The 72089-nt window shown below is 29.9% G+C and overlaps 5 protein-coding genes and 1 long non-coding RNA gene across 13 annotated transcripts; 1 reads left to right on the forward strand and 5 right to left on the reverse strand.

Moving 5' to 3' along the window:
- Positions 1 to 7607: 7607 nt before the first annotated feature.
- Positions 7608 to 14828, forward strand: LOC124931340 (WD-40 repeat-containing protein MSI4-like). Its single transcript, XM_047471784.1, has 15 exons — positions 7608 to 7829; positions 8553 to 8616; positions 8868 to 8954; positions 9050 to 9112; positions 9821 to 9886; positions 10016 to 10090; positions 10459 to 10534; positions 11120 to 11336; positions 11927 to 12008; positions 12828 to 12901; positions 13083 to 13194; positions 13299 to 13373; positions 13738 to 13817; positions 14007 to 14106; positions 14524 to 14828. The coding sequence occupies exons 1-15, from the start codon at positions 7702 to 7704 to the stop codon at positions 14617 to 14619; spliced, it is 1395 nt and encodes a 464-aa protein (XP_047327740.1). The 5' UTR covers positions 7608 to 7701; the 3' UTR covers positions 14620 to 14828.
- Positions 14829 to 15793: 965 nt separating this feature from the next.
- On the reverse strand, positions 15794 to 17752 carry LOC124932398 (jasmonate-induced oxygenase 1). The gene is made up of 3 exons (XM_047473017.1): positions 17177 to 17752; positions 16247 to 16619; positions 15794 to 16164 (listed from the first exon to the last, which is right to left on the reverse strand). The coding sequence occupies exons 1-3, from the start codon at positions 17701 to 17703 to the stop codon at positions 15925 to 15927; spliced, it is 1140 nt and encodes a 379-aa protein (XP_047328973.1). The 5' UTR covers positions 17704 to 17752; the 3' UTR covers positions 15794 to 15924.
- Positions 17753 to 21973: 4221 nt separating this feature from the next.
- LOC124929385 (MMS19 nucleotide excision repair protein homolog) lies at positions 21974 to 33630 on the reverse strand. Its single transcript, XM_047469736.1, has 20 exons — positions 33504 to 33630; positions 32943 to 33005; positions 32805 to 32859; positions 31921 to 32018; positions 31282 to 31440; positions 31135 to 31194; positions 30241 to 30429; positions 28987 to 29034; positions 28551 to 28637; positions 27796 to 28468; positions 26657 to 27036; positions 26403 to 26476; positions 25340 to 25445; positions 24373 to 25202; positions 23183 to 23258; positions 22982 to 23093; positions 22737 to 22813; positions 22524 to 22604; positions 22372 to 22451; positions 21974 to 22270 (listed from the first exon to the last, which is right to left on the reverse strand). The coding sequence occupies exons 1-20, from the start codon at positions 33579 to 33581 to the stop codon at positions 22249 to 22251; spliced, it is 3348 nt and encodes a 1115-aa protein (XP_047325692.1). The 5' UTR covers positions 33582 to 33630; the 3' UTR covers positions 21974 to 22248.
- A 3426-nt stretch (positions 33631 to 37056) lies between these two features.
- LOC124931440 (nuclear poly(A) polymerase 4-like) lies at positions 37057 to 42437 on the reverse strand. Of its 8 annotated transcripts, none has more exons than XM_047471905.1 (12): positions 41928 to 42437; positions 41779 to 41856; positions 41000 to 41107; positions 40050 to 40112; positions 39806 to 39967; positions 39557 to 39670; positions 39404 to 39466; positions 38978 to 39307; positions 38427 to 38591; positions 37876 to 38335; positions 37674 to 37735; positions 37057 to 37581 (listed from the first exon to the last, which is right to left on the reverse strand). In XM_047471905.1, the coding sequence occupies exons 1-11, from the start codon at positions 42024 to 42026 to the stop codon at positions 37689 to 37691; spliced, it is 1689 nt and encodes a 562-aa protein (XP_047327861.1). In that variant the 5' UTR covers positions 42027 to 42437; the 3' UTR covers positions 37057 to 37581; positions 37674 to 37688. The 8 variants fall into 8 exon arrangements, 7 of the variants coding, with proteins under 7 accessions (XP_047327861.1, XP_047327860.1, XP_047327858.1 ...); XM_047471904.1 differs by having other exon boundaries at positions 37666 to 37735; XM_047471902.1 differs by having other exon boundaries at positions 37852 to 38335.
- A 23744-nt stretch (positions 42438 to 66181) lies between these two features.
- On the reverse strand, positions 66182 to 66958 carry LOC124931679 (profilin-4). The gene is made up of 3 exons (XM_047472203.1): positions 66797 to 66958; positions 66552 to 66689; positions 66182 to 66453 (listed from the first exon to the last, which is right to left on the reverse strand). The coding sequence occupies exons 1-3, from the start codon at positions 66917 to 66919 to the stop codon at positions 66319 to 66321; spliced, it is 396 nt and encodes a 131-aa protein (XP_047328159.1). The 5' UTR covers positions 66920 to 66958; the 3' UTR covers positions 66182 to 66318.
- Positions 66959 to 71443: 4485 nt separating this feature from the next.
- Positions 71444 to 71970, reverse strand: LOC124933021. The gene is made up of 2 exons (XR_007098804.1): positions 71828 to 71970; positions 71444 to 71722 (listed from the first exon to the last, which is right to left on the reverse strand). It is a non-coding gene; the product is annotated as an uncharacterized LOC124933021 (long non-coding RNA).
- Positions 71971 to 72089: the final 119 nt, after the last annotated feature.

The following is a 72089-nucleotide window of genomic DNA, read 5'->3' on the forward strand; positions in this document are numbered from 1 at the left end:
TTCATATTTTTTAATAATTAGCATTGTGACGTCACACTTTGGTCAATTAAATATTTGATACATATTTCTTTAACCACTTTCAAATGATACCGGTCTATTATCCCTCGACAAACCACATCTCAATCACATTTGGTTAAATGTTGTATTTGTTATGTTAGGTTGCAAATTCGAAACCTACAAATAACATTTTTAAATTTATTTTTAACCGTTTTAAGTTTATGGGCGGGTCAATCCACAATCCGACCCAAATATCTATTTACTCTCACATAAATATCCAAATTAACCACAACTCTCGACCCGGCAATCTAGACACTTTAAAAATTAAGCATCATTATATATATATATATAGATAGATAGATTAGTTAGTTAAAAATTTGAACTTTTATTGTTAAAATGTCTCGCGTTCATCAAATTTAGTGTTGAATCTTAAATATAAGGTGTTGCTAGTTTAGTTGGTTAAAGAGTTGTACTTATTTTGTTAGGTTGCAAGTTCGAAACCTACAAATAACATTTTTAAATTTATTTTTAACCGTTTTAAATTTATGGGCGGGTGAACCCACAATCCGACTCAAGTATCCATTTACTCTCACATAAATATCCAAATTAACCACAACTCTCGACCCGACAATCCGGACACTTTAAAAATTAAGCATCATTATATATATATATATATATATTAGTTAGTTAAAAATTTGAATTTTTAATGTTAAAATGTCTCGCGTTCATCAAATTTGGTGTTGAATCTTAAATATAAAGTGTTGTTAGCCTAGTTGGTTAAAGAGTTGTACTTATTTTGTTAGGTTGCAAGTTCAAAATCTACAAATAACATTTTTAAATTTATTTTTAACCGTTTTAAGTTTATGGGCGGGTGAACCCACAATCCGACCCAAGTATCAATTTACTCTCACATAAATATCAAAATTAACCACAACTCTCGACCCGGCAATCCGAACACTTTAAAAATTAAGCATCATTATATATACATATAGATTAGTTAGTTAAAAATTTGAACTTTTATTGTTAAAATGTCTCGCGTTCATCAAATTTGATATTGAATCTTAAATATAAAGTGTTGTTAGTCTAGTTGGTTAAAAGGTTATACTTATTTTGTTAGGTTGCAAGTTCGAAACTTATAAATAACATTTTTAAATTTATTTTTAACCCTTTTAAATTTATGGGCGGGTGAACCCACAATCCGACCCAAGTATCCATTTACTCTCACATAAATATCCAAATTAACCACAACTTCCGACCCGGCAATCCGGACACTTTAAAAATTAAGCATCATTATATATATATATATATTAGTTAGTTAAAAATTTGAACTTTTATTGTTAAAATGTCTCGCGTTCATCAAATTTGGTGTTGAATCTTAAATATAAAGTGTTGTTAGTCTAGTTGGTTAAAGGGTTGTACTTGTTTTGTTAGGTTGCAAGTTTGAAACTACAAATAACATTTTTAAATTTATTTTTAACCGTTTTAAGTTTATGGGCGGGTCAACCCACAATCCAAACTCAAGTATTCATTTACTCTCACATAAATATCCAAATTAACCACAGCTCTCGACCCGGCAATCCGGACACTTTAAAAATTAAGCATCATTATATATATATATATATTAGTTAGTTAAAAATTTGAACTTTTATTGTTAAAATGTCTCGCGTCATCAAATTTGGTATTGAATCTTAAATATAAATTGTTGTTAGCCTAGTTGGTTAAAGAGTTGTACTTATTTTGTTAGGTTGCAAGTTCGAAACCTACAAATAAAGTTTTTAAATTTATTTTTAACCGTTTTAAGTTTATGGGCTGGTGAACCCACAATCCGACCCAAGTATCAATTTACTCTCACATAAATATCCAAATTAACCACAACTCTCGACCCGGCAATCTGGACACTTTAAAAATTAAGCATCATTATATATATATATATATATATATATATATATATATTAGTTAGTTAAAAATTCGAACTTTTATTGTTAAAATGTCTCGTGTTCATCAAATTTTGTATTGAGTCATAAATATGAAGTGTTGTTAGTCTAGTTGGTTAAAGGGTTGTACTTGTTTTGTTAGGTTGCAAGTTCGAAACCTACAAATAACATTTTTAAATTTTTTTTAACCGTTTTAAGTTTATGGGCGGGTCAACCCACAATCCAAACTCAAGTATTTATTTACTCTCACATAAATATTCAAATTAACCACAGCTCTCGACCCGGCAATTCGGACACTTTAAAAATTAAGCATCAGTATATATATATATATAGATTACATATTGTAGCTCTACACAAAACTATAGAGAATGTGAAAAAAATTAAAATTTTGTTAAGCTTTTAGGCTTTGTTCGTTTCAGGTTATTTAAATAACCTGGAGGGATAAAATAATGATTAGGGGGGATGATTTTGAGAAAATGATGATGTTTTTTTGGTAAAAAATGTAAAAAGTATTCATATATATAAATAAAATAAATAATAATAATTTAAAATAGATGGTATTTTAGTATTTTGGTTAATGAATTGATTGATTTGATGAATGAGAAAGAGAGTGATGTGATAATTGATTTTGTTGGGTTATTTAAAAATCCTGAATAAAAACAAGGCCGAGAAGGGTGAGAATAAAGAGAAAATATTTTGTTATTAAAGAATTGAAAATTAAAGTTATTAGGAATGAAAAATTAAAATGATTATGGAGTTGAACGTGGGTATGGATAAATTTGTAGTGATTGTAATGATGTGGAATTTGAAAAGTATATATAGATTAATATTATATTAATATTTTGGGAATCTAGTTTGGGTTTGCACACTCTCCGATCTCGAATCCAATCGGGTAATTCTTTTCATTTTTCATTCTTGATCCCGAACCCGATTTAAACTACTTGAGCCGAGAATCAGATACTCATGAGAATCAGATATAAAGGTATTCATTGATGGTCATTCATTCGATTATTCATCCTTGACTAATTCTTTAAATATATGATTCTGCACATTTTTAGCTCCATATTATTACTCTTTCGTTTAATACAAGTTAACCCTTGAAAATGTTAATTTTATTTTCTAAACTATCTAAGTAACCCTAATACAATTAATTATTACTAATCTTTACCTCATTCCTTTTACAAGGTTGTGCTACCCAATATAACACATTGATCCATTATTGCATTCACTTGTTACTTTGTTTCTTGAGCTGGAAAATGGTTATTGATTATTCATAATAACATAAATAAGTAATTATTAGTGTTTACTGGTCACTAATAACGGAGAGAAAAGAGAAAATAATATTTTGTCACTTTCTTACAAATCTTTTGCATTACTTTACTCTTTATATATATATTAATTTGAATCTTATTATTATTATTATTTTTAAATGTATATATTTCATAAAAAATAAATAAAAAATGAAGAGAGATAATAATAAGAAAGTGAGAGAGAAAAATAAATAATAAATAAAGAGAGAAATTAATACATGATATACATGTAATGTCACTTCTAACTCATTTTTTAAATCTACAATTATATAAGATAACTATTTTGGAAATATGTAACCTGTACAAATTTTTAGCTACTTATCTTTACTCTTTTATTTAATACAAATTCACTTTTGAAAACAATAATTTTATTGTCTAAAATACATAACTAACCTAATACAAGTTATAGAATATAGAAAAAAAAATTTAGTCACCAATAACAAATTAAGATCCTTAGATATTTGTGAAAAGAATAGGAAAAATAATTAGTATACAAAAATTAAGAGAAATAAATTATACTTTTATATATTACTCTCTATATATATTTATTAATTAGATTTTCTTATTATTACATTTTTAAAATATATTTCATAATAAATAAACAAAAAGGGAAAAATAATAATTAATAAGAGAGGAAAAAGAAAAATAAATAATGAGAGATAAATTAATACATTATGTACACAAATGTAGGAGAGAAAAATAAATACTAAATAAAAGAGAAAAATTAATACACAATATACAAGTGGCCAGTGGAAAAACTTAATAGACCAAAATGTCTTCCAACCTTTAAAAATATATATATATTGCTAACACATTCTTTAAATCTCTTAAAAAAATAATCTCATTGCATTTCATAATAAATAAAAAGTGAGAAATAAAGTGATAGAAATTAATACACTATAACTATATACAATGTATAGTCAAATCTATAACTAACAAATTTTTCACAAAGTTGCTGCACAATATGGCACAATATACATCCTCATCAATTATTTGCACGAGTGCCCTAGTTCCAATTTTGAATAGTTGCAATTCATTATTCATTCATTTGATTATTCACCAGGTAATATAAATATTTATTAGTGTTTCTATTAGGTAATGATGAAAATTATGGAGTATAACAAAATTTTTATTTTAGTCACAAATAATTAAGATATTTATTACTTTTGAAGAGAATATAGAGAAATAATTAGTGAAGAGAAATAGATAAATAGACATACTACACTTTTTTACAACTCTTTGTATATCTTTATCCTTACTCTTATATATATTACTTAATTTTTCTTCTTCTTATTATTTTTTTAAATATATATTTCATAATTATTAAAAAAACAATAAAATAATTGATAAGAGATGAGAGAAAAATAAAATAAATTAATTAATATAGAATACATGTAGAATGTCATTAGTGACATATTCTTCAAATATTCGGGTGTAAAAGGCATAGCTGATCATTCTCGTTCGGTAAATATGAAAAAAAAAAAAAAAAAAACGCTATTTATCATTATTTTTTTATTTAATACAAACTAACCCTTAAAAATATTAACTGTATTGCCTAAAAGACATAACTAAACCTAATACAATTAATTACTATTAATCTTTATCACATTCTTTCTACAAGGTTGTGCTGCTCAATATAACACCCTAATCTATTATTTCATTCCCGGTGCCCTAGTTCTCATCTTTTATTGTTGTTTTTTTTTCTTAAATAGTCCATTATTCATTGGATAATGGTAATTCATTTGATTATTTATAATAACATAAATAAGTAATTATCAGTGTTTTCCACTAGAAAAAAGAAAACTAAATAATAAATATAGAGAGAAATTAATACATGATGTATTGTCATCTAACTCATTCTTCAAATCTTTAGCATGTAATATGTATTTAGGCTATCTATAATTACTTTTTAATTTAATACAAGTTAACCCTTAATTTTATTGCATAACTAATCTTTGCCCATTCTTTCTGCAAGGTTGCAATTTTATTGCATAACTAATCTTTGCCCATTCCTTCTGCAAGGTTGCAATTAGAGATTTTAACGGGATAGCTCTGTCCAACAGGTAGTTAAGTATTTATCTTTCAACCCAATTTTCATTTCACTACTCGATTCTGACCCCGAACTCGACTGATATCTCTATTTCTATCTACATTCCCGATTTGTCAGGTACCAGGTACCCGATCACCGACGAGTACCCGATCCCCGATTAAAGATTATAAATATTAAAAAAAAAAACTTTAATAAATCATTTTAAGATTAGTAGTATAAAAATATTACTTACCTACATATTTATTTTTGTAGATCTTAAATAAAATAAACTAGAATGAAGAAAAATGAGAATGAAAATTAAAAAAAAAATAGAGATTGAACATGAAGAATATGAGAGAAGTAATATTTTATTATTAAAATAAAAGTTGAAGTTGAAGATTAATATAAAGAAATATTTTTTTTGGGGAATATAATAAATTTAAAGTTAGAGGGTAGTATATTTATGACGAATAAGATCAAATTAAATGATATAACTGTAATGATAAAGCAGTTAAAAAGTCAAACATTAAATTTTAATAAAAAAGTAATTTTAATATTAATATAATCGGGTATTGGATATCGGGTTTGTGCTTCGCAACACCCCATTCCCGACTTCGTACCTGACCGGGCATCTTCTCCCCATCTCCATGTCGACCCGACCCCAAACTCAATTTAAAATATCCGAACTCAACTATCGGATACTTACATGTATTGAGGATACGAGCCACCATTGCCATCTCAGTTACAATGTCCAATATAACAACCTCATCTATTATTCCATTCTCTGTGCCCTAGTTCATATATTGTATATTGTTGCTTTGTTTAACATAGATAATAGTCATTCATTTGATTATTCATAATAACATAAATAAATAATTATTATTTAGTAGTGTTTCGATTAAGTAATACTGAAAGTTAAAAAAAAAAAAATAAAAATATTATTTACCTATGTATTTATGTTTTAGAATGTTGATGTTGGAGAAGATAATTGTTATTAGAGTTAAAGAAAAATTATAATGAAACTCGAAAAAATTATGTTGAAGAGTAAATATTGAAGATGAAAAGTAAGGAAAATAAAAATATTTTTTTATTGGGAATATAATAAAATAAAGTTTAAGTAGAGTGTTGATAAAACAAAATAAATGATATAGTAATGATGTAGTTTATCATAACTATTATTTGAAATGTCACATTAATCTTTAATAAAATTTAATTTTAATATTTTTGTCGTTGCTTCGTAAAGTAGATATGAGTTATAAAATTGGTTAGTTCTTAGATAAATATGGAATAGTAATAATTTGATGAGATATGTATAAAATCCTAAAATTATGATTATTTATAAAATCTTAAATATTATAGTAAACTTAAAATCATAAGAGTTTAAAATTATACTTACATTAAACTAGTTATTTTTCTAAAAAATGGAAAAAAGTGTAAGATTCTAAGAGTTTTTGATGATTACTTGTCTTTTTGCCCAAGATATTTATTATATAAACGTTGACTAATTTGACTAATATTGAATTTGGTAAAATAAAATATTGAAAAAAATTAAATCTGATTAATAAATGTGTGTCACGATTAAAACTTCACTACTCTATTTTTCATAGTACCAAAATAATACAGGCAAAACAACATTGAGATGAAAAATACATACAAATTAACCCAAATTATTGATTGCATAACCCAAACTATAATTCAAAGTTTATTTAATAGAAGCTAACCATGAAAAAACTAATCAAACTTTAAAAGATATAACTAAACCCTAATACAATCAATTACAACTAATCTTAAAACCTCATTTTCTGTACAAGGTCAAGTCGACCTATTATAACACTCTTAGTGCCCTAATTCTCATTCTGAGTCGCTTTATCTCACAAATTTGTTAATATTAATTGTCGATTTCATTATTCATATTAATTTAATTTAATGAAAATATGTATAATCAAATAATTTATTGCATAAGAACTCAAAGTTTTTTATAATTAACATAACCCTAAAATTACTAAAATTATTTAAAAGACAAAAACCTAAATCTAATTTCATGTCGATTCATTATTCAAGTTGCTCGGCCCAATATAGCTCATCCAACCAGTTATATTCTCGGTACCCTAATTCTCCATCTTTTGTGCGCAGCTTCATCTGAACCGTTTATTCATAATAATAACATGATCGTATTTCATTTGATTTGATGGCACACTCTAATAGGCGGTTATAAAAAATAATAAAATATAAGTTTATAAAAAACCTCCATATTTCAATCATATTTTCAAAAAAGACCCTAAACAACCGATCAAACAAGGTCTTAAGGCTGTCATTTTTATAATCCATCTTCTTCTTTCTTAGTGAACTGTCACTCTTATTTGTCTTGTTTCTCGGTCTAGGTGCACAACATTGAGCGGGAAAACGAACAGGGTCCGGCAGCCGAGAGAGGATGAAAGATAAAGGTGGCAAAGGGGAGCCGACGGTAGACGAGAGGTATACACAGTGGAAGTCACTCGTCCCGGTTCTTTACGACTGGCTAGCTAATCACAATCTCGTCTGGCCTTCTCTATCATGCAGGTTCGATCATATATCCACCATTTCTCTTCTTATAGCTTTATTAACTGCATGCTTGAACTTCTATGTATAATGGCTATTTTAAAACCCATTTCATTAGGTTATTTGATTTTGTCCATTTCTTCGATACATAGAATCGTTACTGTTCTTACTTCATTTGAAACCCTTGTTTTCATATTGAGAAATTTGATCCACATTGACAGCTCATCTGGTCTTGTCATTCTCTTGGAATTAAATTAACTTTTTTTCCTTATTGGAACAAGGAAAAACCTTTTTTTTTGTTCAAAGCATTCTTACATAATCATGGATGTAAAGAACTACATTGATCCTCTATCCAGTATGTGATGATTTACATGCAATGACCCTTTTAGTGGTTTGATAGATCACGAAGTTACGAAAAGTTTTGTCAAGGCTCCTGGTGATGATATAGTAGAAATTTTACTTTCTCTAAAGCTGAAAACCATATGATGTTTCACCAAAAAAATTCTGACTAAATCACAAAGAACTATTTTTGTAGGAAGGAATTACCAGGTGAGGTTTATATGAGTACGGAATTTCTTAGAAACCTTGAAATTTTTGTGACCTGCAGTAAGTTTTTTGTGTGGTTTTGAGCCAAAGAAAGTGGAACATTTCTTCTTATTGTCTATGCGTCTTGCTCTCTTTAAGTGTGCAAAAACATAATATTAACATCTTTCACTCATATATCTATTTGGTGCATTATAATAGATGGGGTCCTCAGTTAGAACAAGCTACTTACAAGAACCGCCAACGTCTTTACCTCTCGGAACAGGCAAGCTCATCTCCTTCTCTTCTCTTCTAATTTCTTCCATTGGTTAGATTTAATAGTTATGAAGGTTCTGTAACATCTGGTCATCTTTTTGTGATAAGCGACAAAGATACATAATGCGTAAAAAGTTGTCAATCTTTCATCTCCTTCTATTCCACAAAGATCTGTTGCTACTTATCAAACTGTTGATGTCTTTTTTTGAAGACTAATCCCTATTTCTATTTTATCGTGTGTTTCTGGTTTTCCTCATCTAGACTGATGGTAGTGTTCCAAATACACTTGTCATAGCAAACTGTGAAGTTGTTAAACCTAGGGTTGCTGCTGCGGAGCATATCTCACAGGTAGTTTATCTTTCCTGATATGTAAATTGTTCATTCCATCTTAAATGTTCTTCTAATGGTATTATGTTTAATGATTTGGCTGTGTCATCTTTCAGTTCAATGAAGAGGCCCGCTCTCCCTTTGTGAAAAAGTTCAAGACAATTATTCACCCTGGAGAGGTATTGCATGTTTTTTGTGGGTTTTCTATCTTTTCTGCTTTGCTTCTCATTAGAAGGCAATGGACTCATTTTCTAGTTGAGTTCTAAATTGGACCTGATTTTATATTTTTGTTTTAACAATTATGTTATTTAGCTAGTCTACCTTTGATGCTAATTAATGTTACCTCTGTGTTTCCTACTGCAAATATCTATAACACCCTGTTTAAGCTGATTCTAATATATTGTCAATTTTTTTGTGGTTTTCCTTTATAGTTATATTCAATAGTCCGATGTAGACATAGTATATTTTTTGCTCGGTGGGTATACCTATGGGTGTTCTAGAGTTCTTGTTAGCTTATCTGCAGCATGTGTAAATTGTTTGGAACTTAAAATTGAAGTTTTGTATTTCTGGACAAGCTTTCAGTTTTATAATTTGTTCTCGAAACTATGAGTAGTGTATGGTTGGGTTGGCGATGGGAAATGTAATTCTTAGTTTCTGTTCTGTATTTGTAAGGTTTCGATTGTCTTAATCTATTATTGTGATTTTAGCAACATGAATATTTAGTTTCAAGATTTCTTGTCAGCTTCCTAAAGTAAGAGGCATTTTTTTGTCTTTTTTTTTCTGGTAGAATTTCTGAGTTTGGTGCTGTGATCCTTAATATTCTATATCATTTGACCTTCATTCTTTAGTGAGGAACACAAATTTTGATTGTATGGGATTCATTGCAGGTGAATCGAATCAGGGAGCTTCCTCAGAATAGCAAGATTGTGGCAACACACACTGACAGTCCAGATGTATGCATCTTCTTGTTTCTTATTTGTATCTAAGTTATCTATAGAATTATTTGTCTTGAACCCTGGTTTGGTACACCTGATCTGTGGAATTCCCTTCATCTCAATCTGACACTCTCAGATTCTTTTCAGGTTCTAATTTGGGATGTTGAGAGTCAGCCTAATCGGCATGCTGTTCTTGGAGCCCAAGACTCACGTCCAGATCTGGTATATGATGCTGTTTAATTCCGAATCTTCAATTACTTTTCTTTTCCTTCTGCAGGCTGTTTGTGGAATCCATTAGCCATTCTTTTGCTTAGATGCTGTCACGATACAATCTTTATTTTCTTTGCAGTGCAAATGTTTGTACTCATACTTAGGTAAAAGAAAGATAAAGTATGCATATGTTCTTCTAGACTCTATTATATAGAATTATTAACTAAATAGTTCATACTCATTATACCTTTTAGTTTAGGAGTTTGACTTAGTTTCAATGCACGCATTTCAACAAAGAATTTTTGGATGCCTAGTAGAAATTTTCCTTTGTGCTAATGCCTTCCATTTTTATTTACCACACTTAATAAATGGTCTTACAGGTACTTTCTGGCCACAAAGAAAACGCAGAATTTGCTCTTGCAATGTGCCCGAGTGATCCTTTTGTTCTTTCTGGAGGTTGGAGATTTATTTGTGCTTTTATACTGCCTGTTATGACATCATCACCACTTTTGCTTAAGTATACTCTATTGAGTCTTTTTAATCTTTGGTGCTATATTATCTGAAATTAATTGTCATCATGGAAATCGCACATGACCCAAAGACATAGATAATTAGTTTCATTTAACCTTCTCAATGCTGTTTCTAACTGTCCTGGATTAAAATAAAATCTGCTTGATTTTCTTTCTCTTCAGTATTTTTCAATATATTTTTTTGAGATATTATTATTTATATTTTCAATATGTTGTGTGTGACTCTATTTGGTCTGTTACATCTATATACTTTTGGTCTGATTTCCATTGTGTTGCATTCTTGGATTGCAAAATCCAGATTGGCTTGGATGGTTTTATGTGTATAGACACAATAACTGCTACTGTTTTTCTTCTAGTCAATAAATCTGGCATATTATTTTGTAGGTTGATTTGATTGGTAGCTTTGGATTACTTGACTATCTTATCTGTTTCTGCTAACTGATAGGAAACTTAATTTTCTCCAAGCTTTCTTCTTAAAACGTTTACAATTTACAGTACTTTTTGGCATCAGGAAAGGACAAATTGGTGGTTTTATGGAGTATCCAAGACCATATATCTACATTGGCATCAGAGGCATCATCTTCTAAGTCTCTAGGATCTGCTGGTGCTAGCTCCAAAAGCAACTCAAAGGCTGCTGAGAGATCTGTCGATGGCCCTAATCTTGGTCCTCGGGGTACATACCAAGGGCATGATGATACTGTGGAAGATGTGCAGTTTTGCCCATCAAGGTAGGAAGAGTAGTATCTACTATCAAGACCCTTGATCTAGTGTTTTTTGTTGTTCTTGAACATACAAGGACTATACATGTTTATTTTTTCTGATTTTTTATATTTCTCTCTAAATATTCTTGCTCGTTTTATAGAGACCAGTAACTTTACATGTGAACTTGTGTTACAATATATATGAACATTAAGTCCACTACTTTAAAAAATATCAGCAGAAAAAGGATGTGAACTAGAGAATTGTCAAAATCTTGTTTTATAGTTCCTACACTTGTTATCAAAATCATTACTCTCACAAAAGTATAGATCATGTTTGCTGCAATAGGAACTGCCTTCCCAAACTCCAGTTCATAATGAAAGTCTAGCCTAGTGAAATCTGGAAATTTAGCAAATATGGAGCACTATTTTTATGCACTTTTTTTTTTTTGTTTCTAGTCAGCAAATTGTTATATTGATCATCTGTATTATTATATATTTGCCAGGATATTCCCGTGTAGAACTGAGTAAATTTTATCATCTTGGTTGCTTGCCTTTTTCTTTTGTCGTATATATATATCTATTAATACTGTTTTATCTGACTCTCTTTTGTACTAAAGTGGGCAGGAATTCTGTAGCGTTGGTGATGATTCCTGTCTGATATTATGGGATGCAAGGTCTGGTTCTAGTCCTGCTATAAAGGTACTATTCGTTGTAATTCACTTCATGAGCTTAATAATTTTAAGTTTTTCTTAGAAGTGATTATGATTATTACTACATGATCGGGACAATAAAATCTACTAGGTACTGCCTCAATAAAGTATACTATGCTTTGGAACCAGACTTAGTACTTCTGAAACTGAGGCAACTATTTTTTAGGATCTTCTTTTGTGAATTAAATCTAATTGTAGATTTCAACTGAAAACGAAGACCATAAGCATTTATTATAAAATGTGTATATACTCATATAAAAAGAACCAAATATAAATGATATTTATTCTTATCAACTTGCAAGGTGCAAACACAAACATTACCCAACCTTTTGCAAAGTTATCCATCAATACATGATATATACAATATTTATTTTGATGATTATAACTACTGATAATATCTAACAAATAAGTGTAATAACATGTTAGATTATAAATAATATATAAGAGTTCATGTTTGTATTAAATGAATTGTCATGGAGGCTGCTAGTTCAATTATACAAACCACGAGGAAAAAAGAATGACCCCCTATAAAGCTATTCAAGTTAAAAATAACCATCCGAATTCCTGTTTTCTACTTAATGTGACCGCCTGCCATTTTTGGTAGAAAAAATCGCCACTTTGCTCAAAGAGGATGACTTATTTGGAACCCTACTTTATAGTCTACAGTAATTTCATTCTGTTTCTTGCCTTGCTAAAAAGGAAGGATGCGGGTTTAAGATCCCTAAATCCTTACATGCAACATTATTACCAGTTCACCTTTTGCCTACAGTCCTGATCTATCAATGGCATTCACTTGTCTCTTCTGCAGGTTGAGAAAGCTCACGATGCTGACCTTCATTGTGTTGATTGGAATCCACACAATGTTAATTTTATTCTGACAGGGTATGTAATTTCCTTGCCATTATGTGATTTTTCAGTGAATCTGTTAGAAGTTAAGTTAACGCGAGTTCATATAAACATTTCTACTTTCTGTACTTGAGGGTGTAACTTCATTGATGGGTTGCTGAGTATTTTCTATAGTTTTTGATTCCGAGTTTCATTTAATTTGCATGGTATTCAACAGATCGGCTGATAATACCATACGCATGTTTGACCGTCGAAATCTCAAGTCTGGAGGGGTTGGATCACCTGTTCATGTATTTGAGGGTCATGATGCTGCTGTTCTCTGTGTACAGGTTTGCAATATATGATGAGTTATTCTTTTTTTTGTTGATTTATCTGTTGAACAATAGCTTCTGACAACTGTTTCAATGATTTATTATTATTGTTTTTTTTGCAGTGGTCTCCTGACAAGTCATCTGTTTTTGGCAGTTCAGCAGAAGACGGTATTCTGAACTTGTGGGATATTGAAAAGGTCTAAAGCCTAATCTACTAAATTGTGCTCCATTGCTCTGATTCTTTTTAGTTAATTATTTCTTATGCTAGGCAGTTGCAGACATGTTTTTTAATGGCACATCTGGTTGCCAAAGTGAATAAATCAAATTTCCTAGTGAATCTGAGTCTTATTTTAAATATATATATTTTTTTTGTGGGAGTTTGAGTTATCCGCCTTCCTTTCTCTTTTTCTTGTGCACATTTTGAATTTTCCCTTTCTTATGCTATTATGATCTGATTCTTTATAGGAAGTTGATGTTACATTTCATTTCTAGATTTTCTGCTAATTCATAGTCTGATTCACAATTCTAGTTATCTGCACTGATAAATTCATTATGTTCCAGATTGGTAAGAAGCAGGAAACCAGTGGATCAAGATCTTCAAGTTATCCACAAGGCTTGTTCTTCAAACATGCAGGGCACAGGTAAAACCGTTTTTCTTTTTCTTTGTTTGTCTTACAGTTGTTGAACCTTGTAATAGCTAAGTGGGTTTTACCTATTAGAATGTTTATTTTTGGATTGTGGCTCTACTTGTTTAATAATGTTAGTTCCCCATTTATGTTGTTTGATTCTGATTTGAGGAACAAGTATTTATTTTATCTTTTTTTTTTCAGAGACAAAGTTGTTGATTTTCATTGGAACTCCTGCGACCCTTGGACAATCGTCAGTGTGTCAGATGATGGAGAAAGTACAGGTGGTGGTGGTACTCTCCAGGTAATAGTTTCATTTTCTTTATTTTGGTATCACATTCTTTTCTTTTTTTATTCTTTTGCCCCCAAGCACCATGAGTGAACAGAAGCTAGTAAAAGTGAGATTAAACATGTATTGGAACAAATGAGTAGATCATAAATTACTTAAGGGGCTTAGTATCACTATTTCTATAAACACCATTTTCTAGAAAACTGATGGAGTCCCAAGTTAGGTGAAAGGGATCCTATTTTCCTCCCTTTTAAAGACATAGGGGAGATGTCCTTGTATATTTCATTTCTTTCTCCCACACAAAAAAAAACCTTCTTTCTATGCCTCAAAACCTGCATTCTGTCCACAAAATGGCTAAAAAACAGCCAAAGAAAGGAGAGCTGTAAGTGTTACAAACTGTTTTTGCTAAGATTATATAAAATGTGTATGCAGATATGGAGGATGATCGACTTGATCTACAGACCAGAAGAGGAGGTCCTGTCGGAGTTGGAGAAGTTCAAGTCTCATATCCTATCCTGCAACTCTTAATTGTCAAGTTGAAGTAGTTAAAATGAAGTTGTAGTGTTTTTCTTGTGAACCCCAGACTGCTATTTAATATTTTCTTCTATCAGATTTGTGCCAAACTCCTTGCTGAGTTGGAACTTGGATATGTTGAAGTTACATGCATTCACCTTTTTATTGTATAACTATTTAAAGATGGAATTGCAGATTCTAGTGAATGCCTATCTATTATTCTATTTGATTTGTCCAAGTTTATTTGTTCTTGCTTTAGCTGCTGCACTTTAGGTAAGCTATTCTCTTGGTATTTGTATGATGGATGTTGTCTTAGTTTTATATCCTGTATTGGTTAAGGGTAAACAAACGGGTAAACCCAATTCGTATTACTCAATTCATATTTAACCTAAATTTAATTTACTCAATTCATATTTAACCTAAGTTTTTAACTTGTTTAAGATATTTTTAGTTTATTTTAATAAATATTTGATTTGTTTTTCTTTGTTTAATATGTTTTTGACTTTATATCACTTTTTAAATTCAATTAATCAATATTTGTCTCTTTTTGACCTTTTTAATAATTATTTAATTTGTTTTGATTCGTTTAATACGTTTTTGGCCTGTTTAACACACTTTTGACACATTACCACGTTTTAGTTTGTTTAACACGTTTATAAATGTTTAATATGTTTTTTTTATCTATTTAATATTTTAATTAATAAATTAATCAATGAAATAATAGATGAAATTGTGAAATGAATAAACAAGACATTGATTATAATAAACTTTATTTATTTTTAAAACTAAACTAGATATTAAAAAGATGTGTTATTTATTGTTTATATAATAATTGTGATATATTTTTTTTATTACTGAGTAAATTCTAGACTAATTAAATAAAAAAATAATAAAAATTTATTTAATTTAAATAATTTAGATAACCCTTATCCAATTCAAATTAAATTCAATAAGACCAAATTAGTTTGATTCTAAATTAATATTTTAAGTTTGAGTTAGGGTTCGAGTTTCGATTAATCCAATGCTCACCCTATTAATGATATTTAAAGTGGAAAAACTTGAATTTGATTATTAATTGCAGTGGATGGTGTTAGTTTCTTTTTCTAATTATCTGATATTTAAAGTGGAAAATCTTGAATTTGATTATTAATTGCAGAGGATGGTGTTAGTTTCTTTTTCTGATTATCTGATCAATAGCAACTATATCAAAATCATGATTCAATACAATTACATATATAACTTCCTCTCATATATGTATTCATATAAAGCAAGCAATCAAGATAAATATAACAAAGTAAATTGATTTACAAGTAGAGGGATCTATGAGAGTTTGTTGGCGATGTAAGCCAAGAAATGACAAAGAAGAGTGAAGATAATGGCAAACGCGGCTTGTTGGCTGAGCGACAGTATTGCTTTCATGTCAGTATTGAATACAATGTTTGATGGTTTACGAGAATAAAGGATGAAAGACATTGATATATGGCAACTTTGTTCTTGATCTTGTGTTTTGTTGTATATTGCCCTTCCCATCACATGTTTGTATTGTCCCCCACTCCATGTCTATCATCAAAAAAACATATTTAAGGAATAAACTTAAGAAACATGTTAATGATTTTATCGTTGCGCTTGAACTTGAACGTACCTGAAGAAGATCACCAACGGTAATAATGAGTGCGTCTCGTTTAGGAAAGAATGAGAACCAACCTTTCTTGGAGTAGACATGGAATTCTGAAGATCCATCACAAATGTGTATGCCCAATGCATGACCACTGTCTGATCCTCTTATTAGCATTCTGATCACATCATATTTCAGACAATCCATTACTACTAATTCACCATCATCTGGATTATGATGCTTTGAAACATGACACAATGTCATTGGTCCACCTTCATATTCATCATGTTCATCATCTTCAAATATCTTCTTCCCATTCCTTTCTAATTTCCCAGCCAACATTTGTAAGATCTTTGCACCTACTTTCTCTACTGCTGAAGATAGCTTCTCCATTTGCTCGCTGTTGATCATCACCATCATGTTAACTTTCTAACAACGCGAATTTATCCCTTATGCTAGCACAATAATCTTCTGTTATGATCTACCACTTTCATTGAATCCATTTAAAAATAATTTATGAGTTTGAAAAAGTTAATAAATTTGTATATATTAATGACAAAATGTTAATAATTTTTTGGTGTATTACTTTTTCTATAATATATCATTTGTATCTCATTTGATTGTAGATCTAAATGAGATTTCTATTAGAATTTAGAAACATGATTTATTTATATTCACAAATTTATTAACATTTTATTTTAATTTGTAACAAGATTCAGTTTCAGACCCATAAATTGAATATCTTGTTGTGACATGAATACAAATAGTTTTTTTTTTAATGAGCTTATTATTTTGTTACATTTAAAATGGGATAAAAATAATTTTCACATTTAAATGAGGGAAAATATCTATAAAAAAATATGCTTTCTTAATTCTTACTTTGGTATAGATAATTAAATGGCTTCAATTTTTGTGAATTAATAACACATCAAAATAGACTTTATTTCTCATTTTTACCTGAAATTTGAATATCCAACAGGCCAAATTCCCACCATCTCCATCTTCAAGATTTCATCTTTACACCATACGAACTCTTCAGTACTCGTTTCTCTCTCTACTTCTCCATGGAACTCTTCGAACCCATAAGCCTTTTCCGGCGACTTCAACATTGTCTCCTTTCCCTCCGACGGAATGTCAAAGATCCCTTCCGCCGCCACAGAAACCGACCGTCTAAGCTCCGGCGAGATTCCATGATTTACTATCTGAAAACATCCTATCTGGATAAGAGTGTCAGATAAATCTAACAAGGAAATGTCATCAAATGATTCAAAGTCGATCACCGGAGGATCTCCTGTAGATTTTTGTCGGGGAAAGACCCGATCGGGTAAAGTGAGATCAGGAACACGAAGGGAATTTTCGAGGTATTGGGTCAGTGTCTCTTCGTTTGTAACTGATGAACGGCGGCCAGAAGCAATCGGAGAAGGTGGAGGAGCACGGAAGTCGCCGGTGTTCGGCTCCGACGAGAATTCCGGCAAGATTGTCATCGGAGAGACTAAAGAAAGAGAGTAACAATGGTCGCAAAAGGAGGGATCTTTCTTCTTTGTATAGCTGTTCTCTGCTTTCTTGTACTAAAACAGAGCTCCCCTTTTTCTCAGCAGTGATTAAAATAAACATCAATCATCTTACTGTGTGTGTTCTTTATATTGGCTCTTATCATTATAAGCTTGTTTGGTGTAGATTTTTAAAAAAATTACACTATTTTGAGTTATTTAGATGATATTATTAAAATATTATAAGAACTAGTTTAATGAATAATTTACAAAATAATAAAATAGATATTCTTGAAAATACATACAAAAGTGTAGAATATTAAATTTATTTAGATAGTTGTTGAAAAGTTTGGATTGATATGGTTTATATGCCCTATTTATATTTGGTTACCATCTTAATTGTTTTTGGTTGACTACCTAATTTGAAAAAAATCGTTGAACTTTTAATAATGGTAGTCTTTTATGCGTATTATTCATCATGCTATTATTATGATACTTTGAAATTCGTCAAAAAAGTCGGTATAGTTCGCAGAGGAGTTAAGCCTTTGTTCTCAATAATTTATAAACTCGATAACCTATTATCTTACTTTTTTTTTATATATATTTTTTTTTCTTATAATATCATTTTTTTGATTTTCATGATTTTTTTTTCTTCAAAAGGGTAGAATATTAAATTTACTAATATATATTATTAAGATACATTTAAGTGAGATATTTAAAAAAATTAAAGTTCTTAAATAACTTTTTTTTTTTAATTCAAACCAAAATCTAGTTCATGATGTAAATTTTTTAAATAAGGCCAATAAGATAAAGTCTAACTCTTAATTATTTCAATTTATATTATTATAAATGAAAATATTATATTGAATTGATATATATATATATATATATATATATTATGTTTATAATTATTAAGTACATATAAATGATATGATAGGAACGTTTTGAAATTTGATTTGTAGATTTTTTTATTTTTTTTCTTTCATTTTTTTATTTTTGTATTTCCTCTCAATTTCCTTCCATGTCAATATAATAATAATATTATTCATTATGCTTAATTCAATTATTTTCCGAATTGAGTTATTATTCAAAACTTGTACCGATTGACCATTGTTTTAGTATCGATGGAAGATCACCAAGCTACCATTATTATTCTAAACAAGGTGTTTTTGTGTTAGTTTTAAAATAAAATAAATTATGAAAAATGTATTTTTATATTTAAAGAATGAAAAAAAGAGGAAATAATAATTTAAGGTACAAAAAAGAACAGATGATTCAGAATTGCTGTAAAGCAAAAAAGAAAAGAAAAAAAAGGAAAAAGATGAAAAGAGGAAGTGTTGATTATGTCCTAAATCCTAATAAGCCATCATTGATGTGGTTGCATTCTCCGTTTTACTTTGTAAAGAAGATCAAAATAGCCTCTAAACTTATAACCAAATGCTAAATAAATTTCAATTTTTTTTATTAAATTGTGTAGAATTATTTGTCACTTGCATATATTAGTTTCAATTTCCCTTCTTATTCAACTAAGTCATAATGTACACTTAATCAATATTACTTTATTTTAGTAATAAAATGATCAATTTATTCTTTTATGGTGTGACTGAATAAACTCATAGAGTAATTTTAACGAAGAAATTGAATCAAATAAATTTACACACTTTTTTTTTACTCTTCTGTTTTTTTTATATATTAAATGAATAAACCAAATAAAATAACTCTAAATAACAAAATTACTTGAATATAATTAAAATTTTCATGTATTAAAATAACAATCAAATAATATATCTTCCATGAATAATATTTAATGATAAAATCTCTCTATTTATACACAATAAAACTCAACATATGATCCACGACTTTCACAAAGATGAACACTTCTAATAATTCGACATCGAATTCTCTTCGTGATTCCTCCTATGGGTATTTATCCAACGACTCCAACCGTCATTTGCAACATGAAAAATGTGGGTTACTTGGTTTATTGTTCTTGATTATTCATGGCATTATTAAAGATTCCCTTTTTATTTTGCAGGCATTAATTCATATACAGAAGAAAAAAATGAACAAAGGAGAGTGTTCTTGAATGGAGTTTTGAAGATACAGAAAGGAGATAATTGGAGTGCCACGTCAAAGACACCTAGCCAGGTCACAAGTCATGTTCATAAATACTTGATTAGACAAACAGAAGTTAATCCAACAAAAAGAAAATCAAGGCTTTCTAAAATGGTTAATTTCTTCTTTTATCTTCTTATAAATTAGTTATTTTTAGTACTTATTAATCTTGCTTACCCATAAACTAGAAATGTGCAATTAATTAATAGTTTAACATTACAAATTAAAAAAAAAATCCAAAATTAATTTGAGTTTGACTCTTCTAATTGATCAATCCATTATATAATTGTAAATTAATTATATTTGCAATGGACTGAAATATTATAATCTATTTAACCCATAATTTTTTTTTATTATAATGTTGATGTTTGTATGTATAATTCATAACAAAACACACAAAAAAAATCCTTCATAATTTTTATAAATATTTTTTTTACTAATACATGAGAAAATTAGAGAGAATATTATAGATTATTATATAATTAAATCTAAAGAGAGAATATAGAATTAATAATTATCTATTTAGACTTATTTTTAAATTAAATTTTAGATTCTTTCTGATAGATATCATTAAAAACATTTTAGAGAAAATATATGAATTTTTTTAAAATTAAAAATAATTGGACAAATAAAATAAGTTGAAAAATAATATTGAAAAAAGATTCAATAGAGGGTATTCAAATGTAAATTCTAGAAAAAAATTAATTAAAAAAACAATTACTTATAGTTTAACAAACTTTTGGTTTTAAAATTTGTGTTAACCCATATTTAAATTAGAATTAATCTAACCCACAATTACCTGTTTCCTAATTAATTAACTTTTATAATTTTATGAAATTCTAAATTGTTAAATCTGAGTCTGACTTTTCTAATTAAAAAAAAAAAATGAACATTCTAAATAAAAACTAAAACGCCCTTCACAAATTCATTTCTCATTTGATTAATTTGGATTTTTCAGAGTGATAATTCAGTGTCAATTCAAGAAGAAGAGTCTGATCAATTCAGAATTTGATGAAACAGTACAAGTGTGGCAGATATCAAATGTGGAAGAAGATAAATTATTTGAAATTCTCCATATGCAAACAACAGTTCATCCTAGTTTCTTTATGAATGAGAATAATATTAGAGATAATTATAATATATATAGATAGCTTTATTAGTTATTATAATGTTGATGTTTGTATGTATAATTCATAACAAAATCCTTCATAATATTTATTTTTTACTCATACTTGAGAAAATTAGAGAGAATATTATATAATTAAAACTAAAGAGATAATATAAATTTTTTAAATTAGATATTATTAAAAACATTCTAGACAAATAAAATAATTATTTTAATTAACCGACAAGGCCTTAAAAAGCGAATCCCTTTGTTTGTCTTCCAATATTGGTTTATGGTGGCGGTGGTGGTGGTGGCGGCGGCGGCGGCGGCGGTGCTGATGTTGATGCTGCTGATGATGAATGAACATCTGAGTAAGGACTGTAAAAATTTATATTTGGTATTTGTAAAAGTTCAACTTTGGTATGTACTGGTTAAGAGATTCTGAAGAATTCTCTGGTAATATTATTAGTATTCAAAATTTATGATGATTCTAAAATGATTCTAGATAAAATTTATAGATTTTCTAAAAATACAATTAAAAGAATTATAGTAAAAGAATATTAAATGGTATTAAAATGTAAAATTCTAGAAAAATAATAGTTTTACAAAAATGACTCCTAATATTCAAAACTTTTGGATTTTTAAATTAGAATTGAACCAATATATTTAAAATTATCCATTGGATTGGATTGAATTGATCCATAGATAAACTCATAATTTGTACAATCCTACCCATAATCACAATGTTTCCTTACTAATTAATTTTAGAATTTTATGAATATTATAAATAAATAAAACTCAATAAAATAATAGTTCAAGTAAAAAAAATTGTTCAAGAGAGCAAAAATTGGTATACCTTCACAAATTCATATCTGATTTGAATAATTTGGATTTTTCAGAGTGATAATTCAGTGTTAGAAAATCAGAAAAGAGATAAAACTAGTTTTGATGAAACAGGACAAGTGTGGCCATCAAATGTGGAAGAAGATAAATTATTTGAAATTCTCCATGCCAACAACAGTTCATCTAGTTTCTTTATGAATGAGGAAAATATTAGTGACAATTGTCAATTATAATATATATAGATAGTGTTGTTAGTTATTGTACAAACTATTAGAATAAATTCTCTTACAAAACCAATATCATCATAATAGGCTCTTACCAAACAATACACATTGATCTCAATTCTCAATGTCTCTTCACTAAATACAAATATGGAGGGAAGAAGTAATAAAAAACAAAACAAAAAAGTTCAAAACATAAATGTTTGCATTGACGTTGCAAATCGAGATCTTGGACTTGTTTGGAGACCACATCTACTATTTAGATGCAATTGATGCCCTGTCCAAAATGCATATTAAGTACATGTCAAACAACTTCAATTATAATCCACATTAGTGTAATAAGAAGCAAGGATTATAGTTCAATCAGTCAGTCCTGACCACACTCGCCAACATCTAACAGCTTCTTCACGAACAATTCTTTTTGGATCATTGAGAGCCTTTCCTATAGCTTGTAATACCTTAACAATAGTGAAGGGTTTTAGAAACTTTTCAATTCATGCTCAAACTGCTACATGCTAGAAGAAGCTAACCTGTGTTCTCATTGGATATATTCTTGCATAGGGAAGACGGCATAGAGCAACAAAACATTGGATTGTTGTCTCTCGGACAAGCTACGAGCCAAAGCAAATGAAGAAAACAAATCTCATTGATATATTCATCATAAAATGTGGCTTTAAGAGGAGACAATGGAATAAAATTAATGAAATAACTATAGTTCGTATAGTTTCTTCATAAATTTGTACCATCATATGAGGATAGGAGATGAGTCCAAGTAGATGTCTGACAATAATATGCACACTCTCGACGACAGCTTCTTGTCCTACACCACAAAATGATAGAGAAAACAGCTAGAAAATTAGTGGTTGAACAGAATAGCAACTTGTACAATACTTGCCTTAATTAGAAACAAATAGAATTTCAATCTTTTTCCATGATTTTGTTTCAATAACAATTTAATCAAAACTCCAAGAAAAGTAAACGATCTTACCATTGTTGTCCATTAACATCCCAGATAATACAAGCAGGAGACTGTATACAAGATCTTTGTCTTTCCCATCCTTGCTTAAAATGGTTAAGCTGTCTAAGAGTATAGGAATAAGCTGCCAACAAAAAAAATACATATTGTTGCTGAGACATATCACACCAAAAGTCAGCAATAAAGTGTAGAAGAATCTATAAAGCCTTCAACCTTTCTAGAGTCTGTCAAGACAGCATTTAGTGGAGCACCACAAATGACATGGGCAAAAGCTCGGTATATCATAGATCTGAAATAACATTACAGAAAATCTATGATTAAGATAGAGAAACCTGAGCACTATTCTATAAAGTGAAACTTGAAATATGATCAGAAATGAACTAAATTATCCATCAGCACACATATTTCAATATCTAGTAACAAAGAATCAATCATTCAAAATAAGGCCAATATGCCACCTTCTGCAACTATAAATAGGACTGAATTATGCTAAAAGTCATCATCAACAGCGACAAAGTCACCATACTCTCCTCATTTAAATTCCTTACAAAGTACAGAGTTTATCCATTGAGTAGGAGCAACAAATACAATCTCATGCAGGCCCGCCACACTGTACTTATTATGTGTTTATATAAAGTATAAAAATCGTTGGATAGTGGATAGTGTCCGTTTCCTAAGAAGAAAGTAACAGGTTTGACACCTATCTAACATATCACTTTTCTTTTACTATTATATAAATTTTCTTTATCGTCGTCAATCAGCCAATTGAGATTAGGCTAGGGCAAACCAATCCTCGGGGTCGGCCCTTTTATCTCATGGGAGGCTAAAAAAATCCTTAATCCATAATAATGTAATTCTAAATTTTTATCATCTCCTTCGCTATATGTTTTGAATTGGAAAAATGCATTGCTTGCTCATAAACTTTGTAAATGGGCAAGGCATCATAGGTTTAGTGGGGATATTGATGTTTGTAATATCCCAGATTTATATATTTCTGTTTGTAAAACACTTTTCACTTAATTTTATATATAAACAAATAAAAATAGGAGTGAATAACAGATATCATGATACAAATGGTCAAACTTTTATGACCTGGAATAGTGAGTGAATATCATCAGAATAAACTATAAGGCTAGCCATAAAGGTATCTCAGTAACAGACGGTTTATACCAATCTGACTAATATGCATGTTCTATTAATTTAATTTATTGGTCATGCATGTTTCAATCCTATCTTTCCAAGGAAGAGGGAGGAAATGACTGGAAAAGGAATGTAAGGAGTTAACAATTTCGTAAATTGATCATCTTAAACAAGTACTAACAGTGAAAGTGAAAAGGGAATATAGGAAGACAACAATTTTGTAATATTGGAAAAAAGAACGTAGGAAGATAAGAATTCCGCACCTTGTGATTAAAGAATCAATTTGCACAAGTGAAGAGAGAAGAATGGGCGTCATTGTAGAGTAGAACCGCTGCTTATAGAGGGGTCTAATAGCTGCGTGAAAACTTTTGTTCAAGCAATCATTAGAGTCACTCATAAGAATATGAAATGCATCTGCTGCAGCTTTCCTCACTGTAAGAAGATCCTGCTCATTGACATCTTTCAGTGAAGAGACTCTAACATCGCCATCCACAAGTAAATAACTCAAGAATGTCATTGCTACGTCTCTAAGTTTTTCATGACCCCTCATAACCAACCCCTTTCCAATCCATGCTAATCCAACAATAGCATTGACATAAAACAATCTTCCTTGGGGATCATATACATTTATTTTAGTAGAACTAAAGCATTTTAGAAGACCATCTTTATCACCATTCAATACAATACCGTTAAAGACTATGTCCAATGCCTCTTCAAGATTGCAGTCAGTGGAAGTTCCAAATGGATTGGCTTTTGAAGGCAGTTTGTTGAGTATAGAACCCAATGCCTGGGCAGCAGGAATGTGTCCAGAAACGAGGTTTCTCATTAATATATTTATGACAGATATGATGTTTGGAATGCATGTTTGAGGATGAAGAGCTATAATGACTGAAGAAAATAATGAAATGATCCATTCACAACTCTTTAAACTCTGGTCAAGTGGAGATCCTTTTATTTTTAATGGATCAGAGTCTGAGATATGCTCCCTTGATAAAAGTACATGAAAAGCTCTTTCAATAATTTTGCTTTGACTTTCCTCTGAACAAATTGCAACAGCCCGCTTCATTGTTGCCATCATTACATCAAATAATTCCTGGACAAGAATCAGAAATACTGAGAATGCATTTTTCTTGGCCGCTGATGTAATTTCAATGATATTGGGTAATTGAACTGGATATTTTGAAGAAAATAATGTTATGCATTGCAACCAAAAATAAGCTCAACACTTACATTTTCCTTGATCACGATGTCAGAATTATTGCAACTATCAAGTTGGTCTAAAATTTTAAGGACAAATTTTGATGGAATGTCCTTGAAACTCTTGATCTCAACAAACCTGAACATTTTGAAGATTCCAGGTCAGAGCAAGTATTAAGGAAAATGAGAGGAAAAAATTATCTAACCAGAAAAAAAGAAAAAGAAAAATGTCATTTAAGAATATGAATATGGTGTGCCGTGTATAATCTACCCCAATAAAGATATTAATTTGTGTTTAGGAACAATAACCAGTTCTAATAGATGAAATTAAGAACTTGTATGAAGTGACATTTATATTAGATGTCATAGGCGAAAGATGGATGCATTTTTTCTAGCAGGAATACCCTAATCCAAACCTAGCCCTCAATATCAAGAAAAATTTTCTTTTCAGGAAATAGACAAAGGAATCTTCTCATACTTCCTCTTGAGCAGTTAAATGGGATAGAGTTTCCACATGGAAATCCAAGGGAGACACTCTATATTTGGGCTACAATTTTCAATTTTAGCTTGAAGAAACAATTTAAATGCTTATACATCAAGCTTTGGCAGGCCGTGTTCATGATATTGTAGAAGCTCGGAGATACCCTAAATGATAAAGAGAACAGATCAAATAATTACTATTACATCCACTGGAAAACATTATCATAAATAAAATAAAAGTATTTAAAATATGTGAGGTAGGAATGCCCATCTAATTAAAGCTTTAGAGCAACTACAAAAAATTGGGGATGAAACACATTCAACTTATTAAGAAGGAAGATAAGTTGGGATGGGACGTCTATTAAGGAAGATGGGTCAGCTATAAGGTGGTGATGCGGTTATCGGACTCTTGGTACCACCTCTAAGGTTCAGTAGCATCTAACTGACAAAAACACATGCAAAGATACTCTACTATATAGCATGGAAGCAATGTAGAATATACTGCATTTACGATGATTCTGAATACCCTCGCTAAATATTGGCTTCGTACTTACAATATGCATGAGATATTTCTCCACAAACAAAATGAAAATAGCGATATGAAATGAACTTGTACCATGGTAGCAACTTGTTACAGTAACATTCCAAAAGCTGGACACAGGACTTTGTTGATTTAACATTCCCATTGCCCTAGAGAAACAAATATGAAGTTAATTGAGAAACTTGCATTGCCAAGTTCAACTAGGTATGAAAGAATACTTACTTTCTCAAACTATAAACACATATGCATTGACATGAGTAATAGAGTATGACACAAGAATAATGATGTTTCACTAGGAGTACTTCAATGAAAAAGGGAGATAAACGTACATAAACTTCACTTAGATACGAGAAAATAGTTTCTTCCAATGCTTGCACAACGCACATCATGTGAGTAGGCCCAATCATGCCAATGTCAGTGACTGTTTGAAGTTTGAGCTCAAGGTGCACGGTGGTATCATCATAAGACAACATTCTAATGACCCTATCTACCACGATAGCCTTGAAACTCACAGCCTTCTCAGACTCATTATGTTTTTCAATAAAGGAACCAATCGCAACCAATGCCTTCAGAGATAACTTCCACAACAATGAGTGGCTAAAATCCAATGTGATGATTGACATAAGTTTTGTCAAAATATTCTCATATATGGACTTCGATACTGGGAAAGAACTTCCAGGAAATGTTGCCAAAATCTGTAAACCTTTCACTGAAATTTGATTGAAAAAGTTAATCCAGATATGATATCCACAAATACAGACTAATGACTTAACTTTTTGAACGATGCTGAGATATTCAACCTATGAAATTCTACTTATTTCATTAATAAAAAAAACCTTGAGAGAGAAATTATCATGTGAGAAAGATAGTAGTGAAAAATAAATAAAAAATTATCCAGCTCATTTTTGTAAGGGATCAAATCAGCATGCAACATTTTCTTGGTGAATATTCTTTTCCAATAAAGCATTAAATGGATAAATTAGCAATGAATCACTTCAATAAAGGTTAACATTACTGATAGCACATATAAATACAAGAGAATTATAAATGCCTATGCATATGCCACAAGAGAAATAGTAAAAGACTCGAAAACCCATTTACCTGACCTAACCTAACTTAACAGAAACACATATACACTTTGAAACGAAAGTAATATATTAAAAGGATCGGTTATGGACACATGTATATCAGACAATGGTGAACCCCAATCATACTACCAACCTAACAAAAGACAAAACATAGGGCAGCATCAACATGTGGGCATTTCTAACACAGTAAACAATAGAGTACGAATCTCGGCATGAATATGAGTATAAACATAGTAATCCTCATATAATCAGAAGAATAGCTACAAATGTTAACAAATAGACATATCAATGAAGTTTAAGGGTGCAATTTGATTATAAATCAAAGATATCCATAATCGTAGAGATGGTATTATCTTTAAGCTACAAAGAATGGTACTCACATCCTAAGGAAAGACGGAAATTATCAATGTTGTCATCACTTCTCACCAGTGTAGAAGAAAAGGCCTTAGTTAGTGAAGTGCAAAATTCCTGAAGCATGCATCCCCAAATCTCATCACCAGATAGAATAAGAGAGTTTGACTCTTCGGGGCCTACTGTCAAATGTCTAGATGCAGCAAGCAGATCAACACAGAGAAATAGAGCTCCATCATAATTGTTACCAGATAAATCTGAAACTGAAGGGACGAATCCTTCCACTAAACTGATGAAGAAACTTTCAAAGACTCTGTTGCAAGAAACAATTGAGGCTTGGGCGGTAACAGACAATATTTGACCAACAGCAAGCAATTTCTGGTTGTTTTGTACAGGAATTTCAAGAGAATCCTTTAAATTGGCCGACTTGAAAGTCTTGATTATGTCTTCATCAGCGACTATCATATTTAAGTATGAGGCTTCATTTATAGTAATAAGTTTCTGAAGAAGTTGAAAAGCTTCTCTTGCAATTTCATTCTCTGGAGAACCTTTATCCATTGCTTCCAATTCCGAAGACAATGTAGACTCTGGCAAACTAAAAATGACATCTTTCAGCAAAGTCCACAAAGCTTCAGCATGATTTTCCATCCTCTTATCTCCATACTTCACAGAACAGTAGCTAAGGTACTTCAAAGACTCAATCTACAAACATTGATCATAATTGAATGAAGTTGTATAACATTTCCATAAGCACGGAAAGGTAATATGTATTGTTTAAACCAACCTTTGAGGACGGGAGAGAAGAGGAAAGCTTTTCAAGAAGCAATGGGATTGCATGTGGCTCAAGGACAGGTGTGGAAGCAAACGCCAACTGATGGAAAATAGAATAGCCCAATAAACCATAGAAGCATTAAAAACTGTAGCAGAAAATTTGACACAAAATTGTGAACTTTGACAACTGCACCTTTTTAAAGCTAAAATTAAAGGGGGGTAAACATAGGTAATTTGATCAAGAAAGGTATTAACTTTTGGCTAATTTTTCCTTCACCTATTTTAAGCAACAACAAGTCAGTGTTTAATATCCAGTGAAGGTGAATGGGCATATATTAAGGGCTACACCCTGTAATATTTATTTCTTCTTTCTCCAGTTGTAACCAACAATAAATTATATTATTTGATAATAAAAGGTGCTTTACAAGCTCAGTGAAGATCGAACATACCATCAGTGCCTTTGACAGCTCATCCCTTTTCACGTCAATCTCTTCTCCCTTTAATTATTAAGTGAACCAAAAAAAGAGTCAAGATAGAGCTAAATACTAAATGAGGCACAGAGGAAAGAACGGCACAGATAACATTCAGCAAGGTTATGAACAGGTGAAACAAAGAAATTGACAAGAAAACAAATCATGCTGATTGCTTAATGTCCTAAAAGGGCAACAATAATAGTCACCTCACCTGTCAAGCTTGAATGCAAGAAATAATAGTCAATTCCTTCATGTTAATTTCTCCCACTATCTAAACTAAGATGGTTTGTAAATTGTACCAAAGCATCGAATGTGTGGTTATTGAACAGGTGAAACAAAAAAAATGAAAAATGATCATGCTAACTGCTAAAATATCCTAAAGGAGCAATATCAGCCAACTTTAGGTGTCAGCTTGCAGATGGCTTACTTTCTCTATGTTATTTTTTTTCTTATATTTATAACTTATTTTGGAATGGGCATCAATAGGAAAATTTCTCCATGTATGAAACTAATAATCAAATGAATATGATACAAGTGGAAAGGATTTTAGGGTTAATGCTCTATTGGGGCAGTTAAGAAGTGGCGGTTATAAATAAATAGTATAAATAGATTAGTAGCAGTTATATTGTGGTTATGCAATGAAAATTAGTTGAATTCTCTTGTTAGGGATTCCCTCTCTCATCCCTATTGTATTCCTCTAACAGTGAGGGTTCTATCTCCCTCCATTAATTCTTCACTCCTCATCTCACTATAATTCTTCTATCCTTTTATCAAGTATATACTTCGAGATTTCAAGATTTATACCTAATTCTAGTTCAAGGTATAACAGAATATAAGTAGACAAATTCTAACAACAAAAGTCAATTTTAGATTACAGGATTAAATATAAAAATTTATTAGAAAAAGCTACAAACTACAACTTAAAGGGAAAGAAAACTATGCAAGCTTATGGAAGAAAGAAAAATAGTATTGACATTCACCAGAGATGTGCAATAACTATTTTCCAAATTGTCGGAATCCAACAAATTAGAAAACAAAACTCCCCATGTCAACCTTACAAAACTTCAATTTTTACCATTAAGATAAAATCCAGAACAGGAAGTCCCTTACATGTTACAATTCAATCATAAAGTAGAATCAAATACTAAACATATCTTAATCTGCTTTAGCTAGATTTCTATTCTCCTAAAAAAGAGAAGCATGTGTAAATGAGATTGGTGACAATCTTACCTTTATAAAATGCACAGGGAAATAGCGACCCAAAATATCAAAAAGATCTGCAGCAAGTGCTGATAGTGGACTTGATGGATCTGAAAATAGTTTCCCCAACAACTCCACAATATGGAAGGCAATCATTAAGCATTGGGGGTCCATTTCCCCATCTAGAGCCTCGCAGATTCCGTAGAATAGAAGGTCACCCTAATTCAGAATTCAAGTAACAAATAAAAGCAAATCATTATAATATTAGCATAAAACATGAAATGGAAATATTTAGTTATGGCACAATAATTCCGGCACTTCAAAAAAGACAAGTATATAGTTCAACATGTGTTAAAAATAGGAGCAACATCTTTCACATAAAACAGGAGTCATGCAGTTCATGTGAAAGAACAGTGGGATTAAATTCAGCATATCTCTGTTTTGTTTGCTAGGTGTTTGTCTTTGCATTTCACTGATGTTTAATTGCAAGAACAATGGCTAAAGCTTTCGTTTGAATTCATTGGAAAGCTTCTGTTGAATGCTGCATTGAATCAATATGTATTTGGAAGATTTGGACATTAAAGATTTTATGCAAATGAATGGTGACTTCAAGCTGCACATTGGGTAGTAAAGTTTGTTTCTTTTTATTTGTTCCATGGAAAAAAAAATTATCTACTCTTTTGGATATGGTCTGTAAGGATGTTTATGTTCAATATATAGCTATCTCCCTGACAGAAAAGAAAACTGATCTGTGACCACAAGTTCTGTTGTACTATTAATCATTGTTTCCTTTTATTTGTTGACCAATATAAAATAAACAAATAGATAGCAAAATAAACTGTGCAGAAGTTGTCCTACAATAAAAAATATTTTTTTCAACAGAAACATGTGCAAGTGTCACTAGAGATCAAGATAAAATGATACCTGTCCCACAATTGCATCTGGATAGTGCTCAAGCAAGCATTCTAGGAGTTGAAAGCAAAGCTGCCAAAGTATACGAGTGAAGTCATTAAAGGACATTCAAAAAAGTATAATATAACTGAGAAATGGGGTTACAAAATATTGGTATACCAATCTATCATACTGGCTAAGGGACCGCACCGCCAAGGTATGGAAAAAAGAATTTGCAACACCTGTTGCTTCACTAATAGTAATCATACCAACATTGCTTTTTCTCTTTGTCAAAGCCAAACAGCCCACAAGTGCGCCCCGTAATGCCTTCCAATCTGCCTGACATCAACACAAGATAATCCATTTTGTACCGAACAATAAAAGAAACAATAAATAAAATTTGAAAAAGAAAATGTTCAAGTTAAACATATTTGGACCCCAGCAGAAAAATTAGAAACACAGATAGTGTTAGATTGTGATAGTAGTTTTCTTTTTTTCAATTATCTTTAATGCTTTAATTGGCCGATTTTTATTAAGGTTGTTAAATCAGAACCCTAACATCTCATCATTTCAGTAATCATAAGACCAGAATAAATAGAAACAATACATTATCACCCCGTTCATTCAATACACTCCCAAAAACCATAACCAGCAAATGGTCATATACTTTGAGGGTCATTTAAACTGTCAAAGTGGAAAGAACATTATGCTCACATTTCATTCAATTCAACTTCCAATGAACATCATCAGCAAATACTTAAGGGATATTTAAATTTTCAAAAATCTTGGAGCATTAGTAATCCCATCATTATTACTAACCAGCCGTTCTGTGAAGAATTCTGTTAAACTTCGTATTGAAGCATCGTTCAAGGTCTTTGAGGACAGAAGTTCTAGCAACTCTCCAAGGAAAAGTATACCTGGGTAGCGACAAGAACGTAAGTGACAGAAACAGAATGCATAAAACAAACTGGAGAAGCAAACATAGATATTATACATCACAATTACAAAAAGTTAGCAAGATGGCTAGAAATGAGGCTACTGTCACTCTTCTTTCCTTAATAAAACCTTTGGAAGAAACAACTATACCAGTAATAATAAATTATTTCCAATATTCCTCGTGTTAATTGCATGGCAAGAAATTTTCTAAATAAAAAGGTAAAAAAGATAGTAGTCACTTTAAACAAAAAGCTCAGAGTATAAACAATTTCCGCTACATAAATATCCACCGTGTTTTACTAGGTTACATGATAATAGAATTCAACCTCTTAATGTTATTATATCTGAAGGATGAATTTGGTAATGCAACATAGAGACATATCTTCAGAAAAATGAACTTAGACTCATTCTTGGAGATCCATTTTCAAACTACATATTCGGTTAGTTAGTTCAAAATAGTACTCCATAACAGTACCACGCAAAATAGGCCTACTGCTTATTTTGGCATTTAGGAAAATGAAAAAGTGTTCAAGTTGAGTCCTTTTCCCCCCTTCAAGCTTAACTAAATAATATATTTTCCTAAGGAACAAATTACTCGTTGATTATCATTGTATGTTTTCGTCGTTGTAATTCATGTGCCTTATTGGTTGAATCATTTCTACTTGTACCATAGTGGCGATCTTTGAGTTTACTTTAGTCTTCTTAATATGAAGTTATTCTTTTGAAAAAAGAGGAATAAACCAATAAGAGAAACAAGAATGAAGTACCTCTTCCTCGTAGAATGTTATCAGTAGTAGTCAAATACATCTCCATCTCTCTCACCTATCACAATTGGTAATGTTGTAGTAAATGTATGCATAGAATATCAGGAAATCAGAATGCAAAGCCAGCAAATATAAGCTCACTAATGTTTCAATAGTCAATGCATCATTCTTCAAAAGGGTAGCAATTGCATCCAAACTTGCAACCTGCAAGTAAGCATATAAGAATAAACCCAATTCAAATCACAATTGGAAGAACAATACCCAAATCCCCCATTTCAATAAAGAGAACTGACTGCAAATCCATGATTCTAATGAAGATGATGATACTGGTACCACCTTACTACAACCATTACAATTAATTTTCACTGAGGATCAATTTATTGTTAATGTGTGTAAATGTTTTAATTTGAATATTAGCTATTTTAGATAAGAATCAATTACGGTAGAGAATGTTCACATGTGTGAAAGTAATAAAAAAAAGACAATATTAAGCTAAATCAGTGACATTTTACTTCAAATTTTGTACTCTTCTTCATGAATGTCATTGTACATTCACCATATTCAATTCATAGTTGTGAAAAAAAAGGTGAAAAGACAAGCTTGAGAGTAAAAAAGTTCTATCTTTTATTGTTTTAAGTTAGCAGCAGGCAAGGCGGGAAAATTAACAAAATGAAAAAGAGTAGCAGAGAGTGGGCAGTGAACCTGATCGATTTCAAGGGTAGAGGAATCGACATAACACTCTATATGCTTTATCCAGAGCGCAGAGTTTGAGTCGGCCATAGATGACACAGAGGAGAGAGAGAGAGAGAGGAAGAGAGAGAATAAAAGGTGAAGAAGGGAGCAGGGGTTTAAGGGCGCCTTCAGTTCATCGAAGAAGGAGAAACTTTATATTTTGGTCCTTCAACTTTAACATGATTCTGAAAAATCTATTGAATTTTATAATTCATCGAAATAATTGGGCTGCAAATAAGTTAAGTTACCTTGTTTGAGTTTGAGTTTGACTCTGATTTTGATTTGACCAAGTTGGAGTCGACTCGTTTAATATTCAAGTCGAGCTCATATTAATATTTATTTGAAAGTTTGTAAAACGTAATGTATTTATTTATTTATTTTAATATTAAATTTAAATTAATATTTTTTTTACACAAATATTTAAAATTTTAATTTTATTCAAGTTTTTCGAGTTTAGTTGAGTTTTTAATTTTCGAGCTTAAATTTATAAACTCGAATTTGAGTGGAAATAATAAATTGAATTGAGTTTGAGCTAAAGTTTGACTCATCTATCCCTAGAATTCACATAAGTTTTGAAGTTAAAAAAGAAAAAATTTTATTTAAATTTAATTTCAATCTTTATGGTCTCTTTGTTTTGACCAGCTCTGGAGTTAAAGTTATATATTTTAAATTTCAATCTTTATTATTTTAAAATTTATTTAAAATTTAAATATTTTTTTATAATATATTAAGGGTATTGATTTAAATAAAATATTCATCCGAATTATTTTTCAGTTATATATATATTAACAAATTTAATAATATTTTTCTTTCCATTCCAACTCACGTTTCTATTTGTTGATGTATTTTTTAAAATAATTAATTATTATTCATTCAAATAAGGTATTAAATATAGAAAATTAAATACAAAATAACATCAATAAGATTAAAATTTAGTAACCATAAAATTGAAATTAAAATTATAGTTTAATTATAATTCTTAGGTTCGAGAGAACATTTAACATTAAGATTTAACTAAAGGTTTAGTAACCATAAAATTGAAATTAAAATTATAGTTTAATTATAATTCTTAGGTTTGAGAGAACATTTAACATTAAGATTTGAAATTAAAATTTATATGGAATTTTAAGCAAGGTTCTTTTCAATTCCACTATTTTTAGTTTAAAAATATAATTTTAAATATTTAATTTTTTTATACTTTTTAAACAAAAATATTTTATTATTTTACCATTTACATCATGATAAATATTTTTTAAAATTAAAAAGTTAAAATATAATATATATATATATATATATATATATATATATATATATATATATAATTTAGTAGGTTATCATTCAAAATTATAATTATAAGTTATTATATCAAATCGATATCTTATTTTTTTTTAAATCTAGAAGTTAACATACCGAACAAATATTTTTTTAATTTAGTAGATTAACATGTCAAATTATTTTTATTTTTTTAGAATTCACTTTAGACAAAAACTTTTAACACCTCAATTATTTTAATATAGTGTGTCAAACCTATATATTAATAATATATATTTAAATTGTTTTTTTTTTCAAATATATGAATTAAAATTGAATTACATTTTTTTTCAAATATAAGAATTGAATTATAATTTGATATCAATTATGGTGGAATTGAAATTATAATTCTATTGTAAAATTCAATTCCAATTATATTCAACTAAACATATACTAAATCAAGATTTAGATAATAAATAATAAAATTATAATATCAAAGTATCTATTATTTCAGATATATAACTTAGAACTGTTTATATAATAAAGAAATGTATTGCATTGTGACTAAAGATTTTATTAATTCTTGGAATATTAACTTGTTTGAAAAAAAGAATTGAGGTGATATGTAACTAAAAATTATTTGGAGATAATTTTATTTATTATTTTTAATACTAACTCTAATGAAGATAATTTTCAATAATATTTTTATGGTGGGTCGGTATGATATATCTTAATTTTTTATTAATACCTTATACCTTATCGAAAGTTTTTGATATAAAAAATTCATACATTTATCTTATCTTGATTTCGGTAGGTATCGATATTATACATTTCACACCTAAAAAATATAATAACTTAACCAAAAAAAGTTTAATATAGTTACTAATTAATGTTACACAAAATTAAAAATTAACCAAAAAAAGTTTAATATAGTTACTAATTAATGTTACACAAAATTAAAAATTAAAGATTATTATCAGAAAATATTTTCTTCTTAAATTCAATATTTTTAAAAATTAACAAAGGTTAAAAATTAAATTTAATTATAAAAATAAAATTATTAAGAATAAATATGAGTAGTTTTTAAGTTAGACTAAAGTGGATAGAGAGATTTAGAACGATTTTTAATCATATTTATATTTGCAATTTTTTTTATAAATTGATAGTACAATTTATGTTAGATAATAATAATAAATATTAATTAATAAAAAAACTCTCACTATTTTTAATTTGTTCATTTTCATTCAACAATTCAAGTTCATCACATGTAAGTACTTCTCCTAAGTTGAATTAATCTCCTTTTAGTCAATTATTTGTACAGATTAATTTCTCTACTATTTTAAGACTCAAATTGCTCATAAAATAATTAATTATTATTTTATCCAAGCTAAAATATTTTTGACAATAATTAAAAGGATTGAGTACTTAATTTTAAAGTTTAGTTGGTTATTTTATTTTTTTTTTTAATTTTATCGTTTAGAAATGACCTATATTGAATAATATTACTTATAATTATATTTTGATTTTGATTTGTATTTTAAAAACTATATTTTTATAATTAAATTAATATTAAATTTATTTATTTAATATTTAAAATGAAAGATTTTTATTTAATTTTGATTTTGTTGACATTATTTAATTATATATATATATATATTATTTAAATTAATGATAACTATTTTTTAAAATAAAAACAAATAATATTTTCAATTTGATAAATTGAACTAAATATAAATTATTTTGGCATGGAAAGAGGTGGTTATAGTTTTAGATTATTTAAATAAGATTCGACTTATAATTTTAAAATCTTATTGTGATTTGTTTAGGTTAACTTATTACAAATAAAATAATATTTAAATTTTATAAAAAAATAAAATAAGAAGAATTTTGAGTGATTTAATTATTAAAAGCTTAAATTTTGTGATAAAAAAAAACTATTTTAAAATGATCAAAATAACCCCAACATCAAACAAGCTCTTATAAAAAAAAATAAGATTGAGATTTATCTTAATACAAAACTATCAATAATAAAAAAATTTACTTTTAGAAAACTTTATATCACCATTTTTAAAAAGTTTACAATACAATCCAGCTCCACAAAATTACATGAATAAACCTCAATTTGCTAACATCATCTATCCCATAAAGACCGACCAAAGAACAAGATCACATCGACCGATAAACACATCCCACAATACTTAGTTCTCGAAGTCAAAGCCTAGACATTTACCCAATCAACATTCAAGATACTCAAGAACTAATCTCGTATCTGAGTCACGAATCAAGAAATAATAACATAAAAAGATGTGTAATAAGAGATTTTGCAAGAGACCAATAACAAATTTAGATTTATCTCCATGTCATAAAAGAAGAAGAAAATGTACATAAGGATCCATCATTCTCTTCTTTTCTCCCTATCTCTAACACAGCTTAAAATCATCCTACTAAACCTAATCAGAAAAGCCCTCCTTAGGTTAGCTTTCTTATGAGTTTAAACTAATAGATAATACCATAATAATAATATCCCAAGACTCACCAAAGGCTTACATCCTCCTTTTTCCACCATCAAATCCCAACAACACTTGATCTTCAATTATCTCAGCCAGCAGTAAACAATTAACATTGGGATTTCCATTCCATTTCATTCCTCCCTGGAACAAAATTTGAATGCCATTCATTTACATGAAACCAACTAAACCATTACTCACCCTGAACTGCTTCATTTTTCGTCGTGCATCACCCCCACCCCGTAACTGCAGGTCAGTTCAGAAGCCTGATTTGAATCTCTGCAAGTTACCTGCACAAAAAAAAACAAAACTAGCAAAACAGCAAACTAAAATAATCTGAACAACAATAAGAAGCTTGAGCAAAGTATGCTTGCCCTTTCACCTCACTCCTCCCCCTTTATTTTCCAATATCAACCCCATCTCGGCAGCAGCATAATGTTTCATCTTCAGAAATAGGAAGAAAAAAACAATTTGATCACTAGAAGAGAAGAAGTCAGACTCTACGACAATCTAAATAATATAAAAATAAAACGATAAAGTCGAGTTGGTAGAGATAATACTATCATATATGGTGGACTGTAAACCTCTATCACGTATTTCTAGAACATCTCCTGCCGTTACTTTACTCTCCGGACTTGAATTAGTTATACCAGACTCAGGGCTGCTCGATATCCGCTTGTCTGGAGATTTCTGATGATCGATCTGGTCTACCTTCCTTTTCACACACAATCGTTCTTGTTGGGATTCGGGCCTAACTTTGTTTTTTCTACACCCATCTGGAAAAACATAAAGAGGAATCTGTTTTCGCCGAATATGAGAAACAGAGAGATCCATCCCCGGCTTCCACAACATGTACATATTGACCGCATGCTTGAACTCATCAACCGTTGCACGAATATCAAATTGCTGACCTTCTTGGACTATTTCCCCTTGCTTTCTTTGCAAACCCATAAAAAAGGAAGAATGAGAACAAGTCTTCGATGGATCCAGATACACATTGGGATAAGGATGGCACTGCAGTTTTCCGTAGGTATCTCGCTCTATCTGTACAGATCAAAGAACAAAAGAATAGGGACCATACATAAATTTCAATCAAAAGCTTTATTCAACTGATTTAATAAATCGAGAAGATTACCTTCAGAGTCAGTTGTCTCAGCCGGGACTCAACCCAACCTCTCCAAGCAAGTAAATCTCCATCATCAGCAGCAACTATGTCAACCTGCAGATAGTTTCTATAACTTTCAAAGAACAAATACGGTTCAAACAAAGCTTTCCATTTTCCCTTGTTCAGCTCAATGCCCTGAGAATGCAATAGGCAAATAATCACATCAGTAAGACATGCTGTTTGATAATTAAGTGCTTATTTAAATTAAGTTATAACTATTATTTAAAATCACTTAATTTATTAAATTTGATAAGCTATGAATGATTGACCTAACAAGGTATTAGAGTAAGAGCGTGCAAAAGCCTTGTATATCAATCAAATTACATCTCTTTAAAGGTACAATAGTATTTTTAAGTATTTTCTCTACATATCAAGTACTTAATATTATGTTATTTTCATTTAATTTATTCAACATTTTTTAAACACTTCAAATTCAGTTTTATCAAACGCATCTTAAGTAAATAAAAATAACCACACCAGTAAGACCGAAGGGGTAAAAGAAAAACTAAACACATTATCACCTCGCATATCTTGTTGCCAAACTGGAACTGCTCCATCATGACCCTAAGGGTGCTCAATGAAACATTGTAGCTAGAATTCATGCGAGGATAAGCCGGAGTTATTATTGGCATATGATGAGTTCTATCACGAGGATTCTTACGAGGGTCCCAAACAGAAAACCCCAATTCCTCTTGTTCAATTTCACATAACATAACAGGATTTGGCCAATGCCACTGTGTATACATCCTAAAAAATCGTGAAACCAACATGCTGGGTGCAGCATTTGGAAAGAGCTGACAAACTCGGGCAACAAGGAGAGCCCAGTTCACCCCTCCAAGAAAACCAGTGACCTGTTAATAATATTTGTTTGATCAGCAATGGAAGTTAAAAAAAAGATAACCTACACAGTAGGGAAGAAAAAGAACATTCACAACAAAGTTACATACATTTGAATAAATACCACGACTTTTAGCCCAAAACTTTAAACACCGTAGTGTTGTGCGAAAATGCTGCAAAAAATATTATATATCTTTAGACAAGAATCAGAGATATATAACGCATACATATCTTTTCTGAAGAGAAACAGGGACAACAATCACCTCCACATTTGGAACAAGCTTAAGAATTCTATCTGCAACCCTACATCCATTAAGGCTCCGAACAGTTGGCTCATCAACATTGTATAGGACAGACACATCACATATATTCAGATCCTGGTTACAAGTGTCTTAAATAATTAGTCAAACAGTAAGATGAAACAGCAGAGACAACCCATAAAGAACATTGACCATTACTTCAAATTTCAATGCTGATACAAAAAAATAGATCATACAGAGATCAACACTTACTTCCGGGACAACCAAAAGAGATATACTAGCATAAAGAAGATCAATTGATATCCCATCAAACTTGAATTTCATAACTGGAACATGAGCATTAGGAATGGGCTGCAAATCGGTCACTTCTACCATCTCTTCCAGCATTCCATGTAGTATAAAGAAAAAATCTTCCTGAGATGCATATGCCGTAGGTATTGTATTAGGTGCAGAGACAAGTACAAAAACCATAAGTATTGAAAAGAAAACTACCTACCTCGCGATTGATATATGAAGGCCCTATACATAAAGTGTCCATATCAGCTCCAGGACCATGTACCTGCACAAGCATTGCAGTAAATAATCTGATCTGATCTATGGGCTTCGGCTAATTCTACTAACTAACCTAATTTGGCTCCTAATATCAAAATTGGTTTGAACCAAATTCACAATACGAAATGATCTCCCACAGATTTCTAACATGAGAGTTGTAGTAACAGCACATCAAATAAGGCTTGTGAAATAATTTAACAGCATATAATAGAATAGAACAGATAAAGCTTGAAGTGTTAGGAATGGGATGTCAAGTTATGCTGGTTTTAAAAAAGGTGATATCTAAGAAAAACAAAAAGAACTAGCTATCTTGTTCTCAGCAATAGGGTTGAAGATGTTATAAGAGGGTAGAAGAATCATCTTAACATGGATGGTAGAAGAACTAAAACCGCCATAAAAAAGTTCCATAATCTCTAAACTTCTTGTTGCATTTAATGCTATATCTGATAACTCTACTATTACTAAATATGAACAGATAGAGTACTGTAGGCTATCTGGTATCAAATAAAATTGATCACTTCATTCATTAACCAGAGCTGAAAAAATAAATAAAAAACTTTACTCAATAGAATGTGTCTGACTAAATTCTCAAATTGTTAATGATACCAGAAATTAGATCTAAAATTTATATTTCATAAATATTCATTACTATAAGTTCTAAGTTAAGTTTCTAAACACTTAATTTTCAATTTTGTCAAACAAATCTCATAAGTGTTCACGAGTTTCACTGAATGTGAATGTGCATTTACAAACTCAACAGGTTTGCTTTAACAACTAAAAGAACATAGCATTTGTAATTCACTTTCCCAATCAACATCTAAGACCTTGGTTTATCCCGATGTGAATGTTATGCTATCGAAGCACCAAAAGGAAAACTGCAAAACTCATGCTTACCCCAAGTCTGTAAGAGCCAAAAGTAAATATTAGTGCATTTGCATCCTCCACCATTTGTTCTGTATAGCCTCTCAGGAGAGTGAGTTGTTTCACCCAATTCTTCGTTATCTATTATTCCCACCAAAGAAAAGTGGACATACATGTCAGCTAAAAAGGAAATCAAATAAATAATGCATATACTAAGGTATGCATTAACTTCATCAGACCCTATGAAATAGAATAGGAAAAACTTTAAACAATCAAATAAACAATAAATCATTCATGCATAACACTGATACATTTCTTGTAAAAATAATAAAATCATCAAGAAGAGTATGTTCCTCTCATTACCATTATGAGTGAACAAAGGCATATCCTCTGATTATTCAATTAAAGAGTACAAATACAATGGAGAACAATATAGTTAATTAAATGTTTGGCAATTTTAATAAATTGATTGTGTCAGATGCCCAATTAGTTTAACAAAGACTCCAGAACTATTTGATATCAATTGCTTCTACTACCAAACTGACACAAATTTGTCTGTAATTAACTTTATTTACAATACACATTAGTTGCTTTCATGACCTATTTCATCAAGGCATTCATATATCTTATCTTCTTCTATAAATATAATTAACTATCAAGTATCAAGATCCATACAATAAAATTGCCCCAATAACAAAATGCCTGCAATACTTATCATTTAAGTTTGAACTCACAAAAACATTGACAATCAACAATCAACAATTTTGTTCAACAAAGCAGATAAAGAAATCAGGAGAAAGTCAAAGAGAGACCTCTTTGATACGACCAAGGACCTCTTTTCTCTTAGAAGTTTCCTCCTCGCTTTCATAAAGCCCCGCATCATCCAAAAACTGCAGATCACAATGCTTAAATCTCTCGCAAAAAAAGCAAAAACAACAATAAGTAAGGTAAAAGACAAAACCTTTTCCAATTCAGCAGTTCTAAGTAAATCAGCCTTAGTTGGTTCAGCAGTAGATATTGGCTTCGTAACGCCGTATTGCTTCTCCAGTAATTCGACCATCTTTTCCAAAAACAAAATTCCCCCAAAATATGAATTGAAGGCAGAAACTCAAAACCCTTTTCTTTTCTATATCACAGTAACAACCAAATAAACCAAACTTCAAGGAGACGCTATATAATGTAGACAACGAATGAATCACTATATAACTAACGATATCCACAATAACCCAACAAAACCCACGTCTTCGACAAGAGAAAAATTAGATGATTACAGAACCGACGACTGGAATGGAAAACGATCAGATCTATGAACTGTGAAGCAAGCCAAGATCAAAGGCGCCTAAAGAGAGATAGAGAGAGAGAGTTACTATGAAAGATCCAATGTTTGGATTTACTTCGAAAAAGATTTCGGCACCCTTGAGCAGAGAGTGCGCGTTGTTTAGGGTTGGTTAGAAGACGTGGAGGGTTTTCGTGTGCCGATCTCTTGGGGGTTTAGATCTTATGAATTCTTAATTTCCGTATTTATTAAATTCACCCACGATTTTATAGGTTCATTTGATTTCATAATTTTATTAATAACTTATTATTTAATCATTCAAATTATTAATTTTAAACAAAAATAAATAACATTTTTATAAAAAAAATACATTAGCTCGAGATTCGGTCATAAACATATTGTATTATACTAAACAAATTTAATTGAAAATAACTTGCATTAATTATTAATATAATATTTTTTTAACAAAACCCTTAAAATTTGGAACGGTTAGTTTGAGTTATTTTCAAATTACTTTATTGTTTAAGATTATAAAAAACATATTATTGGTATAAATATAAAATATATTTTAATATATATATATATATATATATATATTTATTTATAAGAGTAATAGGGGGTGAAAATTTGATGGAGAGAATGAGGGAGATAACGAGTTAAAAAAAAATAATAAAAAGTGAGGAGAGAGAAAAAAGAAAAATTTTGTTATTTTTTTTTATTAATCAAAATTATGACACATCATTCCCTCCTTAAATTCTCTCTCCAAATTATTTTTCAGAATTATAAAAATAAGAAAATATATTATATTCAAATATATTAAATACAAACCATAAATTTGAATGGGACGATGATGCGTCATAACTTTGACCAAAATTTAGGAATTGCAAAATTTCTTGTTTTTTACCCTTTTAATAAGTTAAAAAAAAATTTATCCTACTGTTTGATCTACATTTGTGGATTTATCTTATATGTTTTAACTTTTAACCAAATTCAACAAGTTTTTTTAAGTTTATTCCCTTTCTTCTCTCGTGAGTACATTTATTTAGTTTCAACTCATTTAACATAAATTTGACACAATTAATATATTATTTTGATTTGTTTTACAAAAAAAATTAACATATCTAATTATTTTGATTATGATAATTTTTTTTAGAGATTAAACTTATTTGAAATCAATAATAATTACAAACCTTTTTTAAATAAAAAAATAAGATTATAACTATTTACCCTAATATAGATAAACTTATTTACTATAATGTTGGTCACTAATTTATATTAAATTTAGGAGCTTAAAAAAAGGAATGGTTAAAAAAAAGAAGGTTCTAACTTTTTTGTTACACTGATTTTTGGAGAGTTTTAACTTACATACACTATTATATTATTTAAATAATTATATAAGTAATTTCAAAATTAATTATGCAATGACTTTACTAAGTATTAAAAATAAAAATAATTTTTTTATAAAATTAAATAATAAGCCAAAGAAAATAAACTTCTTAGTTCTTTTAACTTGCAAATCTAAAATCTCCTATGTAAATATAACTCATTTTATATTTTATTAATTAATTTAGAATGGTCAATTTATAGTTCCTTAGATTTTGGACTTATTATTCAAATTTCACACTGAGACATTATTATTAAAGTTATGTAAATAATTTTAAACAAAAACACAGTTAACCTATTATATATATATAAATATAAATAAAAAAATAAGTCTTTTAATTGTATATCACTTATAAATGAAGTGTATTATATATATATATATATATATATATATATATATATATATATATATATATATATATATATATATATATATATATATATATATATATATATATATATATATATAACAAATTAACTCTTCCAACCTAATATATTAATTTATAGTTTTAGTCTATAAAATTTAAATTATGGTTTTTAAAATTTAAATAAAAATTTTATGTTTTTTTAAAACTGAAAATAGGATTTTTTTTAAGTTTTACAAAAAAAATTGATTTAGGGTTATTTGTTCTTGATTTAGAGTTATGGTTTTTAAATAACTCTTTTATGAATAGTATTGGATAACCATTATATATAAACAAACTACAAAATATAAACAATAAAAAATCATTATCCATAAAGTTACCATTTACATCAACCATAAATAAGTTTGTTCAAGTAGAAAACAAACAAAAAAAACTAAAAAAAGAACACATTTCATTGTTCATGTAATTTTGCTCTCTTGAAACGGAAATATAGATTTCTTCCTAATGATATCAATTTTCTTGATATTATAACATAATTACGTGTCCATAATCTTTAATAAGTTTGATGAAGAGGTTAATCCTACAATATTACTTGTTATCGATATTAGTTTTCTAGTGAATTGCCTTGTATATGGAAGAACACGAGCAATTGAATTCGCTGGGGTTGTCTGAGAAGGAACACAAATAGTTATATTCGATGAGATTGTCCAATGAGGAGGAGGAACACGATGAGCGAGAATCGATGATATTATTCGAAGAGGAACACAGTCAGTTGAATTTGATATGGATGTCTGAGAAGGAGGAAGAACACAAAAGGTGAGATTCGATAGTGTTGTCTGATAAAATATGAGCAGTTAGATTTGATGTGGCTATCCGAGAAGGAGGAGGAACACGATGAATAATATTCGATGGTGTTGTCTGATGTTTACCATGAGCAATTGGATTCAATGTGATATCCGAAGAGGAGGAACATAAATTTTTTGTGCACTTACACTGGTGAAAAAGGGGTAAAAAACGAGAGTAAAAACTCTCGGTTTTGACCCTAAAACTTTCTGTATAGTCCAATTCCGAGAGTTAAGGTAACTCTCGCCATCCCTCGGTATTGACTCTTTCGTTAAAAATAATTGGGCGTTTACCGAGACATATCGTAGAGTTTTCGGTTTAGATACCCTAGAGTAAAACCGAAAGTTAATTAGAAAACTTTCAGTTTTGCCTATAAGGGAAAAACCGAAAGTTTTTTAATTAACTTTCGGTCTTTCCTTTATAGGCAAAACCGAAAGTTAATTAGAAAACTTTCGATTTTTCCCTTATAGGCAAAACCGAAAGTTTTCTAATTAACTTTCGGTTTTTCCCTTATAGGCAAAATCGAAAGTTTTCTAATTAACTTTCGGTTTTTCCCTTTTGATGAAAACTGAAAGTTTTCCAATTAACTTTCGGTTTTCATCCAAAGAAAAAACCGAAAGTTTTTCAATTAACTCTCGGTTTTTCCCTATAAAATGTACAAAATAGGAAAATTGTTTTGTTCGAAACCCGAACCTATTCAGCCAAACCAATATATCAATAATAAAAGAAATGACACATACATGAAATGATCATTATCATTACAAAATTCGCAACCAAATTAATCATCCGAACAATCTGTTTTAAATTCAAATCGGAACAACCAATGAAAACGTACTAGAATTAGCTTGTGGGGGGAGGAGGTGGTGGTTGTTGTTGCCTCATGAGCAATTCGATTCTCTCCATTCTTGCATTCATTTAAAACTTCTCCCTCTCCATTTTTGTCGTCATTTCTTCTTTTTCCGCTTGCATTTTCTGAATTGTGCGCATTCTTTCTTCATCTCTCCTCTCCAATTCCTCTAGTTTGAGCGCCATTATTTCATTCTCTTCATACAATCGCTCATTATTTCGTTGGGAACTGTTTCCACTTCAACGATTCTCACGAAAATGTGTGGGCCGGACGCCTGATCCCATTCCGAACACTCCCCCGTGTTTTTGTTGTCCGAACACCCTCTTTGTCAATTCAAAATCAGATATTTCAGGTTCGTTACTAAGAACTTCCTCCATCTCAACCTTCACAATTGAAATAAAGTATCATTTCTATAATAAAAAACTAGCCATATTCAATTCACTTACAATTTTCTGTTGCACGTGTTCGTCCGGGACGGGGGTTAGGTTTTCTTTTGTCGGTTTTGGGGTACGGGTCTTCTTGAATACTTCAATGACAGACGGTGTCCGTCCCATTTCAAGCGCATGTTGAAAGAAATGATTTATATAATTAATAACAATATTTATATTATTAAGTTATTACAAATAACTTACCAACTCTTCTTCTACTTGAGCAAACGGTCTACTTCCCGTATGATGTGGAAATTTGAGTTTCTTCCTGTTAACAATATTTGTACTACTGTTTTTCTGAAATTTAAATTAATAATGAAGTTAGAATAATTAATATCAACTTTTATTTGAATTATGAAATCGTACCTTAAATTTTTCCATGAAGAAATGGTTGTGACACACAAACTCCCAATCATCTCGATCGTACTCTGGTGGAGGATTGGCAAGTACCGCCGCCTTGTCTCCTTTATGGACGCAAATATATCCCGTGTTCAAATCGGAGCGCCATCTATCCCATATCTGCTTGGCGTGTTCCAATTCGATCTTTCGATAATTGTCAATAGGACCATTAGTAGCCTCGAATGGATCCTGAAAATAAAAACATTCAAATGTTATAAACAATTATTTAATAATTAATGTATAATTAAGTAATAATTATTACCGTCACAGCAGTCCAAATGTAATCCAATTGGTCAGCACTTAATGCCTTCCACTTCAGAAGACGGTGTGAGACGGCTGAGGGGTCCCGCACAACCGACCCCACATGTCTAGACCACAGTGTTCTGCCAGCACCGTCGGGCCTCCCATCTACCTCTCTAAAAGTCAGAGGCATCCTCGTCCCTACTGGCCTCTTAGATAGCGTAATATTCTTATTCTTCCCCCGTCTCTTGCGGGCATAAGATTCTTCAAAATTATCAAAATAATAATTAGATATGTGAATCAATTCAAACAATAACTAATTGTAAACAAGTTACCTGTCGATGATGGGTCGGGAGTGGAACCGTGCTCCTCCTCATCATCCTCCTCCCGAGGCTGCTCGTGACCTTCGTCGTCAGCCTCATCGACATCCCCCATATCAGCAAAAGTACTCTCTACAAACTCTTCAGCCTCAGCAGCATCATTATCCCCGTCTGCGGGGGGAACAGTAGCTATTGGCTCCACAACAATAGGTGCTTGATCTCTAGAAGACGATCCTCGGAGCCTTAAGTTTTCTGATTGGGTAAGTAAGTTCTGGTATGTCTTAGACAATTTGCTGGGTGTTTTCCTCATACTCCACCAAACTTCTTTAATACCTTTAGACATTCTTAATGCATACCATTAATAAATGAGAGAATAATTGAAATAAAGTAGTAATAAGAATGAATCTGAACATAAATCTACCTAATTAATAAATCTGAACTATATGTTTGTAAACTGCAGTTTTATTTGTGTCACAATCTTCCAACCGGGTCGGGCTGACATATCAGGGGCGTAGAATACTTGTTTTGCTTGACTCGCCAATATATATGGGTCTTGACTTTGGGTTTTCAATATTATTTACTTAACTTTGTCTAAATTAATTAGGCTTACATAATCAAACATAATCTAACCTAAATCAATCCAAATTATCATCATATATCCAAAAATAATATCAATCAAAATCATTCATATGTCAAACTTAATTTCAACATAATCTAACCTAAATCAATCCAAATAACCATATTGTTAAACCAAAAATAATATCAATCAAAATCATACATATGTCAAACTTAATTCCAACCTAATCTAACCTAAATTAATCCAAATAACCATATTGTTAAACCAAAAATAATATCAATCAAAAGCATACATATATCAAACTTAATTCCAACCTAATTTAACCAAAATCAAACATATTTCGAACCTAATCTAACATAAATCAATCCAAATAACCAAATTAAAATTCAAATCATACATATATGAAATTAAAAAACCTAAACTAACCAAAATCAAACATAGTTTCAACCTAATCTAACCTAAATCATTCCAAAACATACATATATCAAAATAAAATATAACATAATCAAAACCTAAACTAACCAAAATCAAACATAATTCCAACCTAATCTAACCAAAATCAATCCAAAAAACCGAATTAAATCCTAAATCTAATCAACAAAAACCTAAACAAACCAAATTCAAACCTCAATCAAACTTAATCTAACCTAAATCAAACCTCAATCAAATATAAATCTAACATAATATAACCTAAATCAAAAATCAATTATACCTAATCTAACCAAAATAAATCTAACAATCAATAATTAAACCTAATCTAACAAAAATAATCAAACAACAAACTAACCTGACGACTGTAGGTGGAGGAGCGACGATTGCAGGCGGAGGCTGAGGCAGTGGCAGCAGGCGACGGCAGTCGAAGGCGGATCTTCAAGCAGCAGGCAAAATAAAGATAGATCGATCTTCAAAAGGCGGCGGCAGAAGGCGACGTCGGATCTTCAAAAGGCGGAGGCGTCCGGTGGCAGTCGTCGTGAGTTGGGCGTCGTCGTCGTCGGGTTGGGCGTTCGTCGTTTGGGGGAGGCGGCGGAAAGAGAGAGGAGAGGGAAATGAAATCGGGGAAAAAGAAGAGAAGAAGACGCCTTTTTTTATTTATTTGGTCAATACCGAAAGTTATACGAAAACTTTCGGTTTTGATCAATTGCGTAATTCCGAGAGTTTTCATATAACTCTCGGTTTTGATCAAATTCATAATTCCGAGAGTTTTCATATAACTCTTGGTTTTGATCATTTAAATTCCGAGAGATGTGTCTAAATCTCTCGGTTTTGACATATGTAAAATTAAATTTAAATAGATAAAACCGAGAGAATTGTGTATATCTCTCGGTTTTAATGGTTATTTCCGAAAGTTATACCATTAACTTTCGGTATTACCATATCACAAATTGTTAAATTAATTGGTTTTCCACCTTCTAATGACTTTGAACAACATTAATTTAACACATTTCATATCTTTAAAATATTATACAATCCATATGATCAAACATTACACACATTCATAAGATAATCAAACATAAACATTAATATACACTTCTCTATATAATCAAACACAATCATAAACATTTTAACATTAAACACAATATTAATTTTTAAAATACAACACACACATGATTATATTAGTTACGAGTCTATATTAGTAGGTGAAAAACCAATTAATTTAACAAATTATGAAATGGTAATACCGAAAGTTATACCATCAATTTTCGGTTTTGATGGTTAATTCTGAAAGTTATATCATTAACTTTCGGAATTGTCACTTCTTAATTTGTTAAATTTATTGGTTTTTAATCTTCTAATGACTTTGAACAACATTAATTTAACACATTTGATAACCTTAAAACATTACACAATTCATATGATCAAACTTTATACACATTCATATGATCATCAAATACAAACATAAATATACACTTCTTTATATAATCAAACACAATCATAAATATTTTAACATTAAACACAATCTTTATTTTTAAAAAACAACACACATTTGATTAGATTAGTTAGAAGTCTAGATTAGTAGGTGAAAAACCAATTAATTTAACAAATTATGAAGTGGTAATACCGAAAGTTAATGGTATAACTTTCGGTTTTGATGTGTATTTGCGAAAGTTTTGAATAAACCTTCGGTTTTGACCCTTCCCAACACTTAGAAAATTTTCTATTTTTTTTAAACAAGGGTCAAAACCGAAGGTTTATTTGAAAACCTTCGGTTTTGACCATTCCCAACACTTAGAAATTTTTTTATTTTTTTTAAACAAGGTTCAAAACCGAAGGTATTCAAATAAACCTTCGGTTTTTACCCCTTCTCAACACTTAGAATTTTTTTGGGTTTTTTAAACAAGGGTCAAAACCGAAGATTTTCAAATAAATCTTCGGTTTTTATCCCTTCCCAACACTTAGAATTTTTTTGGGTTTTTTAAACAAGGGTCAAAACCGAAGGTTTTCAAATAAACCTTCGATTTTTATCCCTTCCCAACATTTGGGTTTTTTAAACAAGGGTCAAAACCGAAGATTTTCAAATAAATCTTCGATTTTACCCCTTCACAACACTTAGAATTTTTTTGGGTTTTTTAAACAAGGGTCAAAACCGAAAGTTTATTTGAAAACCTTCGGTTTTTACCCCTTCCCAACACTTAGAATTTTTTTGGGTTTTTTAAACATGGGTCAAAACCGAAGGTTTACTTAAAAACCTTCGGTTTTGACCATGATGTTTTTTTTTAAAAAAAGAGTCAAAAGCGAACCAAAGGATAATAATAATAAACCAAAAGTATTAAATATATAAAGGAAAAGAATTCATAAACAACATATTAAAAACAAAACCAAAGAATAATAATAATAATATATAATTCATAATTATGATAAACAAAACACAACAAAATGTCATCATTCGTACGGAAAACATAATACATAATTAATCAAACAAATATAATCTAGAAATTATTAGATGGGGGGAGGAGGGGGTTGTTGAGTCTGCCTCCTCAAGAGTTCAATTTGCTGTTCGAGATTCTCCATTTTTTGCGCCATTTCAGCCTTGTCCGCTTTAATTTCAGTAAGCATTTGGCCTCTTTCCGCATCTCTCAATCGGATTTGCTCCATTTCCAGCGTCATTTTTCTCACATCTTCCTCACGTGCCGCATTTTTTGATTGTGCTAGCGAATTCTGGTATGATCGGGACAGTTTATCTGGTGTACGCCGAATACTATGCCATGACTCACCCATCCTAAATGAATTTCATATATATATATATATATATATATATATATATATATATATATCAAACACAATAACCAAAATATATCATTCATTTAACAAAATCTAACAAAATCATATATATTTAACAAAATAACCTAAATCTAATCTAAACAATAACAAATCTAAATCAAACTACCAAACAAATAATCTAAACTGACATAAATCTAGATAATATAAACTAAATGATAACAAATCTAAATCTAATAATTAAAAAAACAAAAAAAACACCAATAAATCATGACAAAGAAGAACAAAAACAAAAAACAAATAAAAAACTAACCTGGAACGGAGAAGAAGAGGAGCGTCGGAGGCGGCTGCGTCGGGAGGGAGAGAAAGGAGAGAGGCGAATGAAAAAGAGAAGGGTTAGGGTTTGTATTTATAAAGGAATTTACCGAAGGTTTTTCAATAAACCTTCGGTTTTTAGATTAATCAAAACTGAAGGTTTATTGAAAAACCTTCGGTAATAAGAATAACGGGATTTAATTTTTTTTGTCTTCTTTTGGATGAGTCAAAACCGAAGGTTTATAGGATAAACCTTCGCAATTAACAATTTCAGGAAAAGGTAAAACCGAAAGTTCTTTAAATAACCTTCGCAATTAATCATTCTCCAACTTAGAATATTTTTTCATTTTTTTGGGAGGTGTTAAAACCGAAGGTTTATTGGAAAACCTTCGCAATTAAAAATTTCAGGAAATGTAAAACCGAAGGTTTTTTGAAAAACCTTCGCAATTTACTCACCTCCAACACTTAGAATTATTTTTGGTTTTTGGGAAGGTCAAAACCGAAAGTTCTTCGGTACTAATTAGTAAAACCGAAGGTTTTACACCCCTCTCAGAATCTATTTTTATTAATGAAAGGTTTGTTCCTCTCGGAATCAATTAGGAGAGTTTTATAAAACCTTCGGTAAAAATCGTCGGTAAAGGCCGATTTTTTACCAGTGTTATACATATAACAATTGTTCGCCTTCTCTTTTAGATGTAATTCCTAAATTTACCATTGCAATCAACAAACTAAACGATATATAATAAATAAGATATACCCTTATAATAATCATATTTCTGCTTATATAATTAACAAACTATACCAATATTATAAGATTACATATTGCACTTGTTGCACTTGCATGCATCTACAATGAAAACATTTAAATATGAATTTTCGTTCTAATCAATGTAAAAGTAAAATTCAATGTTTGTTGCATTCAATACTTGTACTTGTAGGTGGTTGAGTAGCAATTCCAATTGGTATTCCTATACAACCCCTTTTATTGGGGTATTACACTCCACATTTACCATAATAAACTATTCGACCATATCGAGATTTATTTCCACTTGATTTTGGCTCTCCAATATCCCTTCTTTGATTCATTTCTTCCTACCTCTTTTCTTTTTCACATCGGGTGGTAAGATGAGTGACCTATTATCACATTTAGGCCATAATTTATCTTTGTTATTAGGGTGGAATTGAAAATGAATATGTCCTCTTAAATATTTCTTGTTCATACCAATCTAAAACATAATCTTCAAGGCAACCACCTGAATGGTAAATTGCACATACTTCATGTGCACAAATTATGCTTGTTATTTGCCAAAGTTTACAAGTGCATCACATTTGTCTTATATCCACCGTGTGCTTATTTTTTCTCTCAGTTATCTTGTAACCGAAATCACCGTTAAAATCCAAACTACACTTGTGGTATCTAGTTTTTAATATTTCTATCATTTTCCTTGCCACAAGTGATAGATTTCCAAACTAGACGTTGATTAACTCTTTTTTGCCTAACAATTGTAATTAGAGACTTGAATCTGTTAGATATATTGTCTTGAAATAAATTACAGAAATATATAAAAAATGATGTAAAAATAAATGAAATAAATAAAATATATGAAGAACAATATCACCGAATAAATTGTTGATTCGAGGCATGTGCTTAGCACATTTCCCTTAAAATAGTTTCATCGTCTCCCGTTTGTGCTGGAGCTTATCGCAGATGGATGTTTCCCAGGGTACAACGAATCCTGTAGTGATTCTGCACTGAAATCACTTCTCGTCAAACTTGATCAGCGTACCTGAACTATCACCGAGTTTCAACGGAAATATCGAACAAAGAACTCGAAGAACACTCACAAAACAAGAAGAAGACTTTTGGAATTCTAGTGTGAGAAAAAATATAAGATAATGTAGTGTTTGAGATTAGAGATGAGGGGTTTTATATTGTTGAAAAATTAAACTTTCATAAAAATAAAATCAACCATTAATCTTTGATCCAACAGCTGACCTTGATTGTCTCTTCATTGCCCTTTGTATTTTTTCTTCGATAGAAAATACACGTTACATGATTTTCTTGCTAATAAATTGATAACAATAAATTGATAGCAATAATATCATGAAGGTTACAATGACAATTAACAAAATTAAACATATTTAATTTGATAATTGTTCTTCAAGCCATTAAATGTTAATTACATCATTAAAAAATTAATTATAATAATTTAATTACTTGGATCAAATTTCACTTTAATTCACGTTTGAATTTCATTTGATTTTATTTACCCAAATTCTCATTTCCATTCATTAATGGAATTTATGAATTAGTTTAAAATTCCAACAATAATCTACTAGAAAGTATCCATGAATTGAAACATTCACATATATTGTTGTCGATAATGTCGCATTTAGGGTCCTAATTCAAATAGGTTTTTTACCATTTTTTTCGAATAAGCGACTTATCAACATCCTACTTAACCTCCTCAAGAATTCTTAGGTTGGAATAAAAAATTATGGATATGTAGATGAGCACAATTCCATAACAAAACTTTAGGTCACTTCCCATGTGTTCAACTCTAGCCCAATTTCAGTACTAATTCCGACAAAAAATCTATGTTTGTTATTATGTAACAAATTTTCAACAGCCTTAAAAAATAATACAATAACGATGAAAGATGAAATGTCACTAAAAATACCTTTAGCATGTTAGACATTATTGTCAAGTTGGAGACCCTTCTCCTAATTGAAGATCCTCAATTAAGAATTTAAGAAATCATTCACAACTTGATAAATTATCTCCTTCAACAATAATCCATGCAATCGGAAAAATGTGCTCATTGACATCTCTACTAATTGTTGTTAGTAATTCTCCCTTGCTTTTATTTTTCAAAAAACCATTATCAAAATCGATGATTGGTCTACATTCAGCCAAACACGTTCCAAACCCTCGAAACACACATACAATTGTTTGAATTTTTTCACACCAGTTGATTTGTCTTTGGTGGATGAATCTAATTGTGTCATTATGTTTTTCAACTCCACAATATACCTCCACAAATTAGTAAACTCCTTATCATTGCTACATTCAATTTCTTCCTATATGAAAGTCTAGGCTCTTCTCAGTAGGGATAAAGTGACATCGCAATTTAATTACTTCTTACATAATTGCATACAGAGTCGACTCAAGAGTAATGCAACCTATGCATTTGCATAAGCCCCCATTTTAGAGGGCCACTTAAAAAAAGTTAAAATATGATTTTGCTAAGGTTTAACCATGAAACATATAGTCACTATGCTAATAAAGAGGATGATTAATCAATTAAGCTGAGTTAATTTTATATTAATCTATTATACATCTTTATATCAAGTATTAAAAAATTAAAAGTTGCGTTGTACTTAAATTTAAGATGCCTCGTTGCTGCGATAAAACAATGTTCTTACATTTTAAGGCAACATATCGAACAGTAACCAATCAGTAACAATTATCTAAATAACATCTATAGTTTAGATGGTATATCTTCACAATCCAACTTTTATATGTTTTGTCTTTACTTGAAAAAAAATCCACAAACAATTTTCAGTCGCACACTTCATCAACATTCGATAAGAGTCTTGTTTCAACCATTGTGGACTAACACGACAATCACAAATATAATCTGTAATTGCAATCTTAATGTCTTTTTTACTTTAAAAAAATATTTCAACCATAAATCTTACAGAATCATTAATCGACTTGGAGTTGTAAGGTATACTCATACTAGGTCGTCGCTGTGTTTGTTGAGATGTGACATTGTCATCAAAACCTTCATAAATAAATTCAAGTGTGATGTTTGGAAATTTTCATTAAAAAATTATTAAAAGGGAATACAAAATTCGAATTTGGTAACGTACGGGATAAGGTTTTCTAGATTTAGTGTGGTGTTTAAGGGTCTTTGTTTACCTCGACTAGATATTTCTCTTAAATTCTTAGTTAGAACCCTAATTAGACATTATTTAATTAATATGAGTTTCCATTAAAAATAATCTTATACTAAACCAAATAGATTTAAATAGTTTGTTTCATCATTAAAAAATAATCTTATACTAAAAAAATCTCATATCTTGGTATATTAATTTTGATCTATCTCATATCTTATTGTTGGATTCAAAATAATATTGTAGGGATATCTCTAACTTAACTTAGTTTAACAAAATTGCCATTTCAATTTCAAGAACAAATAACCTTAAATTGAATTTCTTGCAAATCTTTACAAAAAGTCATAATTTTAATTTAAAAAAAACATAAATGCATGCTATTGGATGTCCCTTCTACTTTAACCTGTATTTAAATTTCAAGAATAAATTCTATATCGAATTAAAAAATAAAAATTTTAATTTTAATTTTAATTTTATAGACTATAACCTCTTAAATTAACTATATAAACATAATTAGTTAAAATACTTGAATTGTTGTGACAAACTATAAATGAACAATTAGAGAAAATGATCGGAGAATCGCGATATAGGAAGGATGACCGGAGAATTGCGAAGTAAAGGATGTTGAAACTTGGAATCATTGTTAGAGATAGGAGATAATTGTTTCATATTATCATGTTCTCCTTTTAATATATATTAAGATCAAAATTATATAATTTTAACAATAAAGAGTCATAAATATGCCATAAATTAATAATAATTCTTGTTGCAAAAATGTTTTCACTAAATAATTATATTTAATACAAAGAATATTTATTTTAAAATTGACTAAAATATTAAAAATATATCAACAAGTCTAGTTTCACTAAATTTGAGAATTATAATATGGAAGATTCCAATCCCAATTATTTCAACTAGCTAAGATATCATGGGTGGCAGATTGTAGTATTAAAATAAAGATAAGAGGACATAAATAAAAAATAAATTTTATAAAATTATATCAATCATAAACCGTTATAAAAAAATGAAACAATTCCAAATACATAAGAACATTCTACCTACCTTAAAATTTATCCTCCACATATTTTTTTTAAAAAAAATTTAGAATATTAACACAATCTTCATAATCATAATATGCTTCAAATTAGAACATTTTTAGTAGGAATCAGTAACTGATGTCTTAACCCGACTCTTAACATTTGAGGTATCATAATTAGTTTAGTTAAGTATTTTTTGTAAGAATAAAATAACACATATTTAAATATAAAGTAATCCTTATTTTTAACATAACACAAGACTTTGTACGGTAACAAATAATTTTTTTAAAATCTCAAAATAAAATGTTTCAATTGGTATGTCATATTAATATTGCTACAAAACTATGATAGAAAAATTAAGTAGATTAATTTTGGAACCGGCCAGACAAACTAAACAGAAGTTAAATTTCATGTGCAGGTACTGAACAAACCGGAACCGGAAATCTTGCATCAATAACCGGTTGCTACCACTTCAAAGAAACCGGCTTCAAGTGATCAAGATAAATGATCACAGGAACCGGCTTCACTTTCTCAAGCAACCGGTTAGCAAAGAACAGAAGACTACACTTCAACCGCATCATAATGCACAAAGACACAGAAACCGGAAAGTACAGATCAAAAGTCAGAAGATTCAAATCTCAAGAGTGACGTACTGTGACGGAGGAAACGTGTCTCGAAAGAATAAAAGAAGATCGGATCCGATCAGAAGCATGGGAGGAAGGCAATGATGCCTTGGTGATCCGATGCTGACGACCGGAAGCGGATGTTCAACACGTGTATCAATCTGAAAACCGGTTATGTCATCATCTGCTCAGAGTCACCTGCATGAATGCCAGGTGTTGAGGAAGTTGAAGCGTGCAAGCAATCCTTCTGCAGATAGGCGTGCTAATGATCAACCAATCCGCAAGAGAGAGAAGAAAGTAGCCGTTAGCTACTTTCAGCTATAAAAGGAAGATGGATCGTCTTCATTAAATGCCAGTTCTGCACGTAACGGATTACAGAAAACAAAGTTATAAAGCATTCAATTCTAGAGAGATAAAGTCTTGTAGTTTATAACCGGTATAGTCAAACCGGAAATACTTGTGTGTGATTATTGTGTTGTGTTGTATTACATCAAAGCGTGAGTTTGGTGTAACCGGCGAGTAGCGAAGTTGGGCTCGACCGGAAGTGTCATTGTAACTCTAAAGAGTTAGTGGAGATCCTTCTCATAACCTGAGAAGAAGGGGTGACGTAGGAGGGTTTGCTCCGAACATCCATAAACAAATTCCTTGCCTCGTCTTCTTTCTTTTGCTTTCATTTCCTTTTCTAAACTTAAAACCGCAAACTAATCGCCCTTCTAAAACCGGTCTTTCATTTCCATTAAATCAATTCCTTCTTAAACCTCATCTAAAGTCGCAAAGGTTGCTTCAACCTGAAACAGACATTTCCGCCCTTGAACCCGGTTCAAGAGTCTGTGACAGGCTGTGCAGTGCTGAGAACGGTTTTAGTCTCTAACCGGACTATCACCAAGTTGTGTGTGTTGTAAGCGGCCACCCTTACCGAAACCGGAAAAACACCCCCGGTCCTCCAAGGGCGTCCCCGATCCTAACAAACTAAGAAATTTACGAAGAGATGCAATCATTATTAGAGAGTCAAACAATTAGAAGACCTTAATGTATAAAATTCAATCTAAATTTTATAAAAAATAAATAAAGAAATGCCCAAAATGACTTGAATCTCATTTTGGTCTGTAAAAGGAAATGCTGACCTGAAATAGAGATCCAGCCATAAACCAAACAATATCAAGTTAATTATACTCTCTCTTAATATAAATAATAAAGTTAGAGATTCAATAACATAACTATCTAGACTTGTAAACATAAATGAATCTACCTCAACATAAACAAAGAAAGATCTAATCTACAATGTAAAAATGTTCAAGATAATTATCGTTGTTACGGCGCTGGAACATATCGCACCATCTGCAAATCGTAGTTTTTCATTCTAAAATGGACTTCAAGTGGTTGCTTCTCTCTCTCAGCTCGGATAAAAGTGAACACCTAATCAAACCCTAGTCTTCATCTAAAAAGAAACAAATCACTTGAACATGTACCTCCCCATCTAGAAAATCACATTTTTTTTATTCTGATATGGACTTCAGCTTCCAACATCACCTTCGTCGATATTTTAGTACGGTTAGCTTTCATGATTGTTTCTCCCTAAACCACTAATACACTATCTGTATTTAAGAAGTAACTAATCAAAGTTTTAAACTTATGGTAAATGGACTATGTAGATCAATCCTACCCCGAATCACTATGGACAACGCGTGAATGATGTGATAAGCCTCCAATTAATTATATTTTTTTAAGTGAACCGAGAATAATTTGAATTCAACAACAAACAAAACTACTTTATAAACAAACTGAAGAGGAATAACAAATAAAGATAATTTGATCTTTGATGATTTTTCTTGACCATTGTCAATTTAGTCTTATACCAAGATATTTTTAACTCATAAAAACACCACCATTGTGGTACCCATTTTTAAATCCTTACTATTACTATAAGTCATGAATAAAAACTTAAATAAAAAATTATTAATTTTATACTTGTTCATATTAAATTAAATAAAAAAAACTTTACAAAAATATTACATTAAAACATAAAATTCATAAATAAGTTGTTAAAATTTATTCAAAAATGAGAATTTAAGAGTTAAAGAGAAATAAAAACTGATATAAAAAAGGAAATGAAATAAAAAAGAGAAACTAATATAAAAATAATAAAAAATTTAGGAATGAAATAAATTTAAATGGTTTAATTAATGAAAAAAAGAGAGGGAAAATATATTAATATTTAATTAATAAATATATAAATAAAAAAATAAAAATTAACTATGATTTACTAAAAGAGGTTAAATAGCCTATTTTTTATATTAAGTATGTTTAAATGAGCTTTTATGAGATGCGATCTATCTAAGTGAGCTAATTGTACAAATACACATGTATAAGTGACATTTTTTCCTATATTTTAAATAGGTTGTTATATATAAATTATAAAATAATTAATATAAATATAATCAATATATATATATATATTTAATTATTTATTAATATATAATTATATAAATTATAAAATAATTAATAAAAATAAATAATATTAATAACAATAAAAAATTTGATAAATATGAAAAGAAAAAAAATATAGATATATATAATAATTCGGAAATATTAAATAAATATATATTTATATAAAATTAATTATAAAATGTATTATATATATATATATATAATTATAATGAGAGATGAAATATATAAATTAATTATAAGTGATAAATATAAATATAAATATAAATATAAATATAAATATATATATATATATAAATAAAAAAATTATGTAATATATAAAAAGGTAATTGAAATATTTATAAAAAAACTTGTTTATAATATATATATATATAAATAAATAAAATAAATATAAAAATTATGAAATTAGATACATTTATAAGTTATAGCAAATAAAATTTGTTTATATATATATAAATAAAATAAATATAAAATTATTAAGGTAGGTACATTTATAACAAAATATATTTATATATATATATATATATATATATATATATATGATGGAAAAAAATAAAAATTAATTAATAATGATATATTATTATGAGAGAGATATGTATATTAAGCGTTGTTATTATTATTATATATATATATATATATATATTATATATTATATATTATATATTATTATTATTTAGAAAATAAATATTTGTAATTTTACAGTAATTTTAATATATTATATTAAATATATATTATATAGTAGTATTATTATGTGTATTATAAATATTTATATATAAAAATAAATAAATATTTAATATAAATTTAATAATTATTAATAAAATTAATGAAGAAAAAAAAATATATATGAAAATATTAAAAATATTAGTTTAGAAAAAAGTTATAGTAATTAAAGAAGGATTGATAAATTATGAATTATTATAAAAGAGAATTATTATTATTATTTTGTATATTATAAATGTTTATAAAAAAGAAATTAAGAGAGAAATATATATATTAATTAATTAGGTATGAGAAAATAATTAAGATTGATTAAGAATGATTTTTTTTTAAAATTTTATCCTATCATTTTTTTTCTTAGAAATTATGGTATAAAATGCTTCATAACCTAGTAGCTCAAATATTCTCAATTCCATTGAAACCTTAAATTGAAATTGATTCATCATTATAAGTTGTAGTTAGATTTCTTAAATTGATAAAATAAACAAGAACTATTTGATTGAGTTCTTGAATTGAAGAGAAAGATTGAAATAATATTATTGATTGAATAAATAATCTTTACAATAGTTTATCTATTTATAATAGTAATAGAGAAATAACTAAATTGAGAAAATATAGAATTTGGTTATTATATTTAGCCTAATTAATAGGAGATAAAATATAGGATTTGGTTATTATATTTAGCCTAATTAATAGGAGATAAATAAATAATTTCTCTTATTTATTTAATACTTTATCATCCCCTTCAAGCGAAAAGGTGAGGCACAAACCGTGAGCTTGCTACGTAAAAGAGCAAATCGATGAGAAGAAAGACCTTTGGTGAAGATATCAGCCACTTGATCTTCAGTAGGAATATATTGGATGAGTAGTTGTTTACGAGCAACTTTTTCCCGAACAAAGTGAAAATCGATTTCAATATGTTTTGTGCGAGCATGAAATACCGGGTTTGCTGATAAGAATGCGGCACCAATATTATCACACCATAGAACCGGAGAAGAAGAAAGTGAAACTCGAAGTTCACTAATCACACCATAGAGATTAAATCCAACAAAGATCAGCAGTTGTATATGCAAGAGCACAATATTCAGATTCAGTACTAGATATGTGGCTGTTTCAAAAGCTTCACTCCAATAATGTAGTGGCATAGATGCATGAGCCAATAAAGTGAGACCAGTTTCCGTAATATGACGAATTTTTCGTTCAGCAATGCCATTTTGCTCACTAGTATGTGGGCAAGATAAACGATGTAAAATACCATGATTATCTGTTAATGATTTGAAATTTCTATATTTTCCTCCCCAATCAATTTGCAATATTTTGATTTTACGACTAAATAAATTTTCAATAAGTCGAAGAAAGTTGATAAACGTATTCAAGACATCCGACTTTTTCTTTAGCGGATATATCCACGTGAATTTGCTAAAATCATCCACAAAATGTACGAAATAACGACCATTAGATGAAAATTCAGGAGCAGGTCCCCAAACATCTAAATGAATTAGGTCTAAAGGAGCCATATATGTAGATTTTGAAGCTAAAAAAGGGAGTTTATGTGTTTTCCCATATTGACATGATCCACAAAAAGAAATAGTATTACTACCTGAAACTGGTAATTTAAAGTGTGATATAACTAAAGATGTAATAGCGCTAGAAGGATGTCCAAGTCGTGAATGCCAAATTTGAGCCGGAGATCTAATACCAATAAATGCTTGTTTATTAGAACATGTTGAAAACGAACTTTCAGTAGGTTCAATGCAATAAAGTCCGTCCTTGAGTAATCCTTTAAGAAGCACTATCTTCGTATCTCGGTCGTTTCCGACTTTGATAGTTTGAGTGTCTGTATAAGGAGCATGTACATGTAGATTATTAAGATCGGAAGTAATATGGTCGGTAACACCTGAATCTGGACACAAAGTGGGATCTACAATAGTAGACGATGTAACTAACATTGTCGTAGGATTTGTAGAAGGATTAAAACGAGGGCACTCGAGAGCACTATGTCCTTGTACATTACATATTTGACAAGATGGATTATAAAAACAACTTTCGGAGCGATGACCAATTTTATGACAAAAATTACATTGCGGACGATTATTGTCTCGATTCTGTCTTTGGTTTACAATAGTAGACGATGTAACTAACATTGTCGTAGAATTTGTAGAAGGATTAAAACGAGGGCACTCGAGAGCACTATGTCCTTGTACATTACATATTTGACAAGATGAATTATAAAAACAACTTTCGGAGCGATGACCAATTTTATGACAAAAATTACATTGCGGACGATTATTGTCTCGGTTCTGTCTTTGGTTCTTTCCGCCTCCATGCCTATAAATATAAGCAACATTCGCCGAAACGTTTGAGCGCGAAATATTTTTATAATGGAATTTTCTTTTCTTGAATATGAGTCGTTGTTCATAATTTAGAAGGATGTCTGTCATCTCATTAAACAATAGATCTTGTCCGGAAGTTAGAGCACATATCATCGGCTCAAACTCGTCTTCAAGCCCGTTAAGTAGAGTTAGTTGCAGATCTTGATCAGAAACATATTGTCCGGCAGCGATAAGTGCATCTGATAGATTTTTGATGTGTTGAATGAAGTTAAGAAGAGAACCACTACCTTTGTGTGCGTTTAGGAGTTGACTCCGTAACTCAAATAGTCGGCTCTTTGATTGAGAAACATAAATTTTCTCTAAGGTTTTCCAAAGTTCTTGTGCCGAAGATGATTTTGAGACTTGTTGACGAATCTCGTCGGTCAATGTTGAAAAGAGCCATGCAAGTACCCTTTGATCTTGGATACGCCATTGTTTAAACTTTGGATTCTTGATTTGAATTGTATTATTTTGACCATCTGTTTCTTGAAGAAATTTGGGAGGAGTTTCAAGATTTCCTTCTACTATATCCATAAAATCATAACCTATCATGATTGGAGTAACTTGTGATTTCCAATAGATATAATTATATTTATCAAGCTTTACGCTTCCAGATATTATTGGTAGAATTGAGGAGTGATATTGTTCTTCCATTGAAATCGTTTTCGGGAGTTTTCCCTTATACGCTCTGATACCAAGTTAGATTTCTTGAATTGATAAAATAAACAAGAACTATTTGATTGAGTTCTTGAAGAGAAAGATTGAAATAATATTATTGATTGAATAAATAATCTTTACAATAGTTTATCTATTTATAATAGTAATAGAGAAATAACTAAATTGAGAAAATATAGGATTTGGTTATTATATTTAGCCTAATTAATAGGAGATAAAATATAGGATTTGGTTATTATATTTAGCCTAATTAATAGGAGATAAATAAATAATTTCTCTTATTTATTTAATACTTTATCATCTCCCTTCAAGCGAAAAGGTGAGGCACAAACCGTGAGCTTGCTACGTAAAAGAGCAAATCGATGAGAAGAAAGACCTTTGGTGAAGATATCAGCCACTTGATCTTCAGTAGGAATATATTGGATGAGTAGTTGTTTACGAGCAACTTTTTCCCGAACAAAGTGAAAATCGATTTCAATATGTTCTGTGCGAGCATGAAATACCGGGTTTGCTGATAAGAATGCGGCACCAATATTATCACACCATAGAACCGGAGAAGAAGAAAGTGAAACTCGAAGTTCACTAATCACACCATAGAGATTAAATCCAACAAAGATCAGCAGTTGTATATGCAAGAGCACAATATTCAGATTCAGTACTAGATATGTGGCTGTTTCAAAAGCTTCACTCCAATAATGTAGTGGCATAGATGCATGAGCCAATAAAGTGAGACCAGTTTCCGTAATATGACGAATTTTTCGTTCAGCAATGCCATTTTGCTCACTAGTATGTGGGCAAGATAAACGATGTAAAATACCATGATTATCTGTTAATGATTTGAAATTTCTATATTTTCCTCCCCAATCAGTTTGCAATATTTTGATTTTACGACTAAATAAATTTTCAATAAGTCGAAGAAAGTTGATAAACGTATTCAAGACATCCGACTTTTTCTTTAGCGGATATATCCACGTGAATTTGCTAAAATCATCCACAAAATGTACGAAATAACGACCATTAGATGAAAATTCAGGAGCAGGTCCCCAAACATCTAAATGAATTAGGTCTAAAGGAGCCATAGATGTAGATTTTGAAGCTAAAAAAGGGAGTTTATGTGCTTTCCCATATTGACATGATCCACAAAAAGAAATAGTATTACTACCTGAAACTGGTAATTTAAAGTGTGATATAACTAAAGATGTAGTAGCGCTAGAAGGATGTCCAAGTCGTGAATGCCAAATTTGAGCCGGAGATCTAATACCAATAAATGCTTGTTTATTAGAACATGTTGAAAACGAACTTTCAGTAGGTTCAATGCAATAAATCCGTCCTTGAGTAATCCTTTAAGAAGCACTATCTTCGTATCTCGGTCGTTTCCGACTTTGATAGTTTGAGTGTCTGTATAAGGAGCATGTACATGTAGATTATTAAGATCGGAAGTAATATGGTCGGTAACACCTGAATCTGGACACAAAGTGGGATCTACAATAGTAGACGATGTAACTAACATTGTCGTAGGATTTGTAGAAGGATTAAAACGAGGGCACTCGAGAGCACTATGTCCTTGTACATTACATATTTGACAAGATGGATTATAAAAACAACTTTCGGAGCGATGACCAATTTTATGACAAAAATTACATTGCGGACGATTATTGTCTCGATTCTGTCTTTGGTTTACAATAGTAGACGATGTAACTAACATTGTCGTAGAATTTGTAGAAGGATTAAAACGAGGGCACTCGAGAGCACTATGTCCTTGTACATTACATATTTGACAAGATGAATTATAAAAACAACTTTCGGAGCGATGACCAATTTTATGACAAAAATTACATTGCGGACGATTATTGTCTCGGTTCTGTCTTTGGTTCTTTCCGCCTCCATGCCTATAAATATAAGCAACATTCGCCGAAACGTTTGAGCGCGAAATATTTTTATAATGGAATTTTCTTTTCTTGAATATGAGTCGTTGTTCATAATTTAGAAGGATGTCTGTCATCTCATTAAACAATAGATCTTGTCCGGAAGTTAGAGCACATATCATCGGCTCAAACTCGTCTCCAAGCCCGTTGAGTAGAGTTAGTTGCAGATCTTGATCAGAAACATATTGTCCGGCAGCGATAAGTGCATCTGATAGATTTTTGATGTGTTGAATGAAGTTAAGAAGAGAACCACTACCTTTGTGTGCGTTTAGGAGTTGACTCCGTAACTCAAATAGTCGGCTCTTTGATTGAGAAACATAAATTTTCTCTAAGGTTTTCCAAAGTTCTTGTGCCGAAGATGATTTTGAGACTTGTTGACGAATCTCGTCGGTCAATGTTGAAAAGAGCCATGCAAGTACCCTTTGATCTTGGATACGCCATTGTTTAAACTTTGGATTCTTGATTTGAATTGTATTATTTTGACCATCTGTTTCTTGAAGAAATTTGGGAGGAGTTTCAAGATTTCCTTCTACTATATCCATAAAATCATAACCTATCATGATTGGAGTAACTTGTGATTTCCAATAGATATAATTATATTTATCAAGCTTTACGCTTCCAGATATTATTGGTAGAATTGAGGAGTGATATTGTTCTTCCATTGAAATCGTTTTCGGGAGTTTTCCCTTATACGCTCTGATACCAAGTTAGATTTCTTGAATTGATAAAATAAACAAGAACTATTTGATTGAGTTCTTGAAGAGAAAGATTGAAATAATATTATTGATTGAATAAATAATCTTTACAATAGTTTATCTATTTATAATAGTAATAGAGAAATAACTAAATTGAGAAAATATAGGATTTGGTTATTATATTTAGCCTAATTAATAGGAGATAAAATATAGGATTTGGTTATTATATTTAGCCTAAATAAATAGGAGATAAAATATAGGATTTGGTTATTATATTTAGCCTAGGAGATAAATAAATAATTTCTCTTATTTATTTAATACTTTATCAGTTGTTTAAAAAAATAAAAGAAGGTATTATCATTCATATCTTCTTTAACATGTTTTTAAGTAAATAAATGAACAATAAGAATTGAAAGCAAAAAAGCTCAAATATTATTAAGTTTGAATGACACTAATAATACTACAACAAGAAGAAGAATAAGGAGGAAGAGAAAAACACATACAAAAGTGAAGAACTCCCAAAATGAAGCCAAGAACAAAGAAAATAATACCATAGATATTGATCAATCCAGCAAATTCAAAGCCAGAACCAGCATCAATGCTTTGATTATACCAATTGGTTGTTATTTTAACGAGATAATATTCATCTCGACGACGAAGAAGACGAAGACAACAATAGAAGGAAAGGTAAAAGAATCTGCAATAATGCCAAACCCTTTTAGGTTTAAGGGTTAGCTTTAGATGAACAACAAAACTACATGCCCTGGTCAAGAAGATAGTCTCCCATTCGCTCAACCACCAGATTACACTGTCCAGGAGTCATTGGCTCTTCATAGATTCCAAATATCAATGCTTGTCCCGTTTTCTTAATGGTAATCCCACCAGATCCCTATTCATTGAATTGAATCATAATCATAATCATAATCATCATCAATAGAGAAGAATGAAGATAGAATAATGAATGAATGAAAGAATGAAAAGAAACACCTTCTTTCCTCGTATAACTGCACCAGCTTCTCCTTGAATAACCATGTACTTTGCTCCGGCAAGATGCATACCAGTTGGTGCAAGGAAACCAGGTTCATCAAAATCTTTCATGATACCAGTAATATCTTCTGGATTCAGCTGCACATATATATATATGGAAATCAATATGAACAACACACAGATCATCGATCATCAAGATTCAAGAGGGAGGGGAATGGAGAAAGATTATAAAAACGGATGAAAACCTTGGGGAAGGTAGCGCTCTGAGCCCAAACGCTTCCGTCGTGGCCAAGGATAGCAGAGGCTGCAAGTTGATGACCTTCAATGTCGCACATCAAATGCTCGTCGACGTAAGTTTGCCACGACATTTTTGGATCTTCCTAATTGATAGTTTTAATTATGATTGTTTGATCGGTTAGCTAGGTTTCCCTGTTGTTGTATAGAGATGTATTCAGGTACGAAAGGAAGGAATGAATGTTTATATATATATATAGTATATAGATATATACTTGCAATGGAATAGTTCAGTCTTCTAACACACAGAGAGAGAAATGAACGGACGCTAATGGCGAAGGAGAAGGTGTGATTTCTCAACCGTATATTTCAATGTCAGATCCGCCATTTTAGCTCTCACATATCATTTCCTTATATATATAATTAGTTAGATCACATTAAAATTATATATATATATAATGTTTTATAAACAAAAAAAAACTATATTTATTTATATACACATTTTTTATTAATTAAGTTCAGGATTTGAGACCACTTTTAGGTCAAATTAGATTAGAGCTCTTTGTTGGAACAATTAAAATTTCAAACATCTTCTTTCAAAGTTGTGACTATTTATTGTCAAGATTATAAAAACAAAATTTTAAATGTAGTTAAGTACCTATTATAAACATAATTTAAATAATAAATCATTGTTACTAATTTAATTATCGAATTTTAGAGAATCAATGTTTCTTTAAAATTCGAAAATTAAATTAGTGACATTAATATTTAATTAATTTATTTATAAATGTTACATAATAAACAATAAGAAGTTGTTTTTGCATAATTTTAAAAAAAAAAAGATTTCCAAATTTTAAGATTTAAAAGAAAAGTCTAATCTTAATTGATATATAATGAGGCATAATTGGACAATTAAGTCTACTTATTTTTATATACATTTTTCCTACCAAATCAAAATTTTGAATTTGATTTACGGTTTTAAAAATAAGATCAAATCAAATCTGTATATTTAGCAAAATAAATTATGAATTAAAATCATTACAATCATCAAACAAATTGGTATATATTTGAGAATAGTAGTTTAATTCGATAACTGATTTTTATTTTTTATTTTTGCTTCGTTCACTAATTAATTCTTACTAGAAATTCTTTAAAATAAAATTTGTTTTATCTTTTATATACATTTTAAGCTGAAAACACTCCTGTAATTTTGTTAATAAAAATTGTTTTTTAAACTTTATTTTGATTCAATTATACTTATCAATTTATACAAACTAAGCCACTTCTTAATTTTAATTTATAAATTTACTACTTATTAGTAAAGTTTAATTTAACATAAATAAAATTTAAATATAATGATATTTTATTATTTAACAAGTACTTAATATTAATATTTTAAATGATTATAACCTCAATAAACAAATTTATATTATAACTAATTTAAAGTTGAAAAAGATAATGTTTAAAATTAAGGAAGAACACTTACTAGTTACTTCGATATTTTGGATAGTTTGAGTTCATCGAGTAGTTGAGTCTATTGGTTAGGTTAATTTAGATTGAAACCGATCATTATTTGAGATTTAAATAACGATGTCAATGATTCAGTTGTGTTTTATTATTATTATTTATAAATCTACCAAAGCAAATCATTTGCGCCCTTTAATTATATAAGCAATAAAGGAAGGTTTTAGTCAATTGTAAAACGACAATTGAATTGCTTGGCGTTGGACCAATTTCACTCAAATTTTTCAACAAGCCCAAATAAACCCAACGTGTATAATCATCAATTATGGAGTGGAATTCGCAAGATGTGAAAAGAAGAATCCAAACTCAATGAAATTCATAATACCGATGATTATAAATTTTGTTCATAAACAATATTTTATTTCACTTCTATAGACAATAACACCGGAAATACAAACGTATAATTCTTTCACCAAGTTATTATTGGGAATTCATGCATCGATATCATGATGGGTACTTTACTAAAGTACGGGAACAAACATTAAATTTGACTTCATGGGTATTTCTAGTCGATTAGCTCGTTAACTAATCTTTATTTAAACACTGCTCATTATAATATGAGAAAACACATTTCAAGCCTTAGGAGGTGGCGGAGAACAGACACAAGGGCAACATCCATTTGGTGGTGCAGGCGAGCAACATACACAAAGAGGGCAAAACGGTCCTCCTTGTAGCACTACAACCATCAGAGTGTGACATTAACTTTAAAGAATTATCAATATAAAACATAGTTACGAATAAAAAAAATAAACAAAAAAAGAGAAAATGACTAGAACTTACATTCGCGACCCACTCGAGTGGCATCAGACATATCAATTGCCGGAGAAAGAACCAAAACTAACAGAACAAAAGTGACAAAGAAAGCTTTGGCCATTTGTTTTTTATTGCTTGTGTTAATACAAAGAAGGATAAATGGATGTATATTAATCATACCTATGAGAGTTAACTATTTATATTATAAATGAGTGCATGGTTTGTTGGACCGGCCGCCATGCATGCAATAATATTATCATGTGTGAAAGGAGATAGTTTGATTTTTTAGCATCCAACATTGAATTTCTAGCAAAATTTTTGAATTCTTAATGTGATTTAATTTCATTTCTTAGACTTCCATGTGCAAGATATATAGTTGATTAATCAAACCGCCATTAATTGTCTTGTGAGTATGCCGGGCCGTAATTAGGTTTGACAAAAGTTTTTTAAAGATTTCACAAGGACTTTAATGATTATAAAAAACAAATTTAATAACCATTTAGCTTGTACTATAATATCAATAAAAAGATAATTATTTTATCGTTATTGATCAAGTATTGTATCCTATTAATTATATATATATAAGACGTGAAGTTATTAAAGATGTCGTAGGTCCTTTCACCTAAAATTGCATAAATAAAGGTGTAACTGTAAATTACTGAGAGTTAAACAAATTATAGGCCTTTTATTTTAATAGTTTTCATTACTAATACAAAGTTTTTTATATTTATAAAGTACTTTTTATTAATAAATTTCGTCGTAATTGATTATTTTTTACTAGTGTATGTTAAATATAAACAAATATTATTATTTTATCATTATAATACTGCCTAGTTTGATTTTGGGTTATTAAAGTTATTTTGAGATTTTTTTTTTATATATTTTTAAAACATTCTCTCTTTTATCACATCTTTATTTTTTTAATCATCAAATTATTTACTTAATTTCTTAATATTAATATATATATTTTAATTTAATAAGCAATTAGATTGGATCGAAGCAACTTAAATGTTCGAACCTGGACCAAAACAAAATTTTATTAATTAAGATAATAACAATAAAATATGTATTTTTCTCTTTTGCAACAAAAGAATATTGCACTAAGATTTTCTGCAATTTTGTTAGAATATTAGTGCTATTTTTATATTATTTAATGCAGACATTTAACTAGTTTTTGACGAATGAATCAAACCGATTGAACTTATAATCTTATAATCGATCTGATTAATTAACCGAAATTAAAGATTTGAAAATGTCAACGGTTTGGTTGTGTATTTCGGTATTACTAATCAATCGAATCCAACCACTTACCTCCTTAAATGGAACGAACTCTAAATTTCGATCTCTTGAAAGTTTTTATTTCAATTGCTTTGTACTTAAATTGTTTTGTTTCCTATTTATTTTTATTTTGGTGTTTTCAACATATACTAAATCAACAGCTAAAAACATATGTCACTAAACAAGATATTGTAGTAACAATATCGGATTTGGTGATTCTTTATAAGCGTGTAAAACAATATAAATAGTAAACGGGTGTTGCTATTATTGTTATGTGACGCAAGGACAATCGTTGGTATAATTGTATAAATACTAGCAACCTTACAAAATGAGGTTACATTGTTGTAATGGATACATATATAAACGTTGTTCTTATCATAAAGGAAGACCCTTTTACTCAATTTGGGATATGTTTAACATTGAATTTCAGTTTGTTTCATTTTAGGGATATTTGAATTGCTTGGTTGAACATATTTTAAATGTAGAAAATCTGAAACAATGTTAACAAATCTCCTCACATGGGAGGTTTTGGTTACACAAAATTTGATTGCAAATAATTGTGAGATATAATTTCCTTTTATTTGATATGGTTTGATTTGATTGTATTCATCAACAAGCTAAATACTAGTTCACTCTAAATAATACATAAAATGCAAAGAAAGTTATCCTTAAAATGTAAAAGATATTAGTGAAAGTCAAAATATTTAACAAAAAAAATGCAATAAAAAAATTCAAAAGGGAAACTATCAACATGATTTACATCAATGATATAGAATACGTTCATTTATTTATTCAAAAGTGACTTGAAAGTCTTGTCTACGAAAAGAAATTACCATAGATATTTTACTGAATTCTTTATTCAAACATTGTATCATTAATGAACAAGCAAAAACCAACAATATCAATAGCGACACATAAATGTTTGATTTCAATCTCCTAATGTTCTTATCATATTGATATTAAATTCAGTGATTGCTGTTGCTTCATTTTTAGAGTTTTGATTCTAGACATGTGCTAAAGGAGAATATTTTGTACAAACCGCACATGTTACTTACAATTTTAGTTTATATGATTTGTTTACGACATATGTGATCAGAGTATAGGGGGAACCATATATATAATTATTTCACCAGGTTATTATTGAGAATTCATCCATCGACACCATGATCAATGTGTACATAATTACGAGAACATAAAAGTAAATTTAACTTCATGGGCATGATTAGCTTGTTAGCTAATCCTTATTTAACAGTGTGTTATATGATAAACATATTTTCAAGCCCTAGGAGGTGGCGGAGAGCAGACACAAGGGCAACATTTATCAGGTGATGGTGCGGGAGAGCAACATACGCAAGCAGGACAAATTGGTCCGCCTTGTAGCACTACAATCATAAAGGGTGACATTATCTTTAACGAATTGTCATATCACGAAGCTTATATATATTAAAAAAACATATTTAAACAAAAGAGAAATAATTAGAACTTACGTTCGCGACCCACCCTAGTGGCATCGGACATCTCAAGGGCGGGAGAAAAGACCAAAACTAAGAGAACAAAAGTGACAAAGAAAACTTTGGCCATTGTTTTTTTGCTTGTGTTAAACAAAGATGTGTGATATGTATTATGTGAATTGAATGAATGACCAAGGTTTCCTATAAGAGCTACTATTTATATAGTAAATGAGTGCATGATTGGTTGGACCGGCCATCATACATTCAATATAATATATCATGTGTGAAAGGAGATGTT

The sequence above is a fragment of the Impatiens glandulifera genome, chromosome 3 (genome assembly GCF_907164915.1).
Source record: "Impatiens glandulifera chromosome 3, dImpGla2.1, whole genome shotgun sequence".
Lineage (NCBI taxonomy): Eukaryota > Viridiplantae > Streptophyta > Magnoliopsida > Ericales > Balsaminaceae > Impatiens > Impatiens glandulifera.

Coding starts and splice junctions, on each gene's coding strand:
- LOC124931340 (XM_047471784.1), top strand. CDS start 7,702: ATGAAAGATAAAGGTGGCAAAGGGGAGCCGACGGTAGACGAGAGGTAT. Junction 9,887..10,015: donor CACACACTGACAGTCCAGAT/GTATGCATCTTC, acceptor GATTCTTTTCAG/GTTCTAATTTGGGATGTTGA. Junction 12,009..12,827: donor GTTCTAGTCCTGCTATAAAG/GTACTATTCGTT, acceptor TCTCTTCTGCAG/GTTGAGAAAGCTCACGATGC.
- LOC124932398 (XM_047473017.1), bottom strand. CDS start 17,703: ATGACAATCTTGCCGGAATTCTCGTCGGAGCCGAACACCGGCGACTTC. Junction 16,620..17,176: donor GTTGGATATTCAAATTTCAG/GTAAAAATGAGA, acceptor GATGATCAACAG/CGAGCAAATGGAGAAGCTAT. Junction 16,165..16,246: donor CCGTTGGTGATCTTCTTCAG/GTACGTTCAAGT, acceptor TTTTGATGATAG/ACATGGAGTGGGGGACAATA.
- LOC124929385 (XM_047469736.1), bottom strand. CDS start 33,581: ATGGCCGACTCAAACTCTGCGCTCTGGATAAAGCATATAGAGTGTTAT. Junction 27,037..27,795: donor TTTCCGTCTTTCCTTAGGAT/GTGAGTACCATT, acceptor ATCAAATTTCAG/TGAAAGGTTTACAGATTTTG. Junction 22,605..22,736: donor TCTCCTATCCTCATATGATG/GTACAAATTTAT, acceptor TTTGGCTCGTAG/CTTGTCCGAGAGACAACAAT.
- LOC124931440 (XM_047471899.1), bottom strand. CDS start 42,026: ATGGTCGAATTACTGGAGAAGCAATACGGCGTTACGAAGCCAATATCT. Junction 38,592..38,977: donor TTGGCAACAAGATATGCGAG/GTGATAATGTGT, acceptor TTGCATTCTCAG/GGCATTGAGCTGAACAAGGG. Junction 38,336..38,426: donor TGAGACAACTGACTCTGAAG/GTAATCTTCTCG, acceptor TGATCTGTACAG/ATAGAGCGAGATACCTACGG.
- LOC124931679 (XM_047472203.1), bottom strand. CDS start 66,919: ATGTCGTGGCAAACTTACGTCGACGAGCATTTGATGTGCGACATTGAA. Junction 66,690..66,796: donor AGAGCGCTACCTTCCCCAAG/GTTTTCATCCGT, acceptor ATATATGTGCAG/CTGAATCCAGAAGATATTAC. Junction 66,454..66,551: donor CAGTTATACGAGGAAAGAAG/GTGTTTCTTTTC, acceptor TTCAATGAATAG/GGATCTGGTGGGATTACCAT.